Source organism: Notolepis coatsorum (genome assembly GCF_963971535.1).
Source record: "Notolepis coatsorum genome assembly, chromosome: 6".
NCBI classification, from domain to species: domain Eukaryota; kingdom Metazoa; phylum Chordata; class Actinopteri; order Aulopiformes; family Paralepididae; genus Notolepis; species Notolepis coatsorum.
Window position 1 is genome coordinate 47,752,709 of NC_140170.1, and position 72,089 is coordinate 47,824,797.

The 72,089-nt window shown below is 45.0% G+C and overlaps 1 protein-coding gene and 2 pseudogenes across 3 annotated transcripts; all 3 read right to left on the reverse strand.

Annotated features, from left to right (window-relative positions):
- Positions 1 to 8,716: 8,716 nt before the first annotated feature.
- On the reverse strand, positions 8,717 to 19,091 carry LOC311229464 (apelin receptor A-like; annotated as a pseudogene). Its single transcript has 3 exons — positions 18,929 to 19,091; positions 11,026 to 11,038; positions 8,717 to 9,721 (listed from the first exon to the last, which is right to left on the reverse strand). The product of its transcript is annotated as an apelin receptor A-like (transcript).
- A 4,257-nt stretch (positions 19,092 to 23,348) lies between these two features.
- On the reverse strand, positions 23,349 to 24,436 carry LOC311230374 (apelin receptor A-like; annotated as a pseudogene). Its single transcript has one exon. The product of its transcript is annotated as an apelin receptor A-like (transcript).
- Positions 24,437 to 34,977: 10,541 nt separating this feature from the next.
- On the reverse strand, positions 34,978 to 36,279 carry LOC311230131 (apelin receptor A-like; the record flags this gene model as incomplete). The annotated part of the gene is made up of 1 exon (XM_084316302.1): positions 34,978 to 36,279. One exon carries the CDS (start codon positions 36,277 to 36,279, stop codon positions 35,200 to 35,202), a length of 1,080 nt encoding a protein of 359 aa, XP_084172428.1. The 3' UTR covers positions 34,978 to 35,199.
- Between the last annotated feature and the right edge of the window lie 35,810 nt (positions 36,280 to 72,089).

The window sequence follows — 72,089 nt, forward strand, 5'->3', positions numbered from 1 at the left end:
CCACTTATAACACCCTAGCAACCACCTAGAAACACCCTAGCAACCACCCATAACACCCTAGCAACCACCTAGAAACACCCTAGCAACCACTTATAACACCCTAGCAACCATAGAAACACCCTAGCAACCACTTATAACACCCTAGCAACCACCTAGAAACAACCTAGCAACCATATATAACACCCTAGCAACCACCTAGAAACACCCTAGCAACCACTTATAACACCCTAGCAACCACCTAGAAACACCCTAGCAACCACTTATAACACCCTAGCAACCACCTAGAAACACCCTAGCAACCACCTAGAAACACCCTAGCAACCACTTATAACACCCTAGCAACCACCTAGAAACACCCTAGCAACCACCCATAACACCCTAGCAACCACCTAGAAACACCCTAGCAACCACTTATAACACCCTAGCAACCATAGAAACACCCTAGCAACCACTTATAACACCCTAGCAACCACCTAGAAACAACCTAGCAACCATATATAACACCCTAGCAACCACCTAGAAACACCCTAGCAACCACTTATAACACCCTAGCAACCACCTAGAAACACCCTAGCAACCACTTATAACACCATAGCAACCACCTAGAAACACCCTAGCAACCACCCATAACACCCTAGCAACCACCTAGAAACACCCTAGCAACCACCTAGAAACACCCTAGCAACCACTTATAACACCCTAGCAACCACCTAGAAACACCCTAGCAACCACCCATAACACCCTAGCAACCACCTAGAAACACCCTAGCAACCACCTAGAAACACCCTAGCAACCACTTATAACACCCTAGCAACCATAGAAACACCCTAGCAACCACTTATAACACCCTAGCAACCACCTAGAAACAACCTAGCAACCATATATAACACCCTAGCAACCACCTAGAAACACCCTAGCAACCACTTATAACACCCTAGCAACCACCTAGAAACACCCTAGCAACCACTTATAACACCCTAGCAACCACCTAGAAACACCCTAGCAACCACCCATAACACCCTAGCAACCACCTAGAAACACCCTAGCAACCACCTAGAAACACCCTAGCAACCACTTATAACACCCTAGCAACCACCTAGAAACACCCTAGCAACCACCCATAACACCCTAGCAACCACCTAGAAACACCCTAGCAACCACCTAGAAACACCCTAGCAACCACTTATAACACCCTAGCAACCATAGAAACACCCTAGCAACCACCTAGAAACACCCTAGCAACCAGCTATAACACCCTAGCAACCACCTAGAAACACCCTAGCAACCACTTATAACACCCTAGCAACCATAGAAACACCCTAGCAACCACTTATAACACCCTAGCAACCACCTAGAAACACCCTAGCAACCACCCATAACACCCTAGCAACCACCTAGAAACACCCTAGCAACCACCTAGAAACACCCTAGCAACCACTTATAACACCCTAGCAACCACCTAGAAACACCCTAGCAACCACCCATAACACCCTAGCAACCACCTAGAAACACCCTAGCAACCACCTAGAAACACCCTAGCAACCACTTATAACACCTTAGCAACCATAGAAACACCCTAGCAACCACCTAGAAACACCCTAGCAACCAGCTATAACACCCTAGCAACCACCTAGAAACACCCTAGCAACCACTTATAACACCCTAGCAACCATAGAAACACCCTAGCAACCACTTATAACACCCTAGCAACCACCTAGAAACACCCTAGCAACCACCCATAACAGCAACCACCTAGAAACACCCTAGCAACCACTTATAACACCTTATTGTGAAATAAGAATAATATAATGTGATATGTTGATATGCTATTGTGAGATTACAACATCTGATGTGATATGACAGAGAAAGACTTTTGTCTTGTTTTTTTTAATAAAATTACAATATATTATTGTGAAATAATAAATAAATTATGTGAAATATTCATATGCTACTGTGAGATAAAAAAATTTGATGTGATATTACAGAGGATTTTGATTGCAATATTTTATTGTGAAATAACAAATAAATTATGTGAAATATTCATATGCTACTGTGAGATTACAACATCTGATGTGATATTACAGAGGATTTTGATTGCGGTATCTTATTGTGAAATAAGAATAATATAATGTGATATGTTGATATGCTATTGTGAGATTACAACATCTGATGTGATATTACAGAGAAAGACTTTTGTCTTGTTTTGTATAAAATTACAATATTCTATTGTGAAATAAGAATAATATAATGTGATATGTTGATATGCTACTGTGAGATTACAACATCTGATGTGATATTACAGAGAAATACTTTCATCTTGTTTTGTATAAAATTACAATATTTTATTGTGAAATAAGAATAATATAATGTGATAAATTGATATGCTATTGTGAGATTACAACATCTGATGTGATATTACAGAGAAACACTTTCGTCTTGTTTTGTATAAAATTACAATATCTTATTGTGAAATAAGAATAATATAATGTGATATGTTGATATGCTACTGTGAGATTACAACATCTGATGTGATATTACAGAGGATTTTGATTGCAATATTTTATTGTGAAATAATAAATAAATTATGTGAAATATTCATATGCTACTGTGAGATTACAACATCTGATGTGATATTACAGAGGATTTTGATTGCGGTATCTTATTGTGAAATAAGAATAATATAATGTGATATGTTGATATGCTATTGTGAGATTACAACATCTGATGTGATATTACAGAGAAAGACTTTCGTCTTGTTTTGTATAAAAGTACAATATTTGATTGTGAAATAAGAATAATATAATGTGATAAATTGATATGCTATTGTAAGATTACAACATCTGATGTGATATTACAGAGAAACACTTTCATCTTGTTTTGTATAAAATTACAATATTTTATTGTGAAATAAGAATAATATAATGTGATAAATTGATATGCTATTGTGAGATTACAACATCTGATGTGATATTACAGAGAAAGACTTTCATCTTGTTTTGTATAAAATTACAATATTTTATTGTGAAATAAGAATAATATAATGTGATAAATTGATATGCTATTGTGAGATTACAACATCTGATGTGATATTACAGAGAAACACTTTCGTCTTGTTTTGTATGAAATTACAATATCTTATTGTGAAATAAGAATAATATAATGTGATATTTTGATATGCTACTGTGAGATTACAACATCTGATGTGATATTACAGAGGATTTTGATTGCAATATTTTATTGTGAAATAATAAATAAATTATGTGAAATATTCATATGCTACTGTGAGATTACAACATCTGATGTGATATTACAGAGGATTTTGATTGCGGTATCTTATTGTGAAATAAGAATAATATAATGTGATATGTTGATATGCTATTGTGAGATTACAACATCTGATGTGATATTACAGAGAAAGACTTTCGTCTTGTTTTGTATAAAATTACAATATTTGATTGTGAAATAAGAATAATATAATGTGATAAATTGATATGCTATTGTGAGATTACAACATCTGATGTGATATTACAGAGAAACACTTTCGTCTTGTTTTGTATAAAATTGCAATATCTTATTGTGAAATAAGAATAATATAATGTGATATGTTGATATGCTACTGTGAGATTACAACATCTGATGTGATATTACAGAGGATTTTGATTGCAATATTTTATTGTGAAATAATAAATAAATTATGTGAAATATTCATATGCTACTGTGATATTACAACATCTGATGTGATATTACAGAGGATTTTGATTGCGGTATCTTATTGTGAAATAAGAATAATATAATGTGATATGTTGGTATGCTATTGTGAGATTACAACATCTGATGTGATATTACAGAGGATTTTGATTGAGGTATTTTATTGTGAAATAAGAATAATATAATGTGAAATCAAAAGATACTGTCTTTTTTACATGTATTTGTTGGGATATTACAGGAGGCCTTAATTACAATATGTTACTGTAAGATAATACTGTTAAATGTTGTGAAATGCTGGTTACTTTTTACAGTGTACAGTACGACTCAATACACACAATTGTTAAGGGGATGCAGACCTGAGAAAGACGTTTGTCTTGTTTCCATCAGGGTCCCCCATTTTCAATTCATATAGACATTTATGACATAGGGACATATAGGTATTTAGTACTGATACATTTGTGACTTAAACGGTATTCAAATATACAGTACTGTTACCCCTAGATCCTGACAGAGTATATACATATGATGGGGAGGGGACTGTACATTAGGAGGGGGTGGGTGGGTGGGAGAGAAATATAAATACGGCGGGGAGGGAATATATACATGCGGTGGGGAGGAGACTGTCTATTAGGAGGTGGTGGGGGTTTTGAACATTTACGGTGGCCAGTTTCGAATTGCAGCCTCCCATAGGTGCTCTTTAAGAGCGGTTTTGAATGTGGGTAGGGATTCACATTCCTTTACAGCTTTGGGTAGGGCGTTCCACATTGATGTGGCATAATTGTGAAACGTGTTTAGTCCCTTGTTTGAGCCGAATCTGGGTTTAACATGATTTGTTGAGCTTCCTCTGGTGTAGTGGTTGTGGTATTCACTGACCTTTGGGAAGTATTTTGACATGTACATGGGTACCTTAGTTGTATAGTGTATCTTGTAGACCAGGCCCATTGCAAGTTGCTGTACTCTGTCGTCTACTCTAAGCCATCCTAGGTTGTCAAAGTGGGCAGGGGTGAGGTGGGTTCTGGGGGTGCATGGGTGTTGGGAGGAGCCAGGGCTAAATCTTGCCCGTCTCAACAGCAAGAAGATGCTGGTGCCCCGTCTCCACCTTGGAGACACAACTGCTACACAACAGACCTAGCTGCCGTCTCCAAAAGCCATATATATTGCAGGCCTCTGTTTAGGTGACTGGCATATTTCTATGTATACACACAATAACACATGGGTGAGATTTTTCTTTCAAGTTCACTGTTGATTTTTCCATCCATCATTACAAAAGGTCCTAAAGTACTGTGGTAGAATAAACACTGTTAAACACTGTTAAACCAGATACATTGACCTCTTCCCCAAATCTGTTAGGCAAAAATACAATGTTCTCAAGGTTCTTGTTACCTATTATTACTCATCTTATTTCTTAACTAATGACTCACGCACGCACGCACTGTTGTGTATGCATCTGGGTAGGCATTACAACGGTGTTCACTTTAAGACGGCACGGTGGTCTTACGACAGGCTGTGAAATACGTCCCGATTGCGTCTAAGTGTGCGTTATTTCTAAACCTAGCCGCATTTCTGGCAGACGCTCTCTGATTGGTACTGACTGACGCTCTCTGATTGGCCACTGACGCGTTTGCCCAATCGTGTGACGAGCTGTGTCTTTGCCCATTTCCACGTCAAACAGCCTGCAAACTACCTGGCGTTCTATCGCCATGCTCTATGCATGATGGCAAGATCGTCCGCGTAGCCGTACTTTCTGAATGCTGTGACCGGGAGATCGTAGATGTAGATATTAAACAGCATTGGAGAAAGGACGACCCCTGTGGGACACCGTTCTTCGGTCTTCTGAGCCTGCTGCGCTGGCCATCGCTGGTGTGTAGGACAGAACTGTGATTAGACAGCATCTCCATGATAAACTTCACCATATGCCGATCAGGTGCCGTCCTCAGCAGCTTCAGGTGGAGTCCACGGTGCCAGACTGTATCGTATGCGGCAGTCAGGTCCAGGTACACTACCCCAGCTTTCTCATTATCCTGGACGCTCTCCTTGATGTCTTGAGACAGTAGTGTTACCTGGTCCACTGTGGACCTACCACGACGGAAACCGGCCTGTTCCTGTGGGAGCTGTGGGTCAATCACTGGCTCAATGCAGCTATGGATCATTCTTTCCAATATCTTAAATGGAACACAGAGCAGTGAGATGGGTCGATACGCCTTGGGGTCTTCCGCAGGTTTGTTTGGCTTTGGCAGGGCAATTACAGAAGCACGACGCCAGGTCTTGGGGATCTTGCACCTCTGATATCATGCTGAGAAGTATGCACAGAGCCAGTCAGATGTTGTTGTGCTCTGGTGGATGATAAACTCCGGGTGGATGTTGTCACGGCCTGGAGATTTGCCCGTCTTGAGCTTACTCATGGCCTCACTGAGTTTGTCTGCTGTGAACTCTCCTGAGAGGTTGGAATCTGCACTGGCCACCTTGGAGAGGGAAGACACCTCCCGTGTTATCAGGCGGGTAACATCTTTGTCTGGGTAACGACCGTTTTTCAGGAGCTTGGAGGCGATGGCATCTGCAGTGACTGGGCAGCTTGGGGGCCTCGTACATCTGTCTGTAAGCTGGTTGATTGTTTGCCACGCCTTCCGACTAGAAAAAAAGTCAATTGATTCAACTACTTCAGTCTTCAGTCCATCTGTCTCTACGCGTGGTGTCCAGTCTCTGGAGCAGTGCCGCTGCAGTCGCATCCACATCTTCCCTGGAGCCAGCCCTCTGGTGGTCGCACAGGAGGCGGCTGCGCTCCTCGTCCCAACCGGGGATGTAGTTCCTGTTGTAGCCGCGTGGGATGGTCTTCTTTGCCGCACCCAGGAGGACCACACAGTAGTCCATGTCGGCTGCATCTGGATCTGGCAGACCAGCTGACCTTTTATCCGTCTCCTGAGCAAATACCTCCCAGTTGGCCTTTCGAAAGTTCCATCTTTTGACAGGCTTCCCTAATACCGGTTGCACCGGTGATGGGACTTTAATGATGGATGGTCGGTGGTGTGAGTCGGGAAACCTGTCTCGGGTCATTGCTCCGGCACACGGCGAAGGCCAGGTCTGAGTTGGTAGAGGTGTTCCAGCGTGCAGAGAAGAAGCTTGGCTGGCTCCTTGGGGTCGTACAACAGCAGAGCATCGATGTTGGAGGCCCATTCGCCGAACGCCTCTTCGTTAGGTGTTGTGTAGTTGTAACACCAGTCTGTGTGTTGACAGTTAAAGTCACCTGCGTAGATGGCGGGTGCAGTTATGGACGGGAGGGACGTGGCAGCCAGCTCTGAAGGTGGGGGCTTGTATATGTTGATGACTGAAGTTTCCTGGATTTTAGTAACCAGCCACTCGATGTTGGAGCCGGGTGGGGATTGGCTACTGGCTGACCAGCTTAGTTCAGTCCTCACGAAGGTTGCCACACCATGTTGCTTGCTTACAAAACTTGAAGTCCTTAAAATGTCTTTCATTTCCCCTTAATTTGCCCCTGAAAACATGCAATACCCCTTAATAAAAATAAGGGCCCCTTAATTTTTTTTACTGGACCCCTTAATTTCACCTTAATTCCACCCCCTGCGTGTAGAACCCCTTAATTGTGTCAATTAAGGAAACCCCCTTAATCTTACATTTAAGGTGCTGTTTTTGTGATTGGATAAAATAAGGGATAATTAATGACTTTTTAATACCCCTTAATTTGACTTTGTCAGGACAAATTAAAGAGGTCCTTAAAAACACCTTCATTTTCTTTCTATATGTAACCGAGCGCATTTCCTTAATTTGAACTTTAAGGTTTATTTATGGTGCTATATCTGTGAGGTGAAAAATAAGGGATAATTAATTACTTTTTAATACCCCTTAATTTGACTTTGTCAGGACAAATTAAAGAGGTCCTTAAAAACACCTTAATTTTCTGCTTTCTATTGTGCTTGAGGCATGAGCAACCCTAATTGCTTGTGTACGTGAGCAGGTTGCCGCCCTGCGTCGCTGCCTCTGCCAATGGGGTGTGAATATAGTCCCAGTTATGTCCTTATTTTCGTTACAAAATTACCTAAAATCAAGTTTCAAGTTCAAGTTTCTTTAATAGTTGTCATACAGAAGTACAGAATACTTTTATACAAATTGCTTCTTTCTGTTACGCTCCAGAGACTGTGCTAGACAAAAGATAAGTATGAAATAAAATAAGTATAGCAAGTAAAAGTAAAAAATACAAGTACGTAGACACAAGTGTTCAGTATGTACATATGTACAATGTTCAATGCAGGATAGCAGTAACTGAGTTACCATACAATATACTATGCAATATACTAATATACAATATACTATATAGTGCAGAGCAGAAATGGGATGAGGTACAATTTAGGTACAATTTACAATTTACAGTAAGGTGTCCTGAGGTATGGGTTGTAGTGCAAATTCTTTGCCAATAAATAAAGTGTGTCTACTCTAGGTGTTCTAAAGTGTGTAGAGTGGGTGCTGCAGTGGGTTGATTGTTTAAAGTGAGTGTGTGCGGATGTGTGTGCTGTGACTAGTGCATTTCTTTATCCCAGTGTAAACAGATTAACATGTGATATAGAACCAACACGTATCAACAATTCATTTTCAAAATGTGAATGTTACAACCATAATACAGGCCCCTCATAGCACAAAGAAAAACATTTGCAGAGCGAGAGAAACAAAAATATATATATCTTTTCCTAGTGTTTCGAGGGGAGTAAAAAGCAGCTAGGGAGCTCAGCCAGCGGGCTCCAATTCCAGAGTCCAGGGGTTAGAGTGTCTGGTCGGACACACGCAGCTCCCACCCCTCTCACGGCAGCATCAGCAACAAGGGAAGAAAAAAAGGGAATTCATAACGGCGAGCAGCGACAATTCAGAGTTCATTATCCCACTTGTGTGTCACCAGCTTTTGAACAACCGACACATAAACTCTTTGATTTTACATGTGTTCCACGGATGGGTGTCAGGAGGACTGGCCAGCAGCCCCGCCGAACCCCTGCCCGTCTATTCTCTACACTTTGGTGGCCAGAGACTGTACCTCTGACTTCTGAGTCTGGGCTTTGAGTGTGGAGGACATGGAGCTCATCTGGCCATGCATGGCCTTCTTCAGGTTCAGAAGGCACTGGGAGCGGAAGCGGAGGTCAAAGAAGGCATACAGGAACGGGTTGAGGCAGCTGTTGACGTAGGCCAGACAAGTGGCGTAGGGGTGGGCCAGCAGGAGGAAGCGCAGGAACCCACAGGAGTCAGGAGCCAGGTTGAGGTAGGAGAGAGCGTCCATGCTCTTCAACACGTGGAAGGGCGTCCAGCAGAAGGCAAACACCACCACCAGCGTGGTGATGATCTTCAGGAGCCTCTTCTTCTTCTGGTCCTCCTTGCGCAGGTTGTTGAAGTGACGGGTGACGGTGCAGCCGATGAACCAGTAGAAGATGGTCATGGCGAGGAAGGGCACAGGGACTCGTGGTCTTGGTTCAGGGTCACCAGGCGGAAGTCCATGGCACACGTGGTGTGGTTACTGTTGACGTCGTCCACCGTGGTGCGGAACAGCAGGGTGGGCACCGCCAGCAGGCCAGACAGCGTCCAGATAGCTCCCAGGGAGGCCAGCATGGTGCCTCGGGAACGCAGCCTGGTGCTGGACAGAGAGTGCACGATAGCCAGGTAGCGGTCAAAGCTCAGGCAGGTGAGGCAGAAGACACTGGCATACATGTTTACCACAACAACATAGCTGCTGATCTTGCAGAGAGCAACGCCAAAGGGCCAGTGGTAGCCAAACGCCGTGTACACGGCCCAGAGAGGTAAGGTCGCAACAAAGGTGAGGTCGGCCAGGGCCAGGTTTCCAAAGTAGACATCTGCTGCCCGGCGCTTGGATTTGGATCTCCAGACAGTGAAGATGACCACCCCATTGCCTGACAGACCAAGGATGAAGATCAGCATGTAGAGAACAGGTATGAGAGAGTAGGATGGCTCGGTGTAAAAGGAGACTAAATAAATACAGTAGGAGTTCGTCCTTCTCTGTTGACTGCAAGAGTTGGAAGAGAGCTCAGATTAATGTGAGAGTGAGGGTTGGTGCTGCTTGCCTTTTTAAACTCGGCCATCCACACCCCTAGTTCCCTCCCAGGACAACCCCCTCCCCCATTAAAACACTCACATCCCCCACTCTCTCCCCTCCTCCTCTCTCACCTCTTTTCGCGCACTCATCTCCTGGGATGACGTCCCGGATTTTAAATGATTTTGCCTTCCAGAATGTTTCTATCCCAAAACATAATTATCCTGGTCTACTAGTTGGTCAACTTAATCATTGATAACATACTGGTGTCATATCTCATTGAACTGTATCTGGTTAATAAGCTACTACCCAAATCTGTAAAGGAATGTGAATCACTACCCACTTTCAAAACCACTCTCAAGGAACACCTATGGGAGACTGCAATTCGAAACTGGCCCCTGTAAATGTCCTAACCCAACCCCCTCCAATGTACAGTAATTTACCTAGTATGGTTTTGTCAATATTCCAATGTACAGTTTTGCTTGTTTGTACAGTGTACCCCCCCCCCCCCCCAACCCCTCCAATGTAAATTACCTAGTATGGTTGTCACTATCCCAATGTACAGTTTTGCTTGTACAGTTGTACAGTGTTCCCCCCCCCAACCCCTCCCTACCCAACCCCCCCCCCCCCCCCCCCCCCCCCACAACCCCACCCAACCTCCTCCAATGTACAGTTTTTACGTCAAATGTATATACTCCCTTTTCTGGACTTTTTTTGTACCACAAACAGTACTGTATTTGCAAATCTGGTATGTCATAAATGTATAGATGTAGCAGTACTGTCTATCTGTATGTCATGTAAACAACAACCCTGATGTAAACAAGACGAAAGTCTTTCTCTGGTCTGCATCACCTTAACAATTGTGTGTATTGAGCTGTACTGTATTGTACCCATTCTGCAATCTGTTAATAAAGTTTTCAATCAATCAATAAAACGCACCCCACTCACAATAATACATACATAATGGAATTATCTGATGTATTCTTGAAATGTATTATGACCAAAATACACACTTGACTTTTCAACTTTGCTATTAACAACACATTAGTCTACAGTACTCAGCCTCTCGGTACAAAATACCGATTCGGAACATGTCGGAGCCAGGTCTGGACATGCATGATTCCTTCTTTACATTGCAATCACCAATTAAAAGTGCAGTGCGGCAAACATAAACCACATAGGTCGTCTCCTGATTGATAGCTAAGCCTTTTTATTTAGTTATTTAAAGTATTTATTAATTATTTTATTTAAACATGAAATCCCTTAAATTAAATCACGTTTTCGAGGGACCTGGCCAAGATGGCACACCATTACAAAGTTACAAACAATTATAAAATAGAGCGTGTTAAAATAGACAATTTAAGGGATGACAGGTGACAGCTAAATGTATTTTACGAATAACAATTGCACTCTTCAGTTAGGCCTGCCCTACACCGCTCTTCAACAACCCCTGCAGGAGACAACATCATTACGCTGTATGTATCATTACGTTTATCATCATGACCAGACAAAACAGGAGAAAGCTGCTCTAAGTTCTGAACAAATCCTGACTATAGTGCGGCGAACAATATACTGGTCAGCTGGTGGTGAGAAGTGTAAACTCCCTTGTTCGTGTCCCGAGAACACATAAATAAAGGGAGTTTACCCAGTATATGGCCTCAGATAAGCTGCACTAAAATGATGTAGCTTCAGCGACACAGGAGACATATAAGACCAGTTTAATGTTGTCTATTGTTTTGAAGTGAGAATGTAATTAAACTATAGATGGACAATGCATTGCAAACTGCTGATTATAGCAGTTCAAAGGATGTATGAATTCAATTCCCAAGTCTGGGGATTAATTTCCATGATAAAAAGACAAGCAAACACTAAGGTTAAACAAAAGGAAACGTCTCATTGACAAACTATCTTTGTTCTATTCTACTTTAGTGGCCCATAGTTTATTAAGATCAATGCATTGAGCATCAATTTCTTGCCTTTCTCTGAAATTATTGAGCACAACAGTATTACATAAAACCGTCACTCCATTTGATACTAGGTGTAATGCAATACAAGCAACACATTTATTCGATGTTATGGATAATTAGGCCTATGGTGGAAGCTCTTCAAGACTTTGTTTGGCTATACAGTGAGTGTATATAAAGCAATAATTAATGTTTGAGCAGGAATGGGGATCAAAAACTGAGCAATATAGGCCTAATTCCTATTTAACCTATAGCACCCTCCCCCACCACAACCACCCATTTTAATGACCTATTATTATTATTATTATTATTATTATTATTATTATTATTATTATTATTATTATTATTATTATTATTATTATTATTATTAGGACTATTAGTCAACTAAGAATTTCAGGGGAGTTATATTGTCTTATTTCTCCAGATAGACTCAGAATTTACCATATTCAAATGGCATTACATTACAATCACCAATTACACTACAGCATTGATATAGCTATATGGCCTGTTTTCAAACCAGAACAGGGTGGAAAGGAATCCTAACCCGAGCATGACACAAGAGCAAAATGGCTGCCGTGTGAATATGGTCAATTGTCTTATAGCTCCAGATGGATTCACAATCAAGGTGCACTGAGCTGCATGAGCGAGGTGGACAGCCAAGGTTGGAACTGCATTTTCAGGTTTAAACTATAGGTTTAAACAGTCCTCCTGGCTCTTAGAGAACACACTTCCTAGTGGCTATATTAGAAAGGTGCACAATTCAAATATACCTTTTCAAAATCAGAATAATCTTTAGTGAAACAGATGAGTGAAACGCTTTGTTCCAGTCTCCTCTGCCTAGCAGCAGCATCAATCAAGAATCAAGGAGAAGCAAGCGGTTTATTTGTCACATACATACATACCAGGGCATACACAGTGAAATGCGGGTGGTCATGCCCGCATTGATTGTGCATAATACAATAATAAAATAGGCATATAGGCATCAATATGAAATAGTACAAAAAATATATAAAAATATAAAAATAAATAGCATTCATTTATAATACAATAATCGCAATGTAGGTGTGGTGGGGAACAGAGATGGATCATTCATCAGTGATTCTCACTGTGTATTGTGGTATGTTATTTCAGACAGACAGACAGACAGACAGACAGACAGACAGACAGACAGACAGACAGACAGACAGACAGACAGACAGACAGACAGACAGACAGACAGACAGACAGACAGACAGACAGACAGACAGACAGACAGACAGACAGACAGAGGAGACAGCCTGTCTTTAAGGCCAGATGTGGGATAAGATTAAATGTGATTGATTGATTGATTGATTGATTGATTGATTGATTGATTGATTGATTGATTGATTGATTGATTGATTGATTGAAAGCTTTATTAACAGATTGCAGAATGGGTACAGTACAGTACAGCTCAATACATACAATTGTTAAGGGGATGCAGACCAGAGAAAGACTTTCATCTTGTTTACATCAGGGTCCCCCATTTTCAATTCATCGTAACATATATGACATATATGACATACAGATAGACAGTACTGCTGCATCTATACATTTATGACATACCAGATTTGCAAATACAGTACTGTTTGTGATACGAAAAGAGTCCAGAGAAAAAGTATATACATTTGACGTAGAAACTGTACATTGGAGGAGGTTGGGTAGTTGGGGGGGGGGGGTACTGTACATTGGAGGTGGTTGGGTGGGTGGGGGGTTGGGTAGGAGTGGGGGGGAGGTTGGGTAGGAGGGGTGGGTGGGGGACACTGTACAACTGTACAAGCAAAACTGTACATTGGAATATTGACAAGACCATATTTGGTAATTTTTACTGTACATTGGAGGGGGTTGTGTTAGGACATTTATAGGGGCCAGTTTCGAATTGCAGTCTCCCGTAGGTGTTTTTTGAGAGTGTTTTTGAAAGTGGGTAGTGATTCACATTCCTTTACAGCTTTGGGTAGGGCGTTCCACATTGATGTGGCATAATTGCGAAACGTGTTTAGTCCCTTGTTTGAGCCGAATCTGGGTTTAACATGATTTGTGGAGCTCCCTCTGGTGTTGTGATCGTGGTATTCACTGACCTTTGGGAAGTATTTTGACATGTACATGGGTACCTTGGTCGTGTAGTGTATCTTGTAGACCAGGCCCATTGCAAGTTGCTGTACTCTGTCGTCTACTCTAAGCCATCCTAGGTTGTCAAAGTGGGCAGGGGTGAGGTGGGTTCTAGGAGTAAGGTCAAGCAGTAGTCTGACCAGTTTGTTTTGAGATGTTTGTAATTTTGTTTTTAGCGCCTTTGAGGTGCTTTGGTACCATGAGGTGCAAGCATAGTCGTAGTACCCTTGAATGAGTGCTCCTGCCATAGTCTTCAGGGTATTCTTGTTTACCAGTGAGGAGATCCGGTACAAGAATCGAGTTCGTTGGTTGACTTTTTTTTATTACATTGGATGCCATTTTGTCACAGGAAAGATTTGCCTCTAGGATGGAACCCAGGTAGGTAATATCTTCTTTCCTTGTGACAATATTGTCACCCACTGTAACTGAGAAGCCGTCGGTCTTGCTGAGTTTGTTATTTGAACCGAAGAGAATGGACTCTGTTTTGCCCATGTGTAATGATAGTTTGTTATCAGCGAGCCATATGCAGATTTTGCCTAGTTCAGACTCTGGCGCATTCACCAGGCAAATCCTATGAAACTTTTAGCCTTCACACCACATGTGATCACAATACCATCACACAAGCATATACATGTCATGTCATCATATGTAATGCAGTTTCATATGTGATACAGTGAAATCACATTTGGTATCCTCATCCTGTAAATCACATGTGAAGTGTTCCAAAAACTAAGTAGAAATACATGTGATAATGTGAAAAATATTTTATTTTATTCATACAATTCGTGTGGCTTTTCTGTGAGAGAGAGAGAGAGAGAGAGAGAGAGAGAGAGAGAGAGAGAGAGAGAGAGAGAGAGAGAGAGAGAGAGAGAGAGAGAGAGAGAGAGAGAGAGAGAGAGAGAGAAAGTGGGGCTGTAAATGACCAAGTATGGTTTTGTCAATATTCCAATCTACAGTTTTGCTTGTACAGTTGTACAGTGTCCCCCACCCACCCACCCCGCACACCCCTCACACCCACCGAACCACCTCCAATGTACAGTCCCCCCCAACCCCACCCCACCTACCCAACCTCCTCCAATGTACAGTTTCTATGTCAAATGTATATACTCTCTTTTCTGGACTCTTTTCGTATCACAAACAGTACTGTATTTGCAAATCTGGTATGTCATAAATGTATAGATGTAGCAGTACTGTCTATCTGTATGTCATGTATGTCATATATGTTATGATGAATTGAAAATGGGGGACCCTGATGTAAACAAGACGAAAGTCTTTCTCTGGTCTGCATCCCCTTAACAATTATTGAGCTGTACTGTACTGTACTGTACTGTACCCATTCTACAATCTGTTAATAAAGTTTTCAATCAATCAATCAAGAAGAGAAAAGAAACACATCATGTTTAGATGGGGGGATGGCGCCATCCTCAGGAAGAAAAAAAACATGCATACACTTTGGAGACAAGAATATAATATTAGAATAGTAAGCTTACTTTTACGTGAATGTCAATTTAAATTATAATTAGGGAAGGGAGGGGGTTGAAATTTGTTTTTGTCCTGTGTTACTGTCTGTGAATGAATTAATAAATGAAAATTGTATTTAACAGATTGCAGAATGGGTACAAATAATACAGTACGGCTCAATACACACAATTGTTAAGGGGATGCAGACCAGAGAAAGACGTTTGTCTTGTTTACATCAGGGTCCCCCATTTTCAATTCATAGTGACATGTATGACATGCACAACATATATGACATCATGACATTTATGGCATAAGGACATACATGACATACAGGTATATAGTACTGTTACATTTATGACATATATGATATGCAAATATAAAGTACTGTTACCCATAGATCCTGACAGAGAGTATATACATATGATTGGGAGGGGACTGTACATTAGGAGGGGGTGGGTGGGTGGGAGAGAAATATACATACGGTGGGGAGAGAATATATACATTACATACGGTGGGGAGGGGACTGTCTATTAGGTGGGGGTGGGGCTGTATGTATGTATGTATGCAGGGCCGCCTCAGGGGGTGTGCGAGCAGTGCGGTCGCACAGGGCCTCGCGGGAAGGGGGGCCTCGCACAATTATTATTATTTTTTTTTGCGAGGCCCCCCTTCCCGCGAGGCCCTTTTTCATCACAGACCTAAAATCTTGTTTTGCTTATATGCTTATATATTTCACATTAGACACGTTCCTGGCTCTGAGGCTCTGCAGGCAGCAGAATTGGTTTCAATGAGGGGAGGGGTTACAAGTAAGGTAGCGTCTGTTGAGTTCATTGTGTGTGTCTGTGTGCGTGCCGGGGGGGGGGGGGGGGGGGGGGGCGTGAACCGACTCATTGCCAGACGTGAGCGATTTGACTCACGCTCACGGCAATGAATCGGCTCTTATGAACGAGTCGCTCATGACCGACCCATCACTAGCGTCTGACTATTTCGTGCGTGCAGCATTGGAGGTTATGCCAGCCAAGATGAAGAGGACATCGTTCGGCAGATGGACTGAAGATGAAAGTTGTTGCATGTTAGACAGTTCAGTCAGGCTAGCCATCCCGGCTAAAGACAGGGACAGCTAGTTAGCTTTAGCTACGTTATAATATTAAGTGTGGTTCAGTCGGGATATAGCCATGATGATGTCGGCTAGTAGCTAGCTTAGCTAAAGGCTAACTAGCGTTAGCTAACCTAGAGACAGCGCGTGCAGCATTGTTATGCCAAGATGAAGAGGATGGTCGTTCGGCAGATGAACTTCGTCAACTCCACGCGGTTGTCTCCATCCTCTTGGACGTTTGGTGAGTTTTTAATGCACTCTATTATATTCCCGCCGTGGATATCTCTCTCTCTCTCTCTCTCTCTCTCTGGAGCCAAACGGGCCGACTAGCTGTTGTAGTACTAGTAGCTAACGGTGTGTGGCCTGGTGTCAGCACCTGTATTGCTTTTATCACGTTGTATAGTTTTTCAGTGGTAGCCGCATAGCTTGCTTCTGCGTTAGCTAATGGTTAGCGATAGCCGGGTTGAGCTAACTGTTAGCCAGTTATCTGTTTAGCTACGACGTTAGCTGCCGGCTGCACTCGGCTGGGAACGTTAGTTTGATGCTATCAGTTAGCCTAGAGTTAGCTGTTAGCTTGTGCTACGACCATTGACATTAGCCGTGAGAATAGCAGGGGGTTCTGGCACTCTGACTACGACATCATCTTTGACAGAAGATGTAGTCGGGCCTGCACCATGACAGGGCTCCGGCCATAGCTTCTTTTTGTCCCGCCAGCGAGAGGCCTTTCGTCAACGTGGAGACCTGTGTTGCGGCCTTTCGCCCTGCGTTCCTTGGTGCAGGTAAGATGTCATGACATTACCCCACTCTTCCTTCCTTCCCCTCCCGAATGTTTTGTTAATAACGATGTTTTTTTCCAGGCAAAACATATGTTACTTCACAACATTTGGAGATACGACATGTGCTGTGTGTGAATTGTCTTGGTCGTTTGTGTAGCTTGGGTAGCGTTGGGCCGTTGGCCAAAGCTGTGTGTGGCCTGGTGTCAGTACCTGGCTAGCCTATTTAGCTGATGTCGGCCATTGGCTCCTTGCTACTTTGTTTTCTCTGGTATAGACCCTCTTCTCTTTGGATTTAAGTGTTGATCTTTGTCCTTTTGGATCTATGTATATTCATGTTGCCTTTGTGAAGTTATCTTTTCCTTCTGTTTTGTTCTTCCATTAAAAGTTGAATATCCTTTAGGGGCTCATCTTTGCTTATCTCTCTCATACATGCTCTCTCTCTAACACACACACACACGACAAACACACATGCTCTCTCTCTCTCTCTCTCTCTCTCTCTCTCTCTTTCTAACACACACAGTCTGCCTATGGCGGCCTTTCTCGATGGCTAGGCTGTGCTCGCTGAGTCTGTACCTAGTCAAGGATCTTCAGTCACAGTGTTCAGGTATTCTGCCACAATGTACTCTCTGTTTAGGGCCAAATAGCATTTCAATTTCTTTCCAATGTGTCTCTCTCTCTCTCTCTCTCTCTCTCTGTACACTGTATATTGACTGTAGAACGGGAGCTCTCTCTCGCTCTCTCTCTTGCTATATGTTGACTGTATCATGCCCAGCCTCGGGCAGCGCTATTATTTAAGAATATGTTGACTGTATGAAAAAAAAAAAAAAAAAAAAATTTATATATTTTTTTTCTTTTTTACCTTTTGGGGGTAAAAACAATTGCGTTTAAATCTCGCACAGGGCCTCGCATGTCTAGGTGTTCTAAAGTGTGTAGAGTGGGTGCTGCAGTGGGTTGATTGTATGTATGTATGTATGTATGTATGTATGTATGTATGTATGTATGTATGTATGTATGTATGTATGTATGTATGTATGTATGTATGTATGTATTAAAGAAAAAAAATAGAGTGCCTAAGCTTAACCGGTGAAAGAAAGAGGCGTCACACGATTGGCGCTACCAGAAACGTCAGTGGCCAATCAGAGCGCAGAACGCGAACGCGGAATTGGAAATCCGTTGGTAAAAGTATTCAGGCGTCGGGGCTGGGATGTGGAGATGCAAGTTTTGACTTTTTATTGCTGTTTTTACCTCAAACGGAAAACCTCAAACTCTTATGAAGAGGAGAAAAAACACTCAAGATTAGCCACTTGCAGACGGCAGGGTGTGACGTACTGTATATTTTAGTTGATGAAATATTTTAGTTGACAAAATATTTTAGTTGATCAAATATGTTTACATTTCAGTGTCACAGTATGACATCGATCTCCAAAATAAGAAAAAAAATAAAAAATAAAATGTGGGACCTCTAGTGACGAGGGGCCTCCAATTTTTTTTTTAATAAAAGTTAAAAAAAAATAAACAAATATTTGGGGCCTCTAGTGACGAGGGGCCTCCAAAGATTTTTTAAATAAAAGTTAAAAAAAATTATAATACTAATTTGGGGCCTCTTGTGACGAGGAGCCTCCAAAAGGCCTCTAGTGACGAGGGGCATCCAAAAAAAATTTAAATTAAAAATGAAGAATTTTTTTTTTGAGGCCCCTCATCACTAGAGGCCCACGGGCCGCGGCCCGGACGGCCCGGTCGTTAATCCGGCCCTGTCTACGCGTGGTGTCCAGTCTCTGGAGCAGTGCCGCTGCAGTCGCATCCACATCTTCCCTGCGCTCCTCGTCCCAACCGGGGATGTAGTTCCTGTTGTAGCCGCGTGGGATGGTCTTCTTTGCCGCATCCAGGAGGACCACACAGTAGGCCTCATAGGTGGCGTCCATGTCGGCTGCATCTGGATCTGGCACAGGGGCGGGGCTAGGGGTGGCTACTTGGGCTCAAGCCCAGAATGTTTTCTGAAAAGCCCAGAATCTATTTAAAAAAATTAAAAAATAAATAAAAGGATTTTTTTATTTATTTTTTTTTTTTTTTGACAATTCATCATTGTTACATGAAAATATGTTTGCACCAGATTTAGCAGAAGCTAATTTCCATCTGTAGTCTATCCAGCTGCTAACTGTATTTGAGTGAGTTAAGTCTTGGTGTTATGGTAGACTCAGACCTAAGCTTTAAATCACAATCAACAAGTTGACAAAAACATAATTCTTCCACCTTAGAAACATAGCTAAAGTACGGCCATTTATAAATCAAAAGGACGCTGAAAACCAGATCCATGCCTTTATCTCAAGCCAACTCGACTACTGTAATGCACTCCTTACCGGCCTCCCGAAAAAATACGATGATAACTATTTTATTGCAATGCACTATTGCATTATTTTATTTTATTTTACTAACTATTTTATTGCACTGCACTATTTTACTTTGTATCAGTGATAATCAAACCGTAAACAAAGACGCATATTAACACTTTCAATGTGGTGGTATAAGTAAAAAAAATGGTGGTGTCGAAGTAAAAAAAAAAACTATCTGGGCTAAGCCCCGGATCTCCTACAATCCTAAATCCGCCTCTGCAGACCAGCTCAAGTTCAAGTTCTTTAATAGTTGTCATACAGAAGTACAGAATACTTTCATACAAAATGCTTCTTACTGTTACGCTCCAGAGACTGTGCTAGACAAGATAGTATCAAATAACATAATAACATAATATAGCATGAATTTAGAAGAAGAAAATGAGGTCACAGTGTTCGGTATAGACATATGTACAATGTTCTGAGTTACCATATAATATACAATACACAATACTATGCAGTGTACTAATGTACAGTACTATCTAGTGCAAAGCAGAAATGGGATGAGGTACAATTTTAGGTACAATTTACAGTAAGGTGTACGAGTTGTAGTGCAATCCTTCATCCATAAATATAAAGTGTGGGGAGTGGGTGCTACAGTGTGTTTGTTTAAAGTGGGTGTGTGCTATAAGTGTGTGGAGTGGGTGCTACAGTGTGTTTGTTTAAAGTGAGTGTGTGCGTGTGGATGTGTGTGCTATGTGCGTTTGGTGGTTGTTGTTGTGTAGTGTTCATTCATTGTTCGTTTAGCAGCCTGATGGCCTGGGGATAGAAGCTTCTTCTGAGTCTTTCTGTGCTCGCCTTGAGACTCCTGTATCGCTTGCCTGACCGCAGCAGTTCAAAGAGGCAGTTGTTCGGGTGACTGGAGTCTTTAATGATTCTCTTAGCCTTGCCCTTGCAACGCTTGTAGTAAATGTTCTGGAGGGTGGGGAGCCCCCCTCCAATTGTGCGTTCGGCTGAACGTGTCACTCTTTGTAGTCTGCTTTGGTCTTGTGCAGTGCTATTCCCAAACCAGGAGGTGATGTTGCCGGTCAAGATGCTCTCTATTGTACATGAGTAGAAGTTCTTAAGGATCTTCTGGCTGACTTGGAACTTCCTTAGGCGCCTGAGGAAGTAGAGGCGTTGTCGTGCCTTCTTCACAACACTGTTAATGTGTGTGGTCCATGTCAAGTCCTCGGATATGTAGGCTCCGAGGTACTTAAAGCTGTTGACTCTCTCAACCGGTGCCCCGTCGATGCTGAGGGGGCTGTAGTCCTTGACCCCCGACCTCCTGAAGTCCACAATCATCTCCTTTGTTTTGCTGACGTTCAGGGAGAGGCTGTTTTCCTGGCACCATCCCGCCAGGACCTTGACCTCTTCCAGGTAGGCCCTCTCGTCGTTGGCAGAGATCAGGCCCACCACCACTGTGTCGTCAGCAAATTTGACGATTGTATTGCTACTCCGCTGAGCCACACAGTCGTGTGTGTACAGGGAGTAGAGGAGGGGACTCAGAACACAGCCCTGGGGGGCCCCTATGTTGAGGGTGATGGATGAGGAGGTGCAGTTGCCTGCTCTCACCACCTGGGGTCTGCCAGTCAGGAAGTCCAAGACCCACTGGCAGAGGTCATAGCCCAAGCCCAGGTCCCTGAGCTTGGCTATGAGTATGGAGGGGACTATGGTATTGAATGCCGAGCTGTAGTCGATGAATAGCATTCTCACATAGTTCCCCTGCCTCTTGTCCAGGTGTGATGCTGCTGTGTGCAGCACATGGGATATGGCGTCCTCCGTTGGGGCGGTATGCAAATTGCAGGGGGTCCATGTTGATGGGGAGGGAGGAGCAGATGTAGCCCTTTACTAGCTTCTCGAAGCACTTCATGGCTATGGAGGTGAGAGCTACAGGGCGGTAGTCGTTGAGGCAAGCAGGCTTGGATTTTTTGGGTACAGGGATAATAGTGGACTTCTTCAGGCAGGTGGGGATGACAGCCTGTTCTAAGGACAGGTTAAATATGTCAGTGAATACTGGGGCCAGTTGGTCGGCACAGACTTTTAGGACGCGGCCGGGGATGCCGTCTGGACCTGCTGCCTTCCTGATATTCACTTTTTTAAAGGTCCGCCTCACCTCATGCTCTGTTACCCTGAACACTGCGCCTCCATCAGCAGCCGACCCCCCCCCCCCCCCCCATTGCCGAGGCTTGTGAGCTGGTGTTGTTATTACCAGCATCAAACCTCGCATAGAAGGTATTGAGGTCATTTGCTAAGGAGATGTCACTGTTCAGTTTGAGGGAGGCGCCTTTGTAGTCTGTCATCGTTTTGAGCCCCTGCCACATAGCTCTAGAGTCAGCTTGTTCAAACTGGAGTTCAATTTTATCCGTCTCCTGAGCAAATACCTCCCAGTTGGCCTTTCGAAAGTTCCATCTTTTGACAGGCTTCCCTAATACCGGTTGCACCGGTGATGGGACTTTAATGATGGATGGTCGGTGGTGTGAGTCGGGAAACCTATCTAGGACGCGTCTTTCTGGTTTCGGGTCATTGCTCCGGCACACGGCGAAGGCCAGGTCTGAGTTGGTAGAGGTGTTCCAGCGTGCAGAGAAGAAGCTTGGCTGGCTCCTTGGGGTCGTACAACAGCAGAGCATCGATGTTGGAGGCCCATTCGCCGAACGCCTCTTCGTTAGGTGTTGTGTAGTTGTAACACCAGTCTGTGTGTTGACAGTTAAAGTCACCTGCGTAGATGGCGGGTGCAGTTATGGACGGGAGGGACGTGGCAGCCAGCTCTGAAGGTGGGGGCTTGTATATGTTGATGACTGAAGTTTCCTGGATTTTAGTAACCAGCCACTCGATGTTGGAGCCGGGTGGGGATTGGCTACTGGCTGACCAGCTTAGTTCAGTCCTCACGAAGGTTGCCACACCATGTTGCTTGCTTACAAAACTTGAAGTCCTTAAAATGTCTTTAATTACGCTCCAGAGACTGTGCTAGACAAAAGATAAGTATGAAATAAAATAATTATAGCAAGTAAAAGTAAAAAATAGAAGTCACGTACGTAGACACAAGTGTTCAGTATGTACATATATACAATGTTCAATAAAGGATAGCAGTAACTGAGTTACCATACAATATACTATGCAATATATTAATATACAATATACTATATAGTGCAGAGCAGAAATGGGATGAGGTACAATTTAGGTACAATTTACAGTAAGGTGTCCTGAGGTATGGGTTGTAGTGCAAATTCTTTGCCAATAAATATAAAGTGTGTCTAGGTGTTCTAAAGTGTGTAGAGTGGGTGCTGCAGTGGGTTGATTGTTTAAAGTGAGTGTGTGCGGATGTGTGTGCTGTGAGTGCATTTTTTTATCCCAGTGTAAACAGATTAACATGTGATATAGAACCAACACGTATCAACAATTCATTTTCAAAATGTGAATGTTAAAACCATAATACAGGCCCCTCATAGCACAAAGAAAAACATTTGCAGAGCGAGAGAAACAAAAATATATATATCTTTTCTGAGTGTTTCGAGGGGAGTAAAAAGCAGCTAGGGAGCTCAGCCAGCTGGCTCCAATTCCAGAGTCCAGGGGTTAGAGTGTCTGGTCGGACACACGCAGCTCCCACCCCTCTCACGGCAGCATCAGCAACAAGGGAAGAAAAAAAGGGAATTCATAACGGCGAGCAGTGACAATTCAGAGTTCATTATCCCACTTGTGTGTCACCAGCTTTTGAACAACGAACACATAAACTCTTTGCTTTTACATGTGTTCCACGGATGGGTGTCAGGAGGACCGGCCAGCAGCCCCGCCGAACCCCTGCCCGTCTATTCTCTACACTTTGGTGGCCAGAGACTGTACCTCTGACTTCTGAGTCTGGGCTTTGAGCGTGGAGGACATGGAGCTCATCTGGCCATGCATGGCCTTCTTCAGGTTCAGAAGGCACTGGGAGCGGAAGCGGAGGTCAAAGAAGGCATACAGGAACGGGTTGAGGCAGCTGTTGATGTAGGCCAGACAAGTGGCGTAGGGGTGGGCCAGCAGGAGGAAGCGCAGGAACCCACAGGAGTCAGGAGCCAGGTTGAGGTAGGAGAGAGCGTCCATGCTCTTCAACACGTGGAAGGGCGTCCAGCAGAAGGCAAACACCACCACCAGCGTGGTGATGATCTTCAGGAGCCTCTTCTTCTTCTGGTCCTCCTTGCGCAGGTTGTTGAAGTGACGGGTGACGGTGCAGCCGATGAACCAGTAGAAGATGGTCATGGCGAGGAAGGGCAGGAGGAAGCCCAGGGCGGAGGAGGACAGGCTGAGCCCTGCGATCCACAGGGACTCGTGGTCTTGGTTCAGGGTCACCAGGCGGAAGTCCATGGCACACGTGGTGTGGTTACTGTTGACGTCGTCCACCGTGGTGCGGAACAGCAGGGTGGGCACCGCCATCAGGCCAGACAGCCAGACAGCGTCCAGATAGCTCCCAGGGAGGCCAGTATGGTGCCGCGGGAACGCAGCCTGGTGCTGGACAGAGAGTGCACGATAGCCAGGTAGCGGTCAAAGCTCAGGCAGGTGAGGCAGAAGACACTGGCATACATGTTTACCACAACAACATAGCTGCTGATCTTGCAGAGAGCAACGCCAAAGGGCCAGTGGTAGCCAAGCGCCGTGTACACGGCCCAGAGAGGTAAGGTCGCAACAAAGGTGAGGTCGGCCAGGGCCAGGTTTCCAAAGTAGACATCTGCTGCCCGGCGCTTGGATTTGGATCTCCAGACAGTGAAGATGACCACCCCATTGCCTGACAGACCAAGGATGAAGATCAGCATGTAGAGAACAGGTATGAGAGAGTAGGATGGCTCCCATTCAGAGAAGTCACAAACAGTCTCATTGTCATCATAATATTCATAGGGATATCCATATTCCATAGTGGTGGCTTCCATGCTGAAGTGGAGATCAGGATAAAAATGTATCCTGTAGAAATTCTTGTAAATTCCAGAGCTTCAAAGGTACAGCTAAATAAATCAAGTAAAAAATCGGTGTAAAAGGAGACTAAATAAATACAGTAGGAGTTCGTCCTTCTCTGTTGACTGCAAGAGTTGGAAGAGAGTTCAGATTAATGTGAGAGTGAGGGTTGGTGCTGCTTGCCTTTTTAAACTCGGCCATCCACACCCCTACCCTCCCAGGACAACCCCCTCCCCCCATTAAAACACTCACATCCCCCACTCTCTCCCCTCCTCCTCTCTCACCTCTTTTCGCGCACTCAATGGCTCTCCTGGGATGACGTCCCCCTCCAATGTACAGTAATTTACCTAGTATGGTTTTGTCAATATTCCAATGTACAGTTTTGCTTGTTTGTACAGTGTCCCCCCCCCCCAACCCCCTCCAATGTAAATTACCTAGTATGTTGTCACTATCCCAATGTACAGTTTTGCTTGTACAGTTGTACAGTGTTTCCCCCCAACCCCTCCCCTACCCAACCACCCCCCCCCCCCCCCCCACAACCCCACCCAACCTCCTCCAATGTACAGTTTTTACGTCAAATGTATATACTCCCTTTTCTGGACTCTTTTTGTATCACAAACAGTACTGTATTTGTAAAACTGGTATGTCATAAATGTATAGATGTAGCAGTACTGTCTATCTGTATGTCATGTATGTCATATATGTCCTGATGAATTGAAAATGGGGGACCCTGATGTAAACGAGACGAAAGTCTTTCTCTGGTCTGCATCTCCTTAACAATTGCGTGTATTGAGCTGTACTGTATTGTACCCATTCTGCAATCTGTTAATAAAGTTTTCAATCAATCAATCAATCAATAAAACGCACCCCACTCACAATAATACATACATAATGGGATTATCTGATGTATTCTTGAAATGTATTATGACCAAAATACACACTTGACTTTTCAACGTTGCTATTAACAACACATTAGTCTACAGTACTCAGCCTCTCGGTACAAAATACCGATTCGGAACATGTCTGAGCCAGGTCTGGACATGCATGATTCCTTCTTTACATTGCAATCACCAATTAAAAGTGCAGCGCGGCAAACATAAACCACATAGGTTGTCTCCTGATTGATAGCTAAGGCTTTTTATTTAGTTATTTAAAGTATTTATTAATTATTTTATTTAAACATGAAATCCCTTGAGATTAAATCACGTTTTCGAGGGACCTGGCCAAGATGGCACACCATTACAAAGTTACAAACAATTATAAAATAGAGCGTGTTAAAATAGACAATTTAAGGGATGACAGGTGACAGCTAAATCTATTTTACGAATAACAATTGCACTCTTCAGTTAGGCCTGCCCTACACCGTTCTTCAACAACCCCTGCAGGAGACAACATCATTACGCTGTATGTATCATTACGTTTATCATCATGACCAGACAAAACAAGAGAAAGCTGCGCTAAGTTCTGAACAAATCCTGACTATAGTGCGGCGAACAATATACTGGTCAGCTGGTGGTGAGAAGTGTAAACTCCCTTGTTCGTGTCCCGAGAACACATAAATAAAGGGAGTTTACCCAGTATATGGCCTCAGATAAGCTACACTAAAATGATGTAGCTTCAGCGACACAGGAGACATATAAGACAAGTTTAATGTTGTCTATTGTTTTGAAGTGAGAATGTAATTAAACTATAGATGGACAATGCATTGCAAACTGCTGATTATAGCAGTTAAAGGGATGTATGAATTCAATTCCCAAGTCTGGGGATTAATTTCCATGATAAAAAGACAAGCAAACACTAAGGTTAAACAAAAGGAAACGTCTCATTGACAAACTATCTTTGTTCTATTCTACTTTAGTGGCCCATAGTTTATTAAGATCAATGCATTGAGCATCAATTTCTTGCCTTTCTCTGAAATTATTGATAGCACAACAGTATTACATAAAACCGTCGCTCCATTTGATACTATAGGTGTAATGCAATACAAGCAACACATTTATTCGATGTTATGGATAATTAGGCCTATGGTGGAAGCTCTTCAAGACTTTGTTTGGCTATACAGTGAGTGGATTAAAGCAATAATTAATGTTTGAGCAGGAATGGGGATCAAATACTGAGCAATATAGGCCTAATTCCTATTTAACCTATAGCACCCTTCCCCACCACAACCACTCATTTTAATGACCGATTCAAGATTCCCAAACCATAAGAATCTATTGGTGAGGGAGCTCCAGTAGCTCACCACGTACCTCGAGCGCTATTTCGGCGCCGGGGACAACCGTGCTCGTCACGGATCTGGGGTTTAGCGAGTTCGGATCCCGGACTGCAGCCGTGCCTTTCCCAGAGTGTCTTCCCCCCCATCTGTACCCCTTCAGCCTGTTTCTGTCGGTCATTCTTGACCAGAGTAAATGCGATAAACGCTAAAAAGAGCCAGGGGAATGGCCAAAGTTAAAACAAAAATAATAATCTATTGGTGATATGATGATGATGATAATTATAATATTAGTTATATTAATTAGTTATTGATCATTATTATTATTATTATTATTATTATTATTATTATTATTATTATTATACATATATGTTTTACTTTGAGGTGATGCAGTAGTGCTTACCTCGCATGCAAGTCTATTCTAGGACTTGTTTTTATAATCACAACCATGAAAGTCTCCCCCAGGGCTTAATATTTAGTATAAATTAATAATAATAATAAAAAAAACAATCAACAAAATTGTATTTGATAAACATTAGAGGTAATTATGTAATTGTGCATGATTGCATACATTTGCAGAAGGATAATAATATGGGAAAATCCTTTTGACAGACTACTAACAGTCTACTAACTCTATTATTATTATTATTATTATTATTATTATTATTATTATTATTATTATTATTATTATTATTATTATTATTATTATTATTATTATTATTATTATTATTATTATTATCATTATTATTAGGACTATTAGTCAACTAAGCATTTCAGGGGGAGTTATATTGTCTTATTTCTCCAGATAGAATCAGAATTTACCATATTCAAATGGCGGCTATTATGTCATGCTGGGAGCTATTAACAGCACATTAGTCTACAATACTCAGCCCCTCTGTACAAAAGAGGGATTTGGAACATGTCTGGGCCAGGTCAGGACATATACTGGACATGATTCCTTCTTACATTACAATCACCAATTACACTACAGCATTGATATAGCTATATGGCCTATTTTCAAACCAGAACAGGGTGGAAAGGAATCCCAACCCGAGCATGACACAAGAGCAAAATGGCTGCCGTGTGAATATGGTCAATTGTCTTATAGCTCCAGATGGATTCACAATCAAGGTGCACTGAGCTGCATGAGCGAGGTGGACAGCCAAGGTTGGAACTGCATTTTCAGGTTTAAACTATAGGTTTAAACACTCCTCCTGGCTCTTAGAGAACACACTTCCTAGTGGCTATAATAGAAAGGTGCACAATTCAAATATACCTTTTCAAAATCAGAATAATCTTTAGTGAAACAGATGAATGAAACGCTTTGTTCCAGTCTCCTCTGCCTAGCAGCAGCATCAATCAAGAATCAAGAAGAATCAAGCGGTTTATTTGTCACATACATACCAGGGCATACAGTGAAATGCGGGTGGTCATGCCCGCATTGATTGTGCAAAATACAATAATAAAATAGGCATAGGCATCAATATGAAGTAGTACACAAAATATATAAAAATATAAAAATAAATAGCATTAATTTATAATACAATAATCGCAATGTAGTAATCACAGTGTGGGTGTGGTGGGGAACAGAGATGGATCATTCATCAGTGATTCTCACTGTGTATTGTGGTATGTTATTTCAGACAGACAGACAGACAGACAGACAGACAGACAGACAGACAGACAGACAGACAGACAGACAGACAGACAGACAGACAGACAGACAGACAGACAGACAGACAGACAGACAGACAGACAGACAGACAGACAGACAGACAGACAGACAGACAGACAGACAGACAGACAGACAGACAGACAGCCTGTCTTTAAGGCCAGATGTGGGATAAGATTAAATGTGAAGACTCTGGCGCATTCACCAGGCAAATCCTATGAAACTTTTAGCCTTCACACCACATGTGATCACAATACCATCACACAAGCGTATACATGTCATCATATGTAATGCAGTTTCATATGTGATACAGTGAAATCACATTTGGTATCCTCATCCTGTAAATCACATGTGAAGCGTTCCAATAACTAAGTAGAAATGCATGTGATAATGTGAAAAATATTTTATTTTATTCATACAATTCATGTGGCTTTTCTGTGAGAGAGAGAGAGAGAGAGAGAGAGAGAGAGAGAGAGAGAGAGAGAGAGAGAGAGAGAGAGAGAGAGAGAGAGAGAGAGAGAGAGAGAGAGAGAGAGAGAGAGAGAGAGCGAGAGCATGGGTGTTGGGAGGAGCCAGGGCTCGAATCTTGCCCGTGTCAACAGCAAGAAGATGCTGGTGCCCCGTCTCACCTTGGAGACACAACTGCTACACAACAGACAGGGCCGCCTGGGAGAAATGCGAGGCCCTGTGCGAGATTTAAACGCGAGCCCCCCCCCCCCCCCCCAAGGGTTAAAAAAAAGAAAAAAAATTATATATATATTTTTTCATACAGTCAACATATTCTTAAATAATAGCGCTGCCCGAGGCGGGGCATGATACAGTCAACATATAGCAAGAGAGAGAGCGAGAGAGAGCTCCCGTTCTACAGTCAATATACAGTGTACAGAGAGAGAGAGAGACACACATTGGAAAGAAATTGAAATGCTATTTGGCCCTAAACAGAGAGTACACAGTGGCAGAATACCTGAGCACTGTGACTGAAGATCCTTGACTAGGTACAGACTCAGCGAGCACAGCCTAGCCATCGAGAAAGGCCGCCATAGGCAGACTGTGTGTGTTAGAAAGAGAGAGAGAGAGAGCATGTGTGTTTGTCGTGTGTGTGTGTGTGTGTGTTAGAGAGAGAGCATGTATGAGAGATCCAAAAGGACAAAGATCAACACTTAAATCCAAAGAGAGAGAGAGAGAGAGAGAGAGAGACACATTGGAAAGAAATTGAAATGCTATTTGGCCCTAAACAGAGAGTACACAGTGGCAGAATACCTGAGCACTGTGACTGAAGATCCTTGACTATGTACAGACTCAGCGAGCACAGCCTAGCCATCGAGAAAGGCCGCCATAGGCAGACTGTGTGTGTTAGAAAGAGAGAGAGAGAGAGAGAGAGCATGTGTGTTTGTCATGTGTGTGTGTGTTAGAGAGAGAGCATGTATGAGAGATCCAAAAGGACAAAGATCAACACTTAAATCCAAAGAGAGAGAGAGAGAGAGAGACACATTGGAAAGAAATTGAAATGCTATTTGGCCCTAAACAGAGAGTACACAGTGGCAGAATACCTGAGCACTGTGACTGAAGATCCTTGACTATGTACAGACTCAGCGAGCACAGCCTAGCCATCGAGAAAGGCCGCCATAGGCAGACTGTGTGTGTTAGAAAGAGAGAGAGAGAGAGAGAGAGAGAGCATGTGTGTTTGTCATGTGTGTGTGTGTTAGAGAGAGAGCATGTATGAGAGATCCAAAAGGACAAAGATCAACACTTAAATCCAAAGAGAAGAGGGTCTATACCAGAGAAACCAAAGCAGCAAGGAGCCAATGGCCGACATCAGCTAAATAGGCTAGCCAGGTACTGTGACACCAGGCCACACACAGCTTTGGCCAACGGCCCAACGCTACCCAAGCTACACAAACGACCAAGACATTCACACACAGCACATGTCGTATCTCCAAATGTTGTGAAGTAGCATATGTTTTGCCTGGAAAAAAACATCGTTATTAACAAAACATTCGGGAGGGGAAGGAAGGAAGAGTGGGGTAATGTCATGACATTTTCATTAATCTTACCTGCACCAAGGAACGCAGGGCGAAAGGCCGCAACACAGGTCTCCACGTTGACGAAAGGCCTCTCGCTGGCGGGACAAAAATAAGCCAGAACCCCCTGCTATTCTCACGGCTAATGTCAATGGTCGTAGCACAAGCTAACAGCTAACTCTAGCCTAGGCTAACTGATAGCATCAAACTAACGTTACGTGCGCAGCCGGCAGCTAACGTCGTAGCTAAACAGCTAACTGGCTAACACGGCTATCGCTAACCATTAGCTAACGCAGAAGCAAGCTATGCTGTTACCACTGAAACTACAACATGAGAAAAGCAATACAGGCGCTGACACCAGGCCACACACCGTTAGCTACTAACTCCATACTACAACAGCTAGTCGACCAGTTTGGCTCCAGAGAGAGAGAGAGAGAGAGAGAGAGATCCACGGCGGGAATATAATAGGTTGCATGAACTCACCATAACGCAGTATCAATGGTAAAGTTGGAAGGAGACTTTCTTGGCCCACGGTGTAATTTCTTCTGATCCATGCTGCTTTTGAAAAGACATCCACTCGCTCCTCTGAATAGCGCTGAATTAGATCATCCCTGTACCTCGTGTGTCCGAGAAGAGCCCGGAAACACTATCCTAAAATCTGTAGAGCAGCAATGCCGCAGAAACCGGAACACTGCAGTCTGCAGAGCCGCAGAGGCAGGAACAAGTCAGACACATTCTACAAACGTGTCTAATGTGAAATATATAAGCATATAAGCAAAACTAGATTTTAGGTCTGTGATGAAAAAGGGCCTCGCGGGAAGGGGGGCCTCGCAAAAAAAAAAAAATGTTTTTTTATTATTTTTTTTATTTTTTATTTTGCGAGGCCCCCCTTCCCGCGAGGCCCTGTGCGACCGCACTGCTCGCACACCCCCTGACCTAGCTGCCGTCTCCAAAAGCCACATATATTGCAGGGCTCTGTTTAGGTGACTGGCATATTTCTATGTATACACACAATAACACATGGGTGAGATTTTTCTTTCATGTTCACTGTTGATTTTTCCATCCATCATTACAAAAGGTCCTAAAGTACTGTGGTAGAATAAACACTGTTAAACACTGTTAAACCAGATACATTGACCTCTTCCCCAAATCTGTTAGGCAAAAATACAATGTTCTCAAGGTTCTTGTTACTTATTATTACTCATCTTATTTCTTAACTAATGACTCACGCACGCACGCACTGTTGTGTATGCATCTGGGTAGGCATTACAACGGTGTTCACTTTAAGACGGCACGGTGGTCTTACGACAGGCTGTGAAATACGTCCCGATTGCGTCTAAGTGTGCGTTATTTCTAAACCTAGCCGCATTTCTGGCAGACGCTCTCTGATTGGTACTGACTGACGCTCTCTGATTGGCCACTGACGCGTTTGCCCAATCGCGTGACGAGCTGTGTCTTTGCCCATTTCCACGTCAAACAGCCTGCAAACTACCTGGCGTTCTATCGCCATGCTCTAAGACAAACTCAGCATGATGGCAAGATCGTCCGCGTAGCCGTACTTTCTGGATGCTGTGACCGGGAGATCGTAGATGTAGATATTAAACAGCATTGGAGAAAGGATGACCCCTGTGGGACACCGTTCTTCGGTCTTCTGAGCCTGCTGCGCTGGCCATCGCTGGTGTGTAGGACAGAACTGTGATTAGACAGCATCTCCATGATAAACTTCACCATATGCCGATCAGGTGCCGTCCTCAGCAGCTTCAGGTGGAGTCCACGGTGCCAGACTGTATCGTATGCGGCAGTCAGGTCCAGGTACACTACCCCAGCTTTCTCATTATCCTGGAAACTCTCCTTGATGTCTTGAGACAGTAGTGTTACCTGGTCCACTGTGGACCTACCACAACGGAAACCGGCCTGTTCCTGTGGGATCTGTGGGTCAATCACTGGCTCAATGCAGCTATGGATCATTCTTTCCAATATCTTAAATGGAACACAGAGCAGTGAGATGGGTCGATATGCCTTGGGGTCTTCCGCAGGTTTGTTTGGCTTTGGCAGGGCAATTACAGAAGCACGACGCCAGGTCTTGGGGATCTTGCACCTCTGATATCATGCTGAGAAGAATGCACAGAGCCAGTCAGATGTTGTTGTGCTCTGGTGGATGATAAACTCTGGGTGGATGTTGTCACGGCCTGGAGATTTGCCCGTCTTGAGCTTACTCATGGCCTCACTGAGTTTGTCTGCTGTGAACTCTCCTGAGAGGTTGGAATCTGCACTGGCCACCTTGGAGACCAAGGTTATCAGGCGGGTAACATCTTTGTCTGCGTCTGGGTAACGACCGTTTCTCAGGAGCTTGGAGGCGATGGCATCTGCAGTGACTGGGCAGCTTGGGGGCCTCGTACATCTGTCTGTAAGCTGGTTGATCGTTTGCCACGCCTTCCGACTAGAAAAAAAGTCAATTGATTCAACTACTTCAGTCTTCAGTCCATCTGTCTCTACGCGTGGTGTCCAGTCTCTGGAGCAGTGCCGCTGCTGTCGCATCCACATCTTCCCTGGAGCCAGCCCTCTGGTGGTCGCACAGGAGGCGGCTGCGCTCCTCGTCCCAACCGGGGATGTAGTTCCTGTTGTAGCCGCGTGGGATGGTCTTCTTTGCCGCACCCAGGAGGACCACACAGTAGGCCTCATAGGTGGCGTCCATGTCGGCTGCATCTGGATCTGGCAGACCAGCTGACCTTTTATCCGGCTCCTGAGCAAATACCTCCCAGTTGGCCTTTCGAAAGTTCCATCTTTTGACAGGCTTCCCTAATACCGGTTGCACCGGTGATGGGACTTTAATGATGGATGGTGTGAGTCGGGAAACCTGTCTAGGACGCGTCTTTCTGGTTTCGGGTCATTGCTCCGGCACACGGCGAAGGCCAGGTCTGAGTTGGTAGAGGTGTTCCAGCGTGCAGAGAAGAAGCTTGGCTGGCTCCTTGGGGTCATACAACAGCAGAGCATCGATGTTGGAGGCCCATTCGCCGAACGCCTCTTCGTTAGGTGTTGTGTAGTTGTAACACCAGTCTGTGTGTTGACAGTTGAAGTCACCTGCGTAGAAGGCGGGTGCAGTTGTGGACGGGAGGGACGTGGCAGCCAGCTCTGAAGGTGGGGGCTTGTATATGTTGATGACTGAAGTTTCCTGGATTTTAGTAACCAGCCACTCAATGTTGTAGCCGGGTGGGGATTGGCTACTGGCTGACCAGCTTAGTTCAGTCCTCACGAAGGTTGCCACACCATGTTGCTTGCTTACAAAACTTGAAGTCCTTAAAATTTCTTTAATTTCCCCTTAATTTGCCCCTGAAAACATGCAATACCCCTTAATAAAAAATAATGGCCCCTTAATTTTTTAACTGGACCCCTTAATTTCACCTCAATTCCACCCCCTGCGTGTAGAACCCCTTAATTGGGTCAATTAAGGAAACCCCCATAATCTTGCATTTAAGGTGCTGTTTTTGTGATTGGATAAAATAAGGGATAATTAATGACTTTTTAATACCCCTTAATTTGACTTTGTCAGGACAAATTAAAGAGGTCCTTAAAAACACCTTAATTTTCTTTCTATATGTAACCGAGCGCATATGCTTAATTTTAACTTTAAGGTTTATTTATGGTGCTATATCTGTGAGGTGAAAAATAAGGGATAATTAATTACTTTTTAATACCCCTTAATTTGACTTTGTCAGGACAAATTAAAGAGGTCCTTAAAAACACCTTAATTTTCTGCTTTCTATTGTGCTTGAGGCATGAGCAACCCTAATTGCTTGTGTACGTGAGCAGGTTGCCGCCCTGCGTCGCTGCCTCTGCCAATGGGGTGTGAATATAGTCCCAGTTATGTCCTTATTTTCGTTACAAAATTACCTAAAATCAAGTTTCAAGTTCAAGTTTCTTTAATAGTTGTCATACAGAAGTACAGAATACTTTTATACAAAATGCTTCTTTCTGTTACGCTCCAGAGACTGTGCTAGACAAAAGATAAGTATGAAATAAAATAATTATAGCAAGTAAAAGTAAAAAATAGAAGTCACGTACGTAGACACAAGTGTTCAGTATGTACATATGTACAATGTTCAATAAAGGATAGCAGTAACTGAGTTACCATACAATATACTATGCAATATACTAATATACAATATACTATATAGTGCAGAGCAGAAATGGGATGAGGTACAATTTAGGTACAATTTACAATTTACAGTAAGGTGTCCTGAGGTATGGGTTGTAGTGCAAATTCTTTGCCAATAAATATAAAGTGTGTCTAGGTGTTCTAAAGTGTGTAGAGTGGGTGCTGCAGTGGGTTGATTGTTTAAAGTGAGTGTGTGCTGTGAGTGAATTTTTTTTATCCCAGTGTAAACAGATTAACATGTGATATAGAACCAACACGTATCAACAATTCATTTTCAAAATGTGAATGTTAAAACCATAATACAGGCCCCTCATAGCACAAAGAAAAACATTTGCAGAGCGAGAGAAACAAAAATATATATATCTTTTCTGAGTGTTTCGAGGGGAGTAAAAAGCAGCTAGGGAGCTCAGCCAGCGGGCTCCAATTCCAGAGTCCAGGGGTTAGAGTGTCTGGTCGGACACACGCAGCTCCCACCCCTCTCACGGCAGCATCAGCAACAAGGGAAGAAAAAAAGGGAATTCATAACGGCGAGCAGCGACAATTCAGAGTTCATTATCCCACTTGTGTGTCACCAGCTTTTGAACAACGGACACATAAACTCTTTGCTTTTACATGTGTTCCACGGATGGGTGTCAAGAGGACTGGCCAGCAGCCCCGCCGAACCCCTGCCCGTCTATTCTCTACACTTTGGTGGCCAGAGACTGTACCTCTGACTTCTGAGTCTGGGCTTTGAGCGTGGAGGACATGGAGCTCATCTGGCCATGCATGGCCTTCTTCAGGTTCAGAAGGCACTGGGAGCGGAAGCGGAGGTCAAAGAAGGCATACAGGAACGGGTTGAGGCAGCTGTTGACGTAGGCCAGACAAGTGGCGTAGGGGTGGGCCAGCAGGAGGAAGCGCAGGAACCCACAGGAGTCAGGAGCCAGGTTGAGGTAGGAGAGAGCGTCCATGCTCTTCAACACGTGGAAGGGCGTCCAGCAGAAGGCAAACACCACCACCAGCGTGGTGATGATCTTCAGGAGCCTCTTCTTCTTCTGGTCCTCCTTGCGCAGGTTGTTGAAGTGACGGGTGACGGTGCAGCCGATGAACCAGTAGAAGATGGTCATGGCGAGGAAGGGCAGGAGGAAGCCCAGGGCGGAGGAGGACAGGCTGAGCCCTGCGATCCACAGGGACTCGTGGTCTTGGTTCAGGGTCACCAGGCGGAAGTCCATGGCACACGTGGTGTGGTTACTGTTGACGTCGTCCACCGTGGTGCGGAACAGCAGGGTGGGCACCGCCAGCAGGCCAGACAGCGTCCAGATAGCTCCCAGGGAGGCCAGCATGGTGCCGCGGGAACGCAGCCTGGTGCTGGACAGAGAGTGCACGATAGCCAGGTAGCGGTCAAAGCTCAGGCAGGTGAGGCAGAAGACACTGGCATACATGTTTACCACAACAACATAGCTGCTGATCTTGCAGAGAGCAACGCCAAAGGGCCAGTGGTAGCCAAGCGCCGTGTACACGGCCCAGAGAGGTAAGGTCGCAACAAAGGTGAGGTCGGCCAGGGCCAGGTTTCCAAAGTAGACATCTGCTGCCCGACGCTTGGATTTGGATCTCCAGACAGTGAAGATGACCACCCCATTGCCTGACAGACCAAGGATGAAGATCAGCATGTAGAGAACAGGTATGAGAGAGTAGGATGGCTCCCATTCAGAGAAGTCACAAACAGTCTCATTGTCATCATAATATTCATAGGGATATCCATATTCCATAGTGGTGGCTTCCATGCTGAAGTGGAGATCAGGAAACAAATTTAAATCCTGTAGAAATTCTTGTAAATTCCAGAGCTTCAAAGGTACAGCTAAATAAATCAAGTAAAAGATCGGTGTAAAAGAAGACTAAATAAATACAGTAGTTCGTCCTTCTCTGTTGACTGCAAGAGTTGGAAGAGAGTTCAGATTAATGTGAGAGTGAGGGTTGGTGCTGCTTGCCTTTTTAAACTCGGCCATCCACACCCCTAGTTCCCTCCCAGGACAACCCCCTCCCTACCCCCTACAGTTGTACAGTGTTTCCCCCCCCCCCCAACCCCAACCCCTCCCTACCCAACCCCCCCCCCCCCCCCCCCCCCCCCCCGCCCCCCCCCACCACAACCCCACCCAACCTCCTCCAATGTACAGTTTTTACGTCAAATGTATATACTCCCTTTTCTGGACTCTTTTTGTATCACAAACATTACTGTATTTGCAAATCTGGTATGTCATAAATGTATAGATGTAGCAGTACTGTCTATCTGTATGTCATGTATGTCATATATGTCCTGATGAATTGAAAATGGGGGACCCTGATGTAAACAAGACGAAAGTCTTTCTCTGGTCTGCATCCCCTTAACAATTGTGTGTATTGAGCTGTACTGTATTGTACCCATTCTGCAATCTGTTAATAAAGTTTTCAATCAATCAATAAAACGCACCCCACTCACAATAATACATACATAATGGGATTATCTGATGTATTCTTGAAATGTATTATGACCAAAATACACACTTGACTTTTCAACTTTGCTAGTCTACAGTACTCAGCCTCTCGGTACAAAATACCGATTCGGAACATGTCTGAGCCAGGTCTGGACATGCATGATTCCTTCTTTACATTGCAATCACCAATTAAAAGTGCAGTGCGGCAAACGTAAACCACATAGGTCGTCTCCTGATTGATAGCTAAGCCTTTTTATTTAGTTAATTTAGTTATTTAAAGTATTTATTAATTATTTTATTTAAACATGAAATCCCTTGAGATTAAATCACGTTTTCGAGGGACCTGGCCAAGATGGCACACCATTACAAAGTTACAAACAATTATAAAATAGAGCGTGTTAAAATAGACAATTTAAGGGATGACAGGTGACAGCTAAATCTATTTTACGAATAACAATTGCACTCTTCAGTTAGGCCTGCCCTACACCGTTCTTCAACAACCCCTGCAGGAGACAACATCATTACGCTGTATGTATCATTACGTTTATCATCATGACCAGACAAAACAGGAGAAAGCTGCGCTAAGTTCTGAACAAATCCTGACTATAGTGCGGCAAACAATATACTGGTCAGCTGGTGGTGAGAAGTGTAAACTCCCTTGTTCGTGCCCCGAGAACACATAAATAAAGGGAGTTTACCCAGTATATGGCCTCAGATAAGCTGCACTAAAATGATGTAGCTTCAGCGACACAGGAGACATATAAGACCAGTTTAATGTTGTCTATTGTTTTGAAGTGAGAATGTAATTAAACTATAGATGGACAATGCATTGCAAACTGCTGATTATAGCAGTTCAAAGGACGTGTGAATTCAATTCCCAAATCTGGGGATTAATTTCCATGATAAAAAGACAAGGTTAAACAAAAGGAAACGTCTCATTGACAAACTATCTTTGTTCTATTCTACTTTAGTGGCCCATAGTTTATTAAGATTAATGCATTGAGCATCAATTTCTTGCCTTTCTCTGAAATTATTGAGCACAACAGTATTACATAAAACCGTCGCTCCATTTGATACTATAGGTGTAATGCAATACAAGCAACACATTTATTCGATGTTATGGATAATTAGGCCTATGGTGGAAGCTCTTCAAGACTTTGTTTGGCTATACAGTGAGTGTATATAAAGCAATAATTAATGTTTGAGCAGGAATGGGGATCAAAAACTGAGCAATATAGGCCTAATTCCTATTTAACCTATAGCACCCTCCCCCACCACAACCACCCATTTTAATGACCGATTCAAGATTCCCAAACCATAAGAATCTATTGGTGATATGATGATGATGATAATTATAATATTAGTTATATTAATTAGTTATTGATCATTATTATTATTATTATTATTATTATTATTATTATTATTATTATTATTATACATATATGTTTTACTTTGAGGTGATGCAGTAGTGCTTACCTCGCATGCAAGTCTATTCTAGGACTTGTTTTTATAATCACAACCATGAAAGTCTCCCCCAGGGCTTAATATTTAGTATAAATTAATAATAATAATAAAAAAAACAATCAACAAAATTGTATTTGATAAACATTAGAGTTAATTATGTAATTGTGCATGATTGCATACATTTGCAGAAGAATAATAATATGGGAAAATCCTTTTGACAGACTACTAACAGTCTACTAACTCTATTATTATTATTATTATTATTATTATTATTATTATTATTATTATTATTATTATTATTATTATTATTATTATTATTATTATTATTATTATTATTATTATTATTATTATTATTATTATTATTATTATTATTATTATTATTATTATTATTATTATTATTATTATTATTATTATTATTATTATTATTATTATTATTATTATTATTATTATTATTATTATTATTATCATTATTATTAGGACTATTAGTCAACTAAGAATTTCAGGGGGAGTTATATTGTCTTATTTCTCCAGATACTCAGAATTTACCATATTCAAATAGGGCTATTATGTCATGCTGGGAGCTATTAACAGCACATTAGTCTACAATACTCAGCCCCTCTGTACAAAAGAGGGATTTGGAACATGTCTGGGCCAGGTCAGGACATATACTGGACATGATTCCTTCTTACATTACAATCACCAATTACACTACAGCATTGATATAGCTATATGGCCTATTTTCAAACCAGAACAGGGTGGAAAGGAATCCCAACCCGAGCATGACACAAGAGCAAAATGGCTGCCGTGTGAATATGGTCAATTGTCTTATAGCTCCAGATGGATTCACAATCAAGGTGCACTGAGCTGCATGAGCGAGGTGGACAGCCAAGGTTGGAACTGCATTTTCAGGTTTAAACTATAGGTTTAAACACTCCTCCTGGCTCTTAGAGAACACACTTCCTAGTGGCTATAATAGAAAGGTGCACAATTCAAATATACCTTTTCAAAATCAGAATAATCTTTAGTGAAACAGATGAATGAAACGCTTTGTTCCAGTCTCCTCTGCCTAGCAGCAGCATCAATCAAGAATCAAGAAGAATCAAGCGGTTTATTTGTCACATACATACCAGGGCATACAGTGAAATGCGGGTGGTCATGCCCGCATTGATTGTGCAAAATACAATAATAAAATAGGCATAGGCATCAATATGAAGTAGTACAAAAAATACATACAAATAAAATAAATAAATAAATAGCATTAATTTATAATACAATAATCGCAATGTAGTAAACACAGTGTGGGTGTGGTGGGGAACAGAGATGGATCATTCATCTGTGATTCTCACTGTGTATTGTGGTATTTTATTCAGACAGACAGACAGACAGACAGACAGACAGACAGACAGACAGACAGACAGACAGACAGACAGACAGACAGACAGACAGACAGACAGACAGACAGACAGACAGACAGACAGACAGACAGACAGACAGACAGACAGACAGACAGACAGACTGTCTTTAAGGCCAGATGTGGGATAAGATTAAATGTGAAGACTCTGGCGCATTCACCAGGCAAATCCTATGAAACCTTTAGCCTTCACACCACATGTGATCACAATACCATCACACAAGTGTATACATGTCATCATATGTAATGCAGTTTCATATGTGATACAGTGAAATCACATTTGGTATCCTCATCCTGTAAATCACATGTGAAGTGTTCCAAAAACTAAGTAGAAATGCATGTGATAATGTGAAAAATATTTTATTTTATTCATACAATTCATGTGGCTTTTCTGTGAGAGAGAGAGAGAGAGAGAGAGAGAGAGAGAGAGAGAGAGAGAGAGAGAGAGAGAGAGAGAGAGAGAGAGAGAGAGAGAGAGAGAGAGAGAGAGAGAGAGAGAGAGCATGGGTGTTGGGAGGAGCCAGGGCTCAAATCTTGCCCGTCTCAACAGCAAGAAGATGCTGGTGCCCGTCTCCACCTTGGAGACACAACTGCTACACAACAGACCTAGCTGCCGTCTCCAAAAGCCATATATATTGCAGGGCTCTGTTTAGGTGACTGGCATATTTCTGTGTATACACACAATAACACATGGGTGAGATTTTTCTTTCATGTTCACTGTTGATTTTTCCATCCATCATTACAAAAGGTCCTAAAGTACTGTGGTAGAATAAACACTGTTAAACACTGTTAAACCAGATACATTGACCTCTTCCCCAAATCTGTTAGGCAAAAATACAATGTTCTCAAGGTTCTTGTTACTTATTATTACTCATCTTATTTCTTAACTAATGACTCACGCACGCACGCACTGTTGTGTATGCATCTGGGTAGGCATTACAACAGTGTTCACTTTAAGACGGCACGGTGGTCTTACGACAGGCTGTGAAATACGTCCCAATTACGTCTAAGTGTGCGTTATTTCTAAACCTAGCCGCATTTCTGACAGACTCTCTCTGATTGGTACTGACTGACGCTCTCTGATTGGCCACTGACGCGTTTGCCCAATCGCGTGACGAGCTGTGTCTTTTTCACGTCAAACAACCTGCAAACTACCTGCCGTTCTATCGCCATGCTCTAAGACAAACTCAGCATGATGGCAAGATCGTCCGCGTAGCCGTACTTTCTGGATGCTGTGACCGGGAGATCGTAGATGTAGATATTAAACAGAATTGGAGAAAGGACGACCCCTGTGGGACACCGTTCTTCGGTCTTCTGAGCCTGCTGCGCTGGCCATCGCTGGTGTGTAGGACAGAACTGTGATTAGACAGCATCTCCATGATACACTTCACCATATGCCGATCAGGTGCCGTTCTCAGCAGCTTCAGGTGGAGTCCACGGTGCCAGACTGTATCGTATGCGGCAGTCAGGTCCAGGTACACTACCCCAGCTTTCTCATTATCCTGGAAGCTCTCCTTGATGTCTTGAGACAGTAGTGTTACCTGGTCCACTGTGGACCTACCACGACGGAAACCGGCCTGTTCCTGTGGGAGCTGTGGGTCAATCACTGGCTCAATGCAGCTATGGATCATTCTTTCCAATATCTTAAATGGAACACAGAGCAGTGAGATGGGTCGATACGCCTTGGAGTCTTCCGCAGGTTTGTTTGGCTTTGGCAGGGCAAATTACAGAAGCACGACGCCAGGTCTTGGGGATCTTGCACCTCTGATATCATGCTGAGAAGAATGCACAGAGCCAGTCAGATGTTGTTGTGCTCTGGTGGATGATAAACTCTGGGTGGATGTTGTCACGGCCTGGAGATTTGCTCGTCTTGAGCTTACTCATGGCCTCACTGAGTTTGTCTGCTGTGAACTCTCCTGAGGGGTTGGAATCTGCACTGGCCACCTTGGAGAGGGAAGACACCTCCCGTGTTATCAGGCAGGTAACATCTTTGTCTGCGTCTGGGTAACGACCGGTTTTCAGGAGCTTGGAGGCGATGGCATCTGCAGTGACTGGGCAGCTTGGGGGCCTCGTACATCTGTCTGTAAGCTGGTTGATCGTTTGCCATGCTTTCCGACTAGAAAAAAAGTCAATTGATTCAACTACTTCAGTCTTCAGTCCATATGTCTCTATGCGCAAGGCCAGATTAAGACTTCAGAGGCCCCTGGGCCAGATTCTTGTGGAGGCCCCCCCACACACACATACACGTGCATGCACGCACAGTGGCGTTTTTATATGTCACTTTAAAAATATATATAGAATATTTAGAAGTGGTGGGCTCTGAGGGCCAAGCTAAAAGGACTTTGATCACCCCTGCCCACTTTGACAACCTAGGATGGCTTAGAGTAGACGACAGAGTACAGCAACTTGCATTGGGCCTGGTCTACAAGATACACTACACGACATTCTGGGCTCCTCTCTCGACTGCTCAGGGACACAAAGGAATATTCCGGAAAATACTAGTAGGTCATGACCCCTGGGTAGGAAGATCATTCTGGAACATAACAGCAATGTTTACATATTTACCAGGGTATTCTACAACCTTCTAGAATATAATGCACCCCTTCAACAAGGCCTGTAAATTTAACATTAACATCCGGTGTGAATAAGCATATGATCTAAGGACTGAAGTTTAATTAGACTTTAATAAGGCTCCTTTTTTATTTTTATCTTTCATTGTTATTTTTTTTTCATTTTAAGGTGTTAGTATTTATCTCCACTATTCTCCTTTTTTTCTGATGTTTCCTACATAAGTTAGTAGAAGGTTCAAATGAATATATCAATGAAGGTATATTTTTCATTTTTCACACTATTGTTAGTACATTAATGGGAAGGCGCAAGACCAAAAGCGACATTCTATTGAATTAGAATGAAAGTTTTAGATCCTATGGCAATTAGCATAGGAAGAGTAGGATTACAAAGCTCAATTTGGGTAATCCGGTGGCCTAAGGGAGGGAGTCATACGTGTAGGATGTGTCTATGGGACACAATCCTGTACGACTCTCGGTGAGAGGGGGGGAAAGGGGATTTTTATTTGTATATATGTATGTTTTTAAGCTCGGCTCTCAACAGGACCTCACTAGTTGGATGTGTATCTATTGTTGCCTCGCACTCCAGAAGCATTACCAACAACTACACAACAACATGTATGGATTATGGCTAGTTTGAATATAATGATCTGGAACACTGGGGGAATAAATAACCAACACAAACGCAAAAGCGTGCTCACACTGATGAAAAAAGAACAGGTGGACGTTGCTCTGCTAAGCGAAACGCACATTCTAGAGAAAGACATAGATACGTTAGCGGACAACACATATCATAATATTAGTCACTCTTCTTTTGGTACGAGAACTCGGGGTGTAGCCATAGTCGTTAGACGTAAGTTGAACATAGAATTAAAGGGAGTATGGTCTGATGTAGATGGTCGGATAACTATAGCTAAGATTGTACACAAGAACAGGAAAATAGCGTTGGTAGCGGTATACGCCCCAAATTTGTACGAAGTGGGTTTCTTCACTACACTAACCAAAGCAATGTTAGACCTTCCTGATTACTCATTTATAATAGGTGCGGATTTTAATGCCATTTGGAATCCAAGGATGGACAAATCTTACCTTGCCTTTTCCAGCGAACAAAAGAATTCATCTAATGCATTAAAGGATTGGTCGAAGATTACAGGTGTAAATGACTTATGGCGATCACTTAATCCCACGACCCGAAAGTACTCTTGTCGATCTGCGAGACATAACACATTATCCAGAATAGATTATGTCTTTGCATCCCCGAGACTATTTGATAACTATGAAGTGGAAATGATACCCAATGCATTATCAGATCACTGTTATTTACTCCTAAAAGGAACATTTGGTATACTATCTTCCCGAGCCCCAAGATGGCGATTTAACTCGATGCTGCTTAATAACAAGTAATTCATTACACAACTCAAAGAAGCTCTTACAGTATTCCTACGGGAGAATGCAAACTCGGTGCAAGACCCCAGAATAATATGGATGTCGGTAAAGGGAACGATCAAGGATTTCACTGATAGCTTTTCCTCCAAAATGCGCAAGAATCGATGCACAAAACTGGCTGAACTGGAAACGCTTTACTCAACGTTATTTAATTCTTTACAATAACAACTCAACTCGACTAGAAAATCAAGTTAAGGTACTAAAAAAAGAGATCAATGCCATATACAGACAACAATCGGAAATACAAATACGTAGCACAAGACAACAGCAGTACTCCCAAGGTTCTAAACCTAGTCACCTATTAGCCATGCGATTAAGAATTAATGCAAAATTTGCAGATATAACTACCATTAGAGCACAACAAGTACTTGAAACAGACCCTGAAAAAATAAACGTGACATTCAAAGAATTCTACTCCAACTTATATAAATCAGAAACGACCTTCGATCAAAACAAAATGGACACATATCTTAATCAAATTATTCTCCCTAAACTTTCAGAGGATGACGCTAAACAGTTAGAAACACCGATCACACTAGAGGAACTCAAGAAGGCCATATCCGAAATGCAAAGTGGTAAGGCTCCTGGAAGAGACGGTATCCCACCAGAAATGTACCTCTCTTGTTGGGACATAATTGGACCCTTATTACTAAATATGATCTTATACTCAGTCAAGGAGGGGAACTTCCATAAGAACGACAATATTGCACTCATAACAGTCCTTCTCAAAATAGACAAAGACCCCACCGAGTGCGGTAGTTACAGACCCTTAAGCCTCCTCGGAACCGATATCAAACTGTACTCTAAGGTATTAGCCATCAGATTACAAAAGCATATGACGTCTTTAGTTCATCTGGACCAAACTGGCTTCATAAGAGGCCGCCTGATCACTGATAACATAAGACGAATACTGCACGTACTAGATGCCGACAAGGACGACACCATACCTAAGGCGATGCTGTCCCTGGATGCAATGAAAGCTTTTGACAGGCTGGAATGGTCATATCTATGGGCAGTATTAGAGAAGATGGGGTTAGGTAAAGGTTTCATTGATATGATTAAAGTAGTATACAAAGACCCATCTGCCATGATTACAACAGGTATAATCACCTCCGGAATCTTTCCGGTATCACGCTCAGCTAGACAGGGTTGCCCTCTTAGTCCCGGACTATTCGATCTATCATTAGAACCTTTATCACAATATATAAGACAATCCCAATCCATAGAACCAATCGTAATCAAGGGCACACAACATAAAATTAGTTTATATGCGGACAACGTAATACTGTTCATGCAAAACCCCAACACCACACTGCCTCATCTGCTCAAGTTGATTGAGAACTTTGGAGATTTATCGGGATTCAAGATAAATTGGCCGAAGTCGGCTTTCCTTCCACTTAACGCCCCTGCAAAAAAAGATATAACCCTCCCAGGAGAGATACCTATGGTAAAACATTTTAGATGTTTGGGAGTGGAAATATTCCCCACCATAAGACAAACGGTGAAGCACAATTACACAAAAATCCAAAACAAAATCAAAGACGACCTTGATAGGTGGGCAAAACTTAAAAACTCAGTACAGGCACGGATATCAATAGTTAAGATGGACGTACTACCTAGAATCAACTTCTTCAGCTCAATGCTACCGTTACCTCCTCCAGAGGGTTACTGGAAAAAATTACACTCCTCCACATACAAATTTATTTGGAATAACAAACCACCACGTATAAAAAGATCCACCGCACAGAGAAATAAAGCAGACGGTGGCATGGCATTTCCAGATTTTTTCCACTATTTTAAGGCGTACACATTAAGACCATTGACAACATGGTTTGATCCCCAAGCATTAGTATCCTGGAGAAAATTAGAAGAAAACATAGTAGCCCCACATAGACTGAAGGACATAGCATACACTAAACTATCAATCAAGCATTGCGAACGGAAATTTGGCCCCATAATTACTCATGCGATCCGGATATGGCGTGAAACACAAAAAATATATCCTAACCCACATAAATGGCACAATCATACTCCTTTATTCAATAACAATGCACTATTGATTGGAAAACGACCTATAAGATTCCCTATATGGGAAAAGCAAGGCATACACTCATTAGGGGATGTTTTTAACAACATGTAGTTATGAAGAAATACGGAAAAAATGTAATCTCACCAAGTCCACACATCTTTTTTACATACAGTTATTGTTATGTTTGAAGACTCAAGGTGTTCCATTAACGAAACCAATTGAACACCACAGATACCACAAATTCTTCTATGAAAGAGAGACATCAAGAGGTTTTGTTTCAGATTTTTATCATCAATTACTAACGTCCTCATATGAAACCCTCCACCTAGACTCCGTCTGGAGGAGGGATATACCAGACCTGGAAAGTGATTTTGATTGGCAAGAAGCCTGGGCAAATATTCGACTCACATCAAGGAACCCGGACCATCAACAAATCAATCTTAACTATATTCACAGGATATACTTGACTCCTATAAGACTGAAAAAAATTGGTCTTATACAAGACTCCAAATGCTCCTTATGTACAAATGGGGACGAGGGGACATTTATGCACATGTACTGGGACTGCCCACCAGTTAAGATATTCTGGAAAGAGGTGACCCAGCAATTATCAAATCTCTTAACCTGGAATATACCTGTACACCCCTCTGTATTACTGCTGAATGATGTTTTTGAGTGTGCAGTACATCCACAGCTAAAGAGATTGGTTTTATCTGGTATCACAGTGGCTAAAAAGCTGATAGCATCACGATGGTTCCAACCGGAAAAAATGTGCCGAAAGGTCTGGATTATTACATATCTCGATGTGATCTATCAAGAAATATCTACAGCAAGAATTTTGGGTCTCAATGAATCCAAAATGACATTGTGGTTAGAAGTGGTGGAGAAAATAAAAGCTAGCATATAATGGTAATGTCTGGTTAGGAGCGAGGGAAAATGGATGGATTATCCAATGGGGGGTCCGGGAGGGGGGGGGGGTACGAGCTGGAGCATGTTTTAGATAACAGGTATTAAGGGTATATCCTATATAAGACAATTAACTAAAATGTGATTTCATTGGATGTGCACTGTCAACTAATGCTTGTATATCTTATCGTGTGTTGTCATGTTTGTTTATGTGTTTGTTTAAAAAATAATAAAAAAATAAAATACAAAAAAAGATACACTACACGACCAAGGTACCCATGTATATGTCAAAATACTTCCCAAAGGTCAGTGAATACCACGATCACAACACCAGAGGGAGCTCCACAAATCATGTTAAACCCAGATTCGGCTCAAACAAGGGACTAAACACGTTTCGCAATTATGCCACATCAATGTGGAACGCCCTACCCAAAGCTGTAAAGGAATGTGAATCACTACCCACTTTCAAAAACACTCTCAAAGAACACCTACGGGAGACTGCAATTCGAAACTGGCCCCTGTAAATGTCCTAACACAACCCCCTCCAATGTACAGTAAATTACCAAGTATGGTTTTGTCAATATTCCAATCTACAGTTTTGCTTGTACAGTTGTACAGTGTCCCCCACCCACCCACCCCTCACACCCCTCACACCCACCGAACCACCTCCAATGTACAGTCCCCCCCACCCCCCCAACCCCACCCCACCTACCCAACCTCCTCCAATGTACAGTTTCTACGTCAAATGTATATACTCTCTTTTCTGGACTCTTTTCGTATCACAAACAGTACTGTATTTGCAAATCTGGTATGTCATAAATGTATAGATGTAGCAGTACTGTCTATCTGTATGTCATGTATGTCATATATGTTATGATGAATTGAAAATGGGGGACCCTGATGTAAACAAGACGAAAGTCTTTCTATGGTCTGCATCCCCTTAACAATTATTGAGCTGTACTGTACTGTACCCATTCTACAATCTGTTAATAAAGTTTTCAATCAATCAATCAAGAAGAGAAAAGAAACACATCATGTTTAGATGGGGGGATGGCGCCATCCTCAGGAAGAAAAAAAACATGCACACACTTTGGAGACAAGAATATAATATTAGAATAGTAAGCTTACTTTTACGTGAATGTCAATTTAAATTATAATTAGGGAAGGGAGGGGGTTGAAATGTGTTTTTGTCCTGTGTTACTGTCTGTGAATTAATTAATTAATGAAAATTGTATTTAACAGATTGCAGAATGGGTACAAATAATACAGTACGGCTCAATACACACAATTGTTAAGGACGTTTGTCTTGTTTACATCAGGGTCCCCCATTTTCAATTCATAGTGACATGTATGACATGCACAACATATTATGACATCATGACATTTATGGCATAGGGACATACATGACATACAGGTATATAGTACTGTTACATTTGTGACATATATGATATGCAAATATACAGTACTGTTACCCATAGATCCTGACAGAGAGTATATACATATGATGGGGAGGGGACTGTACATTAGGAGGGGGTGGGTGGGTGGGAGAGAAATATACATACGGTGGGGAGAGAATATATACATTACATACGGTGGGGAGGGGACTGTCTATTAGGTGGGGGTGGGGCTGTATGTATGTATGTATGTATGTATGTATGTATGTATGTATGTATGTATGTATGTATGTATGTATGTATGTATGTATGTATGTATGTATGTATGTATGTATGTATGTATGTATGTATGTATGTATGTATGTATAAAAGAAAAAAAATACAATAGAAATATTGACTGACGTTTCTTAGGCGACTCTTTCGAAGTTGGTTAAGGATAGAGTATGGAATCAGGGCTGGTGTTCTATCGCCCTGCTCTAAGACAAACTCTAACCTTAACCAACTTCGAAAGAGTGCCTAAGCTTAACCGGTGAAAGAAAGAGGCGTCACACGATTGGCGCTACCAGAAACGTCAGTGGCCAATCAGAGCGCAGAACGCGAACGCGGAACTGGAAATCCGTTGGTAAAAGTATTCAGGCGTCGGGGCTGGGATGTGGAGATGCAAGTTTTGACTTTTTATTGCTGTTTTTACCTCAAACGGAAAACCTCAAACTCTTATGAAGAGGAGAAAAAATACTCAAGATTAGCCACTTGCAGACGGCAGGGTGTGACGTACTGTATATTTTAGTTGATGAAATATTTTAGTTGACAAAATATTTTAGTTGATGAAATATGTTTTCATTTCAGTGTCACAGTATGACATCGATCTCCAAAATAAGAAAAAAAATAAAAATAAAATGTGGAACCTCTAGTGACGAGGGGCCTCCAATTTATTTTTTTAATAAAAGTTAAAAAAAAATAAACAAATATTTGGGGCCTCTAGTGACGAGGGGCCTCCAAAGATTTTTTAAATAAAAGTAAAAAAAAATTATAATACTAATTTGGGGCCTCTTGTGACGAGGGGCCTCCAAAAGGCCTCTAGTGACAAGGGGCCTTCAAAAAAAATTATAATTAAAGTAAAAAAAAAAAAAAAAAAAAAAAATGTTGGGGCCTCTAGTGACGAGGGGCATCCAAAAGAAATTAAAATTAAAAATTAATCCGGCCCTGTCTACGCGTGGTGTCCAGTCTCTGGAGCAGTGCCGCTGCAGTCGCATCCACATCTTCCCTGCGCTCCTCGTCCCAACCGGGGATGTAGTTCCTGTTGTAGCCGCGTGGGATGGTCTTCTTTGCCGCACCCAGGAGGACCACACAGTAGGCCTCATAGGTGGCGTCCATGTCGGCTGCATCTGGATCTGGCAAGGGGCGGGGCTAGGGGGTGGCTACTTGGGCTCAAGCCCCGAATGTTTTCTGAAAAGCCCAGAATCTATTTAAAAAAATTTAATTTTTTTTTTTTTTTTTTTTTTTTACAATTCATCATTGTTACATGAAAATATGTTTGCACCAGATTTAGCAGAAGCTAATTTCCATCTGTAGTCTATCCAGCTGCTAACTGTATTTGAGTGAGTTAAGTCTTGGTGTTATGGTAGACTCAGACCTAAGCTTTAAATCACAATCAACAAGTTGACAAAAACATAATTCCTCCACCTTAGAAACATAGCTAAAGTACGGCCATTTATAAATCAAAAGGACGCTGAAAACCAGATCCATGCCTTTATCTCAAGCCGACTCGACTACTGTAATGCACTCCTTACCGGCCTCCCGAAAAAATACGATGATAACTATTTTATTGCAATGCACTATTGCATTATTTTATTTTATTTTACTAACTATTTTATTGCACTGCACTATTTTACTTTGTATCAGTGATAATCAAACCGTAAACAAAGACGCATATTAACACTTTCAATGTGGTGGTATAAGTAAAAAATTGTGGTGTCGAAGTAAAAAAAAACTATCTGGGCTAAGCCCCGGATCTCCTACAATCCTAAATCCGCCTCTGCAGACCAGCTGACCTTTTATCCGTCTCCTGAGCAAATACCTCCCAGTTGGCCTTTCGAAAGTTCCATCTTTTGACAGGCTTCCCTAATACCGGTTGCACCGGTGATGGGACTTTAATGATGGATGGTCGGTGGTGTGAGTCGGGAAACCTGTCTAGGACGCGTCTTTCTGGTTTCGGGTCATTGCTCCGGCACACGGCGAAGGCCAGGTCTGAGTTGGTAGAGGTGTTCCAGCGTGCAGAGAAGAAGCTTGGCTGGCTCCTTGGGGTCGTACAACAGCAGAGCATCGATGTTGGAGGCCCATTCGCCGAGCGCCTCTTCGTTAGGTGTTGTGTAGTTGTAACACCAGTCTGTGTGTTGACAGTTAAAGTCACCTGCGTAGATGGCGGGTGCAGTTATGGACGGGAAGGACGTGGCAGCCAGCTCTGAAGGTGGGGGCTTGTATATGTTGATGACTGAAGTTTCCTGGATTTTAGTAACCAGCCACTCGATGTTGGAGCCGGGTGGGGATTGGCTACTGGCTGACCAGCTTAGTTCAGTCCTCACGAAGGTTGCCACACCATGTTGCTTGCTTACAAAACTTGAAGTCCTTAAAATGTCTTTAATTTCCCCTTAATTTGCCCCTGAAAACATGCAATACCCCTTAATAAAAAATAAGGGCCCCTTAATTTTTTAACTGGACCCCTTAATTTCACCTTAATTCCACCCCCTGCGTGTAGAACCCCTTAATTGTGTCAATTAAGGAAACCCCCTTAATCTTACATTTAAGGTGCTGTTTTTGTGATTGGATAAAATAAGGGATAATTAATGACTTTTGAATACCCCTTCATTTGACTTTGTCAGGACAAATTAAAGAGGTCCTTAAAAACACCTTAATTTTCTTTCTATATGTAACCGAGCGCATTTCCTTAATTTTAACTTTAAGGTTTATTTAAGGTGCTATATTTGTGAGGTTAAAAATAAAGGATAATTAATTACTTTTTAATACCCCTTAATTTGACTTTGTCAGGACAAATTAAAGAGGTCCTTAAAAACACATTAATTTTCTGCTTTCTATTGTGCTTGAGGCATGAGCAACCCTAATTGCTTGTGTACGTGAGCAGGTTGCCGCCCTGCGTCGCTGCCTCTGAATGGGGTGTGAATATAGTCCCAGTTATGTCCTTATTTTCGTTACAAAATTACCTAAAATCAAGTTTCAAGTTCAAGTTTCTTTAATAGTTGTCATACAGAAGTACAGAATACTTTTATACAAAATGCTTCTTTCTGTTACGCTCCAGAGACTGTGCTAGACAAAAGATAAGTATGAAATAAAATAAGTATAGCAAGTAAAAGTAAAAAAATAGAAGTCACGTACATAGACACAAGTGTTCAGTATGTACATATGTACAATGTTCAATGCAGGATAGCAGTAACTGAGTTACCATACAATATACTATGCAATATACTAATATACAATATACTATATAGTGCAGAGCAGAAATGGGATGAGGTACAATTTAGGTACAATTTACAATTTACAGTAAGGTGTCCTGAGGTATGGGTTGTAGTGCAAATTCTTTGCCAATAAATATAAAGTGTGTCTAGGTGTTCTAAAGTGTGTAGAGTGGGTGCTGCAGTGGGTTGATTGTTTAAAGTGAGTGTGTGCTGTGAGTGAATTTTTTTTATCCCAGTGTAAACAGATTAACATGTGATATAGAACCAACACGTATCAACAATTCATTTTCAAAATGTGAATGTTAAAACCATAATACAGGCCCCTCATAGCACAAAGAAAAACATTTGCAGAGCGAGAGAAACAAAAATATATATATCTTTTCTGAGTGTTTCGAGGGGAGTAAAAAGCAGCTAGGGAGCTCAGCCAGCTGGCTCCAATTCCAGAGTCCAGGGGTTAGAGTGTCTGGTCGGACACACGCAGCTCCCACCCCTCTCACGGCAGCATCAGCAACAAGGGAAGAAAAAAAGGGAATTCATAACGGCGAGCAGCGACAATTCAGAGTTCATTATCCCACTTGTGTGTCACCAGCTTTTGAACAACGGACACATAAACTCTTTGCTTTTACATGTGTTCCACGGATGGGTGTCAGGAGGACTGGCCAGCAGCCCCGCCGAACCCCTGCCCGTCTATTCTTTACACCTTGGTGGCCAGAGACTGTACCTGTGACTTCTGAGTCTGGGCTTTGAGCGTGGAGGACATGGAGCTCATCTGGCCATGCATGGCCTTCTTCAGGTTCAGAAGGCACTGGGAGCGGAAGCGGAGGTCAAAGAAGGCATACAGGAACGGGTTGAGGCAGCTGTTGACGTAGGCCAGACAAGTGGCGTAGGGGTGGGCCAGCAGGAGGAAGCGCAGGAACCCACAGGAGTCAGGAGCCAGGTTGAGGTAGGAGAGAGCGTCCATGCTCTTCAACACGTGGAAGGGCGTCCAGCAGAAGGCAAACACTGTAAGATTGTCTCTGAGTGTAATTCCGCCACCTCCTGCCTCGATCCTATACCAACAGCATTTCTCAAGCGGGTGTTCGATAGTGTCTCAAATCATGTCCTTGAAATCATAAATATGTCGCTTCAAACAGGCACTTTTCCAGATGCATTTAAAACGGCTGTAGTAAAACCACTACTAAAGAAAACAAACTTAGATGTAAACGAACTAAAAAGCTATAGGCCAATATCGAACCTTCCATTTATCAGCAAGATATTAGAAAAGATAGTCTCAGTACAAATAAACTCCTTTCTCAAAGATAATAACATCATGGAGGAATTACAATCAGGTTTCAGAACAAATCACAGCACTGAAACTGCCCTTACTAAAATAGTTAGCGACCTCAGGCTAAACTCCGATGCTGGCAAAGTCTCAATTCTTGTCCTATTGGACCTTAGTGCAGCGTTCGATACGATTGACCATAATATCTTGATCAGTCGTCTTGAAAGACTGGTTGGCTTTTCCGATTATGTACTAAATTGGCTCATAACATACATTAAGGGGAGAAGGTTCTATGTTAAGCTTGGAGACAATGTATCCAAGGAACATGACAGCAGCTTTGGAGTTGCACAAGGAAGCTGCCTTGGTCCATTACTCTTCTCACTATATATGCTGCCCCTCGGGGACATCATTCGAGACCACAATGTATGCTTCCATAGTTATGCTGATGATACACAACTATATATCTCCGCAGAACCAAATAACACTACAGCCATACAGTCCATTACAAATTGTCTGTTAGCAATAAACAAGTGGATGAACAATAACTTCCTAAAATTAAACGAAAGCAAGACCGAAATCCTATTGATCGGCCCAAAAGCGAAAAGGGAAGTGCTGTGTGAAAACCTGGGGAGTCTGTCATCCTATGTAAAGACTGAGGTTACAAGCCTAGGTGTCATCTTGGACTCAGACCTGACCTTTAAGTCTCATATAAATAAGGCCATGAAAACGTCATTCTTCCACCTAAGAAACATAGCGAAAGTAAGACCTTTCGTAAATAAAAAGGATGCAGAGACACTTATTCATGCTTTTGTATCAAGTCGGCTTGACTATTGTAATGCACTGTTCACTGGTCTTCCCAAAGCAACCATTGGGAAGCTTCAGCTTATCCAAAACTCTGCAGCTCGATTACTAACTCATACAAGGAGAAGAGAACATATCACTCCAGTCCTAGCCACTCTGCACTGGCTTCCAATAACTCATAGAATTGATTTTAAGGTCCTTTTCCTAACATATAAAGCTCTTAATGAGCAAGGCCCAAAATACATAGCAAATTCCCTAGTTAGTTATCTGCCCTCAAGAACGCTACGGTCATCCACTACAGGTTTACTAGACACGCCCAGAAACCAAAAGAGGATAGGAAGTATGGCATTTGCCAACTATGCCCCAAAACTATGGAACACACTACCAACACACATCAGAAACGCCAGCTCCATACACATTTTTAAAGGAAAATTAAAAACGTACCTATACAGTCTAGCTTACAAATAGTTATGGCTTGGAAAAACCTGATGGATCCATGAGGTTAGGATAAGCCTTGTGGACCCAACCTTTTAGATGAAGGAACGGGTACATACGCACACAATACGCGGCCACTGATGGATCCATGGGGCTTGGATAAGTCCTATGGACCCAACTCTGACCACTGACCACATGAGGGAACGGGTACATACGCACACAATACACGGCCACTGATGGATCCATGGGGCTTGGATACGTCCTGTGGACCCAACTCTGACCACTAATAAAAACGTAACTACACTAGCGTTATAAGAGCTAACATTGCTACCTACCGTACAAGTGCATTGGTTTAGTGCATTTCCTACTTCCGGTTGCTACTGAGCGGACATGTTTGTGCGGACCTGTTCTCCCAAACTGGTAAGCAAATGACTGTTTTCATGTTTTCATTTTTACGTTATTTTCATTTTTACGTTATTTTCATTTTTACGTTATTATTATTATTATTATTATTATTATTATTATTATTATTATTATTATTATTATTATTATTATTATTATTATTATTATTATTATTATTATTATTATTATTATTATTATTATTATTATTATTATTATTTTTTTTTTTTTTTTTTTAAACATTGATCTTAACTGATCACTGTGACTTTATTGCTTTTATCGTTATATATGCCTATGTTTGTGTACAGCACTTTGAGCTACATGACATGTATGAAAGGTGCTTTATAAATACTTACTTACTTACTTACTTACTTACTTACTTACTTACTTACTTACTTACTTACTTACTTACTTACTTACTTACTTACTTACTTACTTACTTACTTACTTACTTACTTACTTACTTACTTACTTACTTACTTACTTACTTACTTACTTACTTACTTACTTACTTACTTACTTACTTACTTACTTACTTACTTACAGTACTCAGCCTCTCGGTACAAAATACCGATTCGGAACATGTCTGAGCCAGGTCTGGACATGCATGATTCCTTCTTTACATTGCAATCACCAATTAAAAGTGCAGTGCGGCAAACGTAAACCACATAGGTTGTCTCCTGATTGATAGCTAAGCCTTTTTATTTAGTTATTTAAAGTATTTATTAATTATTTTATTTAAACATGAAATCACGTTTTCGAGGGACCTGGCCAAGATGGCACACCATTACAAAGTTACAAACAATTATAAAATAGAGCGTGTTAAAATAGACAATTTAAGGGATGACAGGTGACAGCTAAATCTATTTTACGAATAACAATTGCACTCTTCAGTTAGGCCTGCCCTACACCGTTCTTCAACAACCCCTGCAGGAGACAACATCATTACGCTGTATGTATCATTACGTTTATCATCATGACCAGACAAAACAGGAGAAAGCTGCGCTAAGTTCTGAACAAATCCTGACTATAGTGCGGCGAACAATATACTGGTCAGCTGGTGGTGAGAAGTGGAAACTCCCTTGTTCGTGTCCCGAGAACACATAAATAAAGGGAGTTTACCCAGTATATGGCCTCAGATAAGCTGCACTAAAATGATAGCTTCAGCGACACAGGAGACATATAAGACAAGTTTAATGTTGTCTATTGTTTTGAAGTGAGAATGTAATTAAACTATAGATGGACAATGCATTGCAAACTGCTGATTATAGCAGTTCAAAGGATGTGTGAATTCAATTCCCAAATCTGGGGATTAATTTCCATGATAAAAAGACAAGGTTAAACAAAAGGAAACGTCTCATTGACAAACTATCTTTGTTCTATTCTACTTTAGTGGCCCATAGTTTATTAAGATTAATGCATTGAGCATCAATTTCTTGCCTTTCTCTGAAATTATTGAGCACAACAGTATTACATAAAACCGTCGCTCCATTTGATACTATAGGTGTAATGCAATACAAGCAACACATTTATTCGATGTTATGGATAATTAGGCCTATGGTGGAAGCTCTTCAGGACTTTGTTTGGCTATACAGTGAGTGGATTAAAGCAATAATTAATGTTTGAGCAGGAATGGGGATCAAATACTGAGCAATATAGGCCTAATTCCTATTTAACCTATAGCACCCTCCCCCACCACAACCACCCATTTTAATGACCGATTCAAGATTCCCAAACCATAAGAATCTATTGGTGATATGATGATGATGATAATTATAATATTAGTTATATTAATTAGTTATTGATCATTATTATTATTATTATTATTCATATATGTTTTACTTTGAGGCGATGCAGTAGTGCTTACCTCGCATGCAAGTCTATTCTATGACTTATTTTTATAATCACAACCATGAAAGTCTCCCCCAGGGCTTAATATTTAGTATAAATTAATAATAATAATAAAAAAAACAATCAACAAAATTGTATTTGATAAACATTAGAGGTAATTATGTAATTGTGCATGATTGCATACATTTGCAGACGGATAATAATATGGGAAAATCCTTTTGACAGACTACTAACAGTCTACTAACTCTATTATTATTATTATTATTATTATTATTATTATTATTATTATTAGAACTATTAGTCAACTAAGAATTTCAGGGGGAGTTATATTGTCTTATTTCTCCAGATAGACTCAGAATTTACCATATTCAAATGGCGGCTATTATGTCATGCTCAGGGGGGGAGCTATTAACAGCACATTAGTCTACAATACTCAGCCCCTTTGTACAAAAGAGGGATTTGGAACATGTCTGGGCCAGGTCAGGACATATACTGGACATGATTCCTTCTTACATTACAATCACCAATTACACTACAGCATTGATATAGCTATATGGCCTGTTTTCAAATCAGAACAGGGTGGAAAGGAATCCCAACCCGAGCATGACACAAGAGCAAAATGGCTGCCGTGTGAATATGGTCAATTGTCTTATAGCTCCAGATGGATTCACAATCAAGGTGCACTGAGCTGCATGAGCGAGGTGGACAGCCAAGGTTGGAACTGCATTTTCAGGTTTAAACTATAGGTTTAAACAGTCCTCCTGGCTCTTAGAGAACACACTTCCTAGTGGCTATATTAGAAAGGTGCACAATTCAAATATACCTTTTCAAAATCAGAATAATCTTTAGTGAAACAGATGAGTGAAACGCTTTGTTCGAGTCTCCTCTGCCTAGCAGCAGCATCAATCAAGAATCAAGAAGAAGCAAGCGGTTTATTTGTCACATACATACATACCAGGGCATACAGTGAAATGCGGGTGGTCATGCCCGCATTGATTGTGCTGCATAATACAATAATAAAATAGGCATATAGGCATCAATATGAAATAGTACAAAAAATATATAAAAATATAAAAATAAATAGCATTAATTTATAATACAATAATCGCAATGTAGGTGTGGTGGGGAACAGAGATGGATCATTCATCAGTGATTCTCACTGTGTATTGTGGTATGGTATTTCAGACAGACAGACAGACAGACAGACAGACAGACAGACAGACAGACAGACAGACAGACAGACAGACAGACAGACAGACAGACAGACAGACAGACAGACAGACAGACAGACAGACAGACAGACAGACAGAGGAGACAGCCTGTCTTTAAGGCCAGATGTGGGATAAGATTAAATGTGATTGATTGATTGATTGATTGAAAACTTTATTAACAGATTGCAGAATGGGTACAGTACAGTACAGCTCAATACATACAATTGTTAAGGGGATGCAGACCAGAGAAAGACTTTCGTCTTGTTTACATCAGGGTCCCCCATTTTCAATTCATCGTAACATATATGACATACAGATAGACAGTACTGCTACATCTAAACATTTATGACATACCAGATTTGCAAATACAGTACTGTTTGTGATACGAAAAGAGTCCAGAGAAAAAGTATATACATTTGACGTAGAAACTGTACATTGGAGGAGGTTGGGTAGGTGGGGGGGGGGGTACTGTACATTGGAGGTGGTTGGGTGGGGGGGGGGGGGGGGGGTTGGGTAGGAGTGGGGGGGGGAGGTTGGGTAGGAGGGGTGGGTGGGGGACACTGTACAACTGTACAAGCAAAACTGTACATTGGAATATTGACAAGACCATACTTGGTAATTTTTACTGTACATTGGAGGGGGTTGTGTTAGGACATTTACAGGGGCCAGTTTAGAATTGCAGTCTCCCGTAGGTGTTTTTTGAGAGTGTTTTTGAAAGTGGGTAGTGATTCACATTCCTTTACAGCTTTGGGTAGGGCGTTCCACATTGATGTGGCATAATTGCGAAACGTGTTTAGTCCCTTGTTTGAGCAGAATCTGGGTTTAACATGATTTGTGGAGCTCCCTCTGGTGTTGTGATCGTGGTATTCACTGACCTTTGGGAAGTATTTTGACATGTACATGGGTACCTTGGTCGTGTAGTGTATCTTGTAGACCAGGCCCATTGCAAGTTGCTGTACTCTGTCGTCTACTCTAAGCCATCCTAGGTTGTCAAAGTGGGCAGGGGTGAGGTGGGTTCTAGGAGTAAGGTCAAGCAGTAGTCTGACCAGTTTGTTTTGAGATGTTTGTAATTTTGTTTTTAGCGCCTTTGAGGTGCTTTGGTACCACGAGGTGCAAGCATAGTCGTAGTACCCTTGAATGAGTGCTCCTGCCAGAGTCTTCAGAGTATTATTATTTACCAGTGAGGAGATCCGGTACAAGAATCGAGTTCGTTTGTTGACTTTTTTTTATTACATTGGATGCCATTTTGTCACAGGAAAGATTTGCCTCTAGGATGGAACCCAGGTAGGTAATATCTTCTTTCCTTGTGACAATATTGTCACCCACTGTAACTGAGAAGCCGTCGGTCTTGCTGAGTTTGTTATTTGAACCGAAGAGAATGGACTCTGTTTTGCCCATGTGTAATGATAGTTTGTTATCAGCAAGCCATATGTAGATTTTGCCTAGTTCAGAATCTGGCACATTCACCAGGCAAATCCTATGAAACTTTTAGCCTTCACACCACATGTGATCACAATACCATCACACAAGCATATACATGTCATCATATGTAATGCAGTTTCATATGTGATACAGTGAAATCACATTTGGTATCCTCATCCTGTAAATCACATGTGAAGTGTTCCAAAAACTAAGTAGAAATACATGTGATAATGTGAAAAATATTTTATTTTATTCATACAATTCGTGTGGCTTTTCTGTGAGAGAGAGAGAGAGAGAGAGAGAGAGAGAGAGAGAGAGAGAGAGAGAGAGAGAGAGAGAGAGAGAGAGAGAGAGAGAGAGAGAGAGAGAGAGAGAGAGAGCATGGGTGTTGGGAGGAGCCAGGGCTCAAATCTTGCCCGTCTCAACAGCAAGAAGATGCTGAGAGAGAGAGAGAGCATGGGTGTTGGGAGGAGCCAGGGCTCAAATCTTGCCCGTCTCAACAGCAAGAAGATGCTGGTGCCCCGTCTCCACCTTGGAGACACAACTGCTACACAACAGACCTAGCTGCCGTCTCCAAAAGCCATATATATTGCAGGGCTCTGTTTAGGTGACTGGCATATTTCTATGTATACACACAATAACACATGGGTGAGATTTTTCTTTCATGTTCACTGTTGATTTTTCCATCCATCATTACAAAAGTACTGTGGTAGAATAAACACTGTTAAACACTGTTAAACCAGATACATTGACCTCTTCCCCAAATCTGTTAGGCAAAAATACAATGTTCTCAAGGTTCTTGTTACTTATTATTACTCATCTTATTTCTTAACTAATGACACACACGCACGCACGCACACACACACTGTTGTGTATGCATCTGGGTAGGCATTACAACGGTGTTCACTTTAAGACGGCATGGTGGTCTTACGACAGGCTGTGAAATACGTCCCGATTGCGTCGAAGTGTGCGTTATTTCTAAACCTAGCCGCATTTCTGGCAGACGTTCTCTGATTGGTACTGACTGACGCTCTCTGATTGGCGACTGACGCGTTTGCCCAATCGCGTGACGAGCTGTGTCTTTGCCCATTTCCACGTCAAACAGCCTGCAAACTACCTGGCGTTCTATCGCCATGCTCTAAGACAAACTCAGCATGATGGCAAGATCGTCCGCGTAGCTGTACTTTCTGGATGCTGTGACCGGGAGATCGTAGATGTAGATATTAAACAGCATTGGAGAAAGGACAACCCCTGTGGGACACCGTTCTTCGGTCTTCTGAGCCTGCTGCGCTGGCCATCGCTGGTGTGTAGGACAGAACTGTGATTAGACAGCATCTCCATGATAAACTTCACCATATGCCGATCAGGTGCCGTCCTCAGCAGCTTCAGGTGGAGTCCACGGTGCCAGACTGTATCGTATGCGGCAGTCAGGTCCAGGTACACTACCCCAGCTTTCTCATTATCCTGGAAGCTCTCCTTGATGTCTTGAGACTGTAGTGTTACCTGGTCCACTGTGGACCTACCACGACGGAAACCGGCCTGTTCCTGTGGGAGCTGTGGGTCAATCACTGGCTCAATGCAGCTATGGATCATTCTTTCCAATATCTTAAATGGAACACAGAGCAGTGAGATGGGTCGATACGCCTTGGGGTCTTCCGCAGGTTTGTTTGGCTTTGGCAGGGCAAATTACAGAAGCACGACGCCAGGTCTTGGGGATCTTGCACCTCTGATATCATGCTGAGAAGTATGCACAGAGCCAGTCAGATGTTGTTGTGCTCTGGTGGATGATAAACTCTGGGTGGATGTTGTCACGGCCTGGAGATTTGCCCGTCTTGAGCTTACTCATGGCCTCACTGAGTTTGTCTGCTGTGAACTCTCCTGAGAGGTTGGAATCTGCACTGGCCACCTTGGAGAGGGAAGACACCTCCCGTGTTATCAGGCGGGTAACATCTTTGTCTGCGTCTGGGTAACGACCGGTTTTCAGGAGCTTGGAGGTGATGGCATCTGCAGTGACTGGGCAGCTTGGGGGCCTCGTACATCTGTCTGTAAGCTGGTTGATCGTTTGCCATGCTTTCCGACTAGAAAAAAAGTCAATTGATTCAACTACTTCAGTCTTCAGTCCATCTGTCTCTACGCGCAAGGCCAGATTAAGACTTCAGAGGCCCCTGGGCCAGATTCTTGTGGAGGCCCCCCCACACACACATACACGTGCACGCACGCACAGTGGCGTTTTTATATGTCACTTAAAAAATATATAGAATATTTAGAAGTGGTGGGCTCTGAGGGCCAAGCTAAAAGGACTTTGATCACCCCTGCCCACTTTGACAACCTAGGATGGCTTAGAGTAGACGACAGAGTACAGCAACTTGCAATAGGCCTGGTCTACAAGATACACTACACGATCAAGGTATCCATGTACATGTCAAAATACTTCCCAAAGGTCAGTGAATACCACGATCACAACTGAAGAAACACACTCCTCAATGTCAGTTTCAGTATTTAATAAAAGACAAAGATGAAGACACCCTGAAACAGACAAGACAACACACTCAGCTGACAATGTGTAACATGTATACATCATAACACTATGGTAACACATAAATATATATATCTGTATAATGCATATAATATAATATATATAATATGTATGAACAGCAATAGTGCAATAAGCATCTCACATGAATGAGTGAACGAACGTCTCTGCCGCAGGCGAGTGAGGGAATGAGGACTAAGATGGCCGCTCAGTAATAACAGCGCAGATCAAGGCATGTCCGGTTGGGTGCTGGTAAGACGCTGCCCCTTAGTGGCCGGCGATAAACTCTTCATCCCCCCCAGACCGGAAAGCTAAGGGTAGGAATAGCTTAACGGTCTAAATCCTGTATCCAGCTGCCGGACTCGGGCTCGTAACGTGCAGGCGGCCTCCTCACGCGGCCCGGCCGAGTAGGCGGGGGCAGCGTCAGTGGCGACCGTGGCACCGGAAGCGGCGCGCCCAGGAAGGCACCGGCAGGAGCGGTGAGGTCAGAGGCCGCCTCATCAGCAGGCGCCGTAGGGAAGGCGCCCATAGCCGAGTCGCGGGGCTCATCAGCCGGCTGCTGAGTAAACCCCTGGGGCATCGCGGGCGGGGGCTGATGGGTGGGGGCCGGGGTGGGGACAACGGGTGGGGGCAGACGTCAAATCAAATCAAATCAAATCAAATCAAATCAAATTTATTTATAGGGCCCGACAACACACGTTAATGTCCCCATGGGCCGTACAGGTCTTCTTTAAACAAGTCAAGAAGACAACATAACAATAAGTCAAGAACAGAACAAGAACACCATAGGGTCCAAATTCTTTTTTAGATGAATGCAAATAAATGAAAGAATGCAAGCACTCCCAGACATACCCCACGCGAAGGTAAGGAAAAACTCACTAAAACCTAACAATAGGGAAAAAAAGCTCCACAGGATCTCCCTTCTTAGATGTCGGTGATAGTAGTGTTGCAGACGGACAGTTGGTAAGCATGCACTCATGTGTGTGGTGAAACACAGATGAGTGCATGCAATAGCAACTGTACATTTTGAAAAATTAAAGATAAAGCTAATAGCGATAGCAATTGAACATTTTGAAAGATTAAAGATAGAGTTGATAGCGGATCTATTTGAAGCACAGGGGCGGCGCAAGAGGGTCACGTCCTCCCCGTCTTAGTCACGGGACATTCAACACTCCGGTCGTTGCTCAGGGACAGCCGGAGACAGGGGGAAGGGGGGTGGCGCAGAGAGGGTCGCGAACTCCCCGACATCATCGCGGGACATCCGGCACTCCGGTCACCACTACGAGACCTCCGAAGACAGGGGGGCACGCAGAGGGGGTCGCAATCTCCCGGCCTTCGTCACGGGACGTCCAACACTCCGGTCAACACTCCAGGACAGCAAGTCATAGGAAGACAGGGAGACGGGACAGGCGTTAGACAGCTCATGAGATTGTAGTAGGCGGACATAGCAATAGATACAAGTGGTAGGCATATATGTGAATGGAGTAGATATATGAAGTAAGCGTATTATGTGAATAGAATAGAAGTACTTAACCCAGCAATGAAACCGCGTTGACTGTTAATCTGTTAACAGTCTGTTAATCAGTTGACAGGACCACGGACAGACGGCGGTGAATAACTGATCCAATGCCTCGGAGGTGCATGTAGAGCAGTCACTACAAGCTTGGCCAAGACCCCGAGGCATCCATCACCTTGGTCAGCGCCAGGAGACGGGTACTCAGAGAGAAGGGGGAGGGAGGGGGGGGGGGGGGGGAGGGGGGGGGGGGGGGGAAGAGTTAGAGAGTTCCCATGTTTGTGGTGCTGCAAAGGAGCAGACATGTAGTACCCTGTAGTGCCATGTAGTACCCCGTAGTGCCATGTAGTACCCTATAGTACCCCATAGTGCCATGTAGTACCCCGTAGTATCCTGTAGTACCCTGTAGTGCCATGTAGTACCCTGTGGTGCCTTGTAGTTCCATGTAGTGCCATGTAGAGCTGTGTAAGCCATGTAGTACCCTGTAATGCCATGCCATAACGTCCCATTGCAGTAAGTGGCGGCAACGGCGCAGCCGACTGCTGATGGGCGCAGGGTGTGGCCGGTGTGTAGGCGCGGAGGAAACGCCGGTTGCGCAATGTTAGGCGTCCCGAACCGTCGACCCTGACCCGATACTGGTCGTGGCCCAGTGACTCCACCACCACCCCTGACCTGTCCCATTTGTGAGGGCTCGGGCCCTGCTGGTTCTGGAGGAATACTCTCTCGCCGAGTGCCAATGGGCGGAGCGGTCTCGAGTGAGTCCCCAGAGACTCGGTGGTACGGGACATACGGGTCCGAAGGGCGTCCTCCTTTGCCGCCCATGCCTCGCGCCACAGCAGGCGGATATGTGGGTTCGAGAACTTCTCGAGGCGGTTCACGAAGGAGAGCGAGCCTCGAAGGGGGCGGCCGAAGATGATCTGCGCTGGCGAGAGGTTGTAGTCGGGGTCAGGTGTGTTTCTCAACTGCAGCATCGCGCGCAGGAAGCGGTCCTGATCAAGGCTGCCCGACGGGCCGGTGTTGGACATCAGGAGGCGCTTAGCAGCCTTCACCGCCACTTCTGCCCTCCCATTCGACTGTGGAAAGCTGACGGAGGATATACGGTGCTTGACGTGCCATAGGCGGAGGAAGTCCTCAGTGTGGAGGTGTTAGACCAGGCCCGCTGAGCCTGCCAGGGCAGTACCAGCCGTAGAGCTCAGGACCTCTACCCAGCCCGAGAGCCGGTCCCCAACAACTAGGTAGTGGCGGCCCCCATAGTCGAAGAAGTCCGCAAACACCGCCTCGAACGGAGTGGATGGGGGTGATGATGGCAGGGGGGGTGTAGCCGCCTGTGACGGAGCATTGCGGTTGCAGTCTGCACACCCGTCCCTGGTGGCTTGAATGTCCCCTGACATCCCGGGCCAGTAGACTATCGCTCGGGCATGCTGCCCCATCGCTGAAGTCCCCTGGTGGGCGGCGTGGAGATGCCGAAGGACTCTCTCACGGAGGGATGGGGGAACCATGACGCGGTCCTGATAGAGCAGGACGCCGTCCTGTGCGTAGACGGACTCACAGACCGATGATAGGCTCGCCAGGGCGGGGTCGTTGACGTCAATTCCACCCTCCTGCTCGATGAGGCGGAGGAGGTGGCCAAGGCCCTCGTCAGCCGCTGTCTCTTGTGCGAGGAGGGGCCAAGAGACGGCACCGAGCTCTCGTGCATCGTCACGGATGGAGGCCATGAGTGCTGATTCCACGGCGTCAGGCTCGCTCTGCAGCCACAGTGAGATGCCGTTCGTCCAGCCCGAGGGGGAAGGGTGCCTTGAAGTGGCGTCAGCGGCATAGTTGCTCTTGCCAGGCAGATGCACAATGTCAAAGCGCCATGGGAGGGTGCGCTGCTTGAGTCTAAATAGACGCGAGTTCGTAATCTCATCCAGCGTGCGGTCGCCAAAGATCTTCACCAGCGGCTTGTGGTCAGTGACCACGACGAGGTTGTCGGACCCCTGCGTGAAGTACCGCGTCTGTTCCAGACCCTCTCCTTCGACAGCCGCATAACGCTGCTCCGCAGGGGACAGGAAACGCGACCCCGCGAGGGTGATCCTCCATCCTCCCGGACAGCAGTCCGGTATGCCCGAGGCACAGTGACAGTGCTGCTGGAGCAGGAAGTAGCCAATGCCGAGCTTGGACCAGTCAGGGCGGAGGCAGGTACGCTTCTGCATGTCGTAGATCTCCACGCCCTCATGGATGGCCCCAATTATGGCCTGCTTGGACGTCTGGAACGCCTCCTCCAGAGCGGGGGACCATAGGAACACACAACGTGGGCTGAGGAATGGCTTGAATGGAGCCATCGTCTCACGCAGCTGGGCATAGTTAGCCACCTGGTTAACAAGGCCGAACCAGCTCCTGATATCCGTCGTGGAGCCCGGTGTAGGGAAGTCCCGGATGGCGTCCAAGTATTTCGGGAGTGGTTCGATGGTGGACTCCGACACCCTGAAACCAGCGAAATCGACGCACCTCTCCGCGAATTGAAGCTTATCCGGGTTCAACACGATGCCCGACCGGCCGACACGCGTGAGGAAGTCGATGGTCCTCCACCAGTGTTGCTCCAGGTCAGTGTCATAGTGGATGGTGTCATCCACACAGCGTTCCTTGCGCTCATAGTCCGAGAGGACGGCGTCGAACCGGCGGTTGTAGCCATCCCCTGACGACAGGAAGCCCTGTGGTGCCCTGGTGTAGCGCCAACGGCCGAAGGGTGTGATGAAGGTAGTGAGGTGGCGATCCGACTCACGCAGGGGGACGCTGTGGTAGCCGTTCCAGGCATCCGTGACGGTCTTCCAGGTGCCCTTCGGGACGCGGCGTGCGAGGTGGAACGGAGACTCGGTGGCGAAGGTTTCACGTTGGCAGAACTTGTTGAGGGGGGAGAGGTCCACGGTTCTGCGGGGGGAACCGTCGTGCTTCCGAGTGACTACCATACGATGGCACCACGCGACAGGCTCGCCGTATGGCACACGTTCAATGACCCCAAGGGCCTCGTCCCGCAGGCGGGGGCTGATGGGTGGGGGCCGGGGTGGGAACAACGGGTGGGGGCAGACGTCCCATTGCAGTAGGTGGCGGCAACGGCGCAGCCGACTGCTGATGGGCGCAGGGTGTGGCCGGTGTGTAGGCGCGGAGGAAACGCCGGTTGCGCAATGTTAGGCGTCCCGAACCGTCGACCCTGACCCGATACTGGTCGTGGCCCAGTGACTCCACCACCACCCCTGACCTGTCCCATTTGTGAGGGCTCGGGCCCTGCTGGTTCTGGAGGAATACTCTCTCGCCGAGTGCCAACGGGCGGAGCGGTCTCGAGTGAGTCCCCAGAGACTCGGTGGTACGGGACATACGGGTCCGAAGGGCGTCCTCCTTTGCCGCCCATGCCTCGCGCCACAGCAGGCGGATATGTGGGTTCGAGAACTTCTCGAGGCGGTTCACGAAGGAGAGCGAGCCTCGAAGGGGGCGGCCGAAGATGATCTGCGCTGGCGAGAGGTTGTAGTCGGGGTCAGGTGTGTTTCTCAACTGCAGCATCGCGCGCAGGAAGCGGTCCTGATCAAGGCTGCCCGACGGGCCGGTGTTGGACATCAGGAGGCGCTTAGCAGCCTTCACCGCCACTTCTGCCCTCCCGTTCGACTGTGGAAAGCTGACGGAGGATATACGGTGCTTGACGTGCCATAGGCGGAGGAAGTCCTCAGTGTGGAGGTGTTAGACCAGGCCCGCTGAGCCTGCCAGGGCAGTACCAGCCGTAGAGCTCAGGACCTCTACCCAGCCCGAGAGCCGGTCCCCAACAACTAGGTAGTGGCGGCCCCCATAGTCGAAGAAGTCCGCAAACACCGCCTCGAACGGAGTGGATGGGGGTGATGATGGCAGGGGGGGTGTAGCCGCCTGTGACGGAGCATTGCGGTTGCAGTCTGCACACCCGTCCCTGGTGGCTTGAATGTCCCCTGACATCCCGGGCCAGTAGACTATCGCTCGGGCATGCTGCCCCATCGCTGAAGTCCCCTGGTGGGCGGCGTGGAGATGCCGAAGGACTCTCTCACGGAGGGATGGGGGAACCACGACGCGGTCCTGATAGAGCAGGACGCCGTCCTGTGCGTAGACGGACTCACAGACCGATGACAGGCTCGCCAGGGCGGGGTCGTTGACGTCAATTCCACCCTCCTGCTCGATGAGGCGGAGGAGGTGGCCAAGGCCCACGTCAGCCGCTGTCTCTTGTGCGAGGAGGGGCCAAGAGACGGCACCGAGCTCTTGTGCATCGTCACGGATGGAGGCCATGAGTGCTGATTCCACGGCATCAGGCTCGCTCTGCAGCCACAGTGATATGCCGTTCGTCCAGCCCGAGGGGGAAGGGTGCCTTGAAGTGGCGTCAGCGGCATAGTTGCTCTTGCCAGGCAGATGCACAATGTCAAAGCGCCATGGGAGGGTGCGCTGCTTGAGTCTAAATAGACGCGAGTTCGTAATCTCATCCAGCGTGCGGTCGCCAAAGATCTTCACCAGCGGCTTGTGGTCAGTGACCACGACGAGGTTGTCGGACCCCTGCGTGAAGTACCGCGTCTGTTCCAGACCCTCTCCTTCGACAGCCGCATAACGCTGCTCCGCAGGGGACAGGAAACGCGACCCCGCGAGGGTGATCCTCCATCCTCCCGGACAGCAGTCCGGTATGCCCGAGGCACAGTGACAGTGCTGCTGGAGCAGGAAGTAGCCAATGCCGAGCTTGGACCAGTCAGGGCGGAGGCAGGTACGCTTCTGCATGTCGTAGATCTCCACGCCCTCATGGATGGCCCCAATTATGGCCTGCTTGGACGTCTGGAACGCCTCCTCCAGAGCGGGGGACCATAGGAACACACAACGTGGGCTGAGGAATGGCTTGAATGGAGCCATCGTCTCACGCAGCTGGGCATAGTTAGCCACCTGGTTAACAAGGCCGAACCAGCTCCTGATATCCGTCGTGGAGCCCGGTGTAGGGAAGTCCCGGATGGCGTCCAAGTATTTCGGGAGTGGTTCGATGGTGGACTCCGACACCCTGAAACCAGCGAAATCGACGCACCTCTCCGCGAATTGAAGCTTATCCGGGTTCAACACGATGCCCGACCGGCCGACACGCGTGAGGAAGTCGATGGTCCTCCACCAGTGTTGCTCCAGGTCAGTGTCATAGTGGATGGTGTCATCCACACAGCGTTCCTTGCGCTCATAGTCCGAGAGGACGGCGTCGAACCGGCGGTTGTAGCCATCCCCTGACGACAGAAAGCCCTGTGGTGCCCTGGTGTAGCGCCAACGGCCGAAGGGTGTGATGAAGGTAGTGAGGTGGCGATCCGACTCACGCAGGGGGACGCTGTGGTAGCCGTTCCAGGCATCCGTGACGGTCTTCCAGGTGCCCTTCGGGACGCGGCGTGCGAGGTGGAACGGAGACTCGGTGGCGAAGGTTTCACGTTGGCAGAACTTGTTGAGGGGGGAGAGGTCCACGGTTCTGCGGGGGGAACCGTCGTGCTTCCGAGTGACTACCATACGATGGCACCACGCGACAGGCTCGCCGTATGGCACACGTTCAATGACCCCAAGGGCCTCGTCCCGCAGGCGGGGGCTGATGGGTGGGGGCCGGGGTGGGGACAACGGGTGGGGGCAGACGTCCCATTGCAGTAGGTGGCGGCAACGGCGCAGCCGACTGCTGATGGGCGCAGGGTGTGGCCGGTGTGTAGGCGCGGAGGAAACGCCGGTTGCGCAATGTTAGGCGTCCCGAACCGTCGACCCTGACCCGATACTGGTCGTGGCCCAGTGACTCCACCACCACCCCTGACCTGTCCCATTTGTGAGGGCTCGGGCCCTGCTGGTTCTGGAGGAATACTCTCTCGCCGAGTGCCAACGGGCGGAGCGGTCTCGAGTGAGTCCCCAGAGACTCGGTGGTACGGGACATACGGGTCCGAAGGGCGTCCTCCTTTGCCGCCCATGCCTCGCGCCACAGCAGGCGGATATGTGGGTTCGAGAACTTCTCGAGGCGGTTCACGAAGGAGAGCGAGCCTCGAAGGGGGCGGCCGAAGATGATCTGCGCTGGCGAGAGGTTGTAGTCGGGGTCAGGTGTGTTTCTCAACTGCAGCATCGCGCGCAGGAAGCGGTCCTGATCAAGGCTGCCCGACGGGCCGGTGTTGGACATCAGGAGGCGCTTAGCAGCCTTCACCGCCACTTCTGCCCTCCCGTTCGACTGTGGAAAGCTGACGGAGGATATACGGTGCTTGACGTGCCATAGGCGGAGGAAGTCCTCAGTGTGGAGGTGTTAGACCAGGCCCGCTGAGCCTGCCAGGGCAGTACCAGCCGTAGAGCTCAGGACCTCTACCCAGCCCGAGAGCCGGTCCCCAACAACTAGGTAGTGGCGGCCCCCATAGTCGAAGAAGTCCGCAAACACCGCCTCGAACGGAGTGGATGGGGGTGATGATGGCAGGGGGGGTGTAGCCGCCTGTGACGGAGCATTGCGGTTGCAGTCTGCACACCCGTCCCTGGTGGCTTGAATGTCCCCTGACATCCCGGGCCAGTAGACTATCGCTCGGGCATGCTGCCCCATCGCTGAAGTCCCCTGGTGGGCGGCGTGGAGATGCCGAAGGACTCTCTCACGGAGGGATGGGGGAACCACGACGCGGTCCTGATAGAGCAGGACGCCGTCCTGTGCGTAGACGGACTCACAGACCGATGACAGGCTCGCCAGGGCGGGGTCGTTGACGTCAATTCCACCCTCCTGCTCGATGAGGCGGAGGAGGTGGCCAAGGCCCTCGTCAGCCGCTGTCTCTTGTGCGAGGAGGGGCCAAGAGACGGCACCGAGCTCTCGTGAATCGTCACGGATGGAGGCCATGAGTGCTGATTCCACGGCGTCAGGCTCGCTCTGCAGCCACAGTGAGATGCCGTTCGTCCAGCCCGAGGGGGAAGGGTGCCTTGAAGTGGCGTCAGCGGCATAGTTGCTCTTGCCAGGCAGATGCACAATGTCAAAGCGCCATGGGAGGGTGCGCTGCTTGAGTCTAAATAGACACGAGTTCGTAATCTCATCCAGCGTGCGGTCGCCAAAGATCTTCACCAGCGGCTTGTGGTCAGTGACCATGACGAGGTTGTCGGACCCCTGCGTGAAGTACCGCGTCTGTTCCAGACCCTCTCCTTCGACAGCCGCATAACGCTGCTCCGCAGGGGACAGGAAACGCGACCCCGCGAGGGTGATCCTCCATCCTCCCGGACAGCAGTCCGGTATGCCCGAGGCACAGTGACAGTGCTGCTGGAGCAGGAAGTAGCCAATGCCGAGCTTGGACCAGTCAGGGTGGAGGCAGGTACGCTTCTGCATGTCGTAGATCTCCACGCCCTCATGGATGGCCCCAATTATGGCCAGCTTGGACGTCTGGAACGCCTCCTCCAGAGCGGGGGACCATAGGAACACACAACGTGGGCTGAGGAATGGCTTGAATGGAGCCATCGTCTCACGCAGCTGGGCATAGTTAGCCACCTGGTTAACAAGGCCGAACCAGCTCCTGATATCCGTCGTGGAGCCCGGTGTAGGGAAGTCCCGGATGGCGTCCAAGTATTTCGGGAGTGGTTCGATGGTGGACTCCGACACCCTGAAGCCAGCGAAATCGACGCACCTCTCCGCGAATTGAAGCTTATCCGGGTTCAACACGATGCCCGACCGGCCGACACGCGTGAGGAAGTCGATGGTCCTCCACCAGTGTTGCTCCAGGTCAGTGTCATAGTGGATGGTGTCATCCACACAGCGTTCCTTGCGCTCATAGTCCGAGAGGACGGCGTCGAACCGGCGGTTGTAGCCATCCCCTGACGACAGGAAGCCCTGTGGTGCCCTGGTGTAGCGCCAACGGCCGAAGGGTGTGATGAAGGTAGTGAGGTGGCGATCCGACTCACGCAGGGGGACGCTGTGGTAGCCGTTCCAGGCATCCGTGACGGTCTTCCAGGTGCCCTTCGGGACGCGGCGTGCGAGGTGGAACGGAGACTCGGTGGCGAAGGTTTCACGTTGGCAGAACTTGTTGAGGGGGGAGAGGTCCACGGTTCTGCGGGGGGAACCGTCGTGCTTCCGAGTGACTACCATACGATGGCACCACGCGACAGGCTCGCCGTATGGCACACGTTCAATGACCCCAAGGGCCTCGTCCCGCAGGAGGTCATCGTGGACCCTCCGCTGCCAGTGTAGAGGCACGTTGGCCGCGGTGTGGCATGCCTTGGGCGTAGCTGCGGGGTCCACGTGCATCTCGATAGGCGGTCCTTCCATGCATGGCATTGCCCGATGAGGGCAGGTGTTGAACGTCGACGAGGCATATCTCTCGAGTAGCCAACCTTTCATCCGGCCGTTGTTCTCTGGCGTACAGGTGAACGGCAGTGCCGCGGGGCGCGCGGGGGGGACCGTGCGCTGGGGGCATGAGCACTGTGCGTCCTGGGGGCCTAGCGAAGAACGCTCCCTCGATGGCTATGGGGGATCGATTGGCGGCTGACAGGCTGAGGCTGACGGGTCGCAGGTCGTCCTGCGTGAAACCGCAGGACAGGAACTCCTCCAGAGACCAAAGGTCCGACTGCGCGCCAGTATCTGCGACGGCCGATATCCGAGCCCCGTTGGCTGGGCCCCGGTTGCTGGTGCCATCCCTCAGTCCGACTGGCATGTCCACCGAGATGGTGATCAGTGCTCGGGGGTGGTCTCTCAGCCTGGCTCGTTTCCATTCGCCCTTGGAGAAGATGTGGTGCTCGAGTCTGATAGGTGCAGGCCTGTTGACACAGCCATGCGACGTAGGGGCGTGGCGTCGGCGATGGCTCCTGCAACGTCGGCCAGGGCGGGCTCCAGCTTGCACCGATGAGACCTGGGAGATCAGCTCCGACCCCACAGCGGCCTGTTGACCGTCGGATGGTGGTTGTTGACGCCTCTGTTGTCGGCGGGCCCTGTAGCAGCCGATGCACACCTGGTGAGGCTTAGGATTCCACCCACGAGGCCCCTCCGTGAAAATGTTAAAGACGCTCTTGCACTCCGGGCATGACGCTC